The sequence below is a fragment of the Melitaea cinxia genome, chromosome 14, assembly GCF_905220565.1.
Source record: "Melitaea cinxia chromosome 14, ilMelCinx1.1, whole genome shotgun sequence".
Taxonomy (NCBI): Eukaryota; Metazoa; Arthropoda; class Insecta; order Lepidoptera; family Nymphalidae; genus Melitaea; species Melitaea cinxia.
In genome coordinates, this window is record NC_059407.1 from 9980618 (window position 1) to 10042973 (window position 62356).

The 62356-nt window shown below is 36.8% G+C and overlaps 2 protein-coding genes across 2 annotated transcripts; one reads left to right on the forward strand and one right to left on the reverse strand.

The window, feature by feature from the left end:
* Positions 1-2593: 2593 nt before the first annotated feature.
* On the forward strand, positions 2594-18643 carry LOC123659543 (ubiquitin carboxyl-terminal hydrolase 36). The gene is made up of 12 exons (XM_045594752.1): positions 2594-2955; positions 3356-3583; positions 8806-8959; positions 9657-9831; positions 10058-10171; positions 10266-10430; positions 10514-11502; positions 12060-12162; positions 12247-12336; positions 14403-14543; positions 15713-15822; positions 17885-18643. Exons 1-12 carry the CDS (start codon positions 2685-2687, stop codon positions 17919-17921), a joined length of 2577 nt encoding a protein of 858 aa, XP_045450708.1. The 5' UTR covers positions 2594-2684; the 3' UTR covers positions 17922-18643.
* A 5893-nt stretch (positions 18644-24536) lies between these two features.
* Positions 24537-50157, reverse strand: LOC123659542 (probable helicase senataxin). Its single transcript, XM_045594751.1, has 17 exons — positions 50067-50157; positions 49759-49988; positions 45678-46734; positions 44693-45560; positions 44453-44595; positions 44231-44365; positions 43906-44144; positions 43208-43316; positions 42948-43106; positions 33830-33966; positions 31485-31604; positions 30557-30672; positions 29145-29289; positions 28266-28505; positions 27247-27398; positions 26472-26655; positions 24537-25074 (listed from the first exon to the last, which is right to left on the reverse strand). Exons 2-17 carry the CDS (start codon positions 49939-49941, stop codon positions 24934-24936), a joined length of 4128 nt encoding a protein of 1375 aa, XP_045450707.1. The 5' UTR covers positions 49942-49988; positions 50067-50157; the 3' UTR covers positions 24537-24933.
* Between the last annotated feature and the right edge of the window lie 12199 nt (positions 50158-62356).

Genomic DNA, 62356 nt, shown 5'->3' on the forward strand with positions numbered 1-62356 from the left:
ATATCTTACACAATATCTAACCTTTACGTTACTAGGATAATTTATTACTAGGATATTTTATTTACTCCTGTCGTCACGGAGTCACGTAGGAGCGTGCGTTACGCTATTCCGGTATATTTACATAGAACCATATTAAAAACTAAATTGCATGCAGTATAGTTTAAACATATTTACACTACAATACTATATTATTACTACTACATTATTTCATACCACAATTCTGATGAATTCAACGAACCATTTTGTTCGACGCGACGCGCGCTTCACGTGGACGTAGTCGCGGGCAACAGTTCGTGTATTATGAAACAAAGTCCCCAAAAATGTATGTGATCGATTCCCTCAAAATCTACTGAACGGATTTTTGTGTGGTTTCACCAATGGAGAGAGGGTTTCAAGAGGAAGGTTTACGGAACGATTAAGCCGATTTTGATGAGAGTTTTACTGGAAGTTTGCTGGGAAAACTTTGTGACACACTGATTTCAACGCGGGCGTATCATCACCATTATCATCACTTCGGCCTATTGCTGGACATAGGCCTCCACAAGTTAACGCCAAAAATGGCGTGAACTCATGTGTGTTGCCCATAGTCACCACGCTGGGCAGGCACGTTGGCTGCTTAGAAAATTGTTTACTGCGTGACGCACGACAAAAACATCTGAATTAGGCTAGTGTGAGTCAGAACAAGATGATAGAGTGATGTTTATAGTACCCTTGCAATTGTTCTCTTTCACTCCTACTCCTAAGATGACTCGTTTGTAGTGCTTACGAGGCAGTCCCAACCTTTGAGCGCCTTTTTCGGTGATAATCGATGTTTGAGATTCCTGGCTAAGCACTCGCATGGTCTGAAGAGAGCCATCAACAGCTAGAATTTTAATCAAAGCGGTTGCTAATAAAAAATTCTAAGTATCATCTAGTCACGTGTTTGAGTTGGAAACGGTGCAGTTAGACTTTGTATTTGACGTTGCAGTGTTTGCTGATGCGGCTAAAGCTTCATGAACCAGAGTATGATGATTTGATTGGAACTCATGACATCTTTTCCTTGAAAAAAAATCATTACCATTATGATTATAAAGGCAGTTTTGGCATAACGATGGTTTGTGAATTTTTTGTCTCTTAATAAGCTGTTGATACGCTAATAATTGTGTTTGCTCGCAAACGAAAAAAAAAACCGACTTCAATTACATCGACGAGTAATACAACGTAGATCGACGAAAAAATAGTCAAGCAACTACGCGTTATCAAAGATTACTCAAAAAGTATTTATTAGATCTCGATAAAATTTATATATGACCACATGATAAGCATCAGCTTTCGATTAAATTAAAAATTATCAAAATCGGTACACCCAGTAAAAAGTTATTACGGATTTTCGAGAGTTTCCCTCGATTTCTCTAGGATCCCATCATCAGATCCTGGTTTCCTTTTCACAGTACTAAACTAAGGATATCTCCTTTCCAACATAAAAAGAATTATCAAAATCGGTACATCCAGTAGAAAGTTATGCGGTATAATACAACGTTGGTCGACGAAAAAAGCGTCAAGTAAAAACGCATTATTAGATATAACTCGAAAAGTAGTTGTTAGATCTCAAATAAATTTAAATGGGACCAATTGGCACACACCACCTTTCGATTAAAACAAAATTTGTCGAAATCGGTCTACCCGGTCAAAAGTTCTGATGTAACATACATAAAAAAAAAAAAAAAAAAAAAAAAAAAAAAAAAAAAAAAAAAAAAAAAAAAAAAAAATACAGTCGAATTGAGAACCTCCTCCTTTTTTGGAAGTCGGTTAAAAACGTTTCACAAAATGGAATGGCCGTGATTTTTATTGCTAAAGGCATTGCATTTTTGCTTCACTGTAGAAATTAACCTACTTTGCTATTAAAATTATTTAATTTAAATAATTGATTTTGTTTGCTTGCAAATGATTTAAATATTATATGATTTTTTTTTAACTTGAGGGCTAAGATATTTATGTGTTGTGGATGCTGGTTGGATTTTGATGGATCTTGTTTTCGCTTAAAGGACTCAGGAGCGGTAAATTGGTAATTGGTAACGTTACCAAGCCCTGCCTTGAGGTAAGGAAATTAATGGTTATGTATTTAAGATATTATAGCTAACAGCCAACTTATATAGCCACGAACATTTTGTCAATAAATATTGGTATAAATAAATAGTACTTACAAATAATACAGGAGCAGAAAGCTGGGTCAAGCAAATCTGCGCTATCGGATTTGTAACCAGTAAATTATTAAACATCACTTTATATTTACTTATGCTTATTTATATAAACTACAATTATAAGCTGTTCATAAAAAAATACTAGATTTCATTTATGACGATACTGATTTTTTATGAATTTATAAACTTTATTATTGCTGAATGAATTTCTCCCATTACCGCGTTGGTTAATGTTTTGCATGATTGTTTTATGAAATTAGTCTATAGTTTGTCTATAGGTACCTATAGTTTATGGTTTGACCACCGCGTATGGTCAGATTGTCTGCGTTTTCTCTTTTTGTGCTGTAAACTCACTATTTTGAGATATACACATGGTTCTTTTTATGAAATAGAATAAATGTTAACTTTTTTTCCGTATTACATGTATTTAATTGTACGAATTATCATGTCTTCTTTAGTAATGTGATAAATATTTTGACGTGATAGTGCAGTTTTGGAGGTAAAATGCCCGCTTCAATTTGTGACCCAGTATCAAGCGCATTGCGTTTATCACTTACTGCCGAGGATTCACAAAGCTCATCATTGTTAGATAGTAGACTTTACTCTTCAGCAAAGAATGTTTTACTATCTAAGATTGATTTTGAAGAATCAGGTGATTATCAGAGCAATGTTCTTGACGGCTTAAAATCTAAGTACGTGGTCATTAGACCCAAGAAACCAGTAATTGACACCAAATTACTTAAAAAAGAAGTAAATTCAGGCAATCAGAGTACAGGTAAGGTTCGAATATTTTTATTTAAATGTATTATTCGTGCTTTTTATTATAAATGTGACAAAAGTTAACTTGAGGTTATCTTTTCTCGATGTCAATATTTACTTTTGTTAAAAACATTTATTTTAATGAATAAACACAAAATACAGCGTTTGTGATGATGTGACGACCTTAGGTTGTGATTAAGTTGGTGTACTTTATCCAAAATATTAAATTTTATAAATAGTTCAATGATAGAAAAACTTAGTCATAAAACAAACAATATTGATGAATTATTTACAATCAACAGCTGACTGATGCGTTTTTATTAATGTAAAAATATATTAACATAATTGTATATTTAATTACCATAATTTAGTTTTAGTTAGCCACCGATATTAAATTGTAAATTAAATGTTTTCAGAGGGAAAACAAAGTGCTGATGAAGGCTTACCTAAACCTAAAAGGGTATTGTTTCCTGTTGAGAAAGTCCAATTAGGATGGCAGAGTTCATGGTCTGTAGGAGCTGGAATACAAAATGTGGGCAATACATGCTATCTCAACTCTACATTACAGGCTCTTTTTCATGCTCCTGCTTTTGCCAATTGGCTTGTGTCTGAATCTATTCATGCTGAAAAATGTAATCAACAAGGTAAATATTATTTTGTTATTTTCTGATAAAATAATCTTTTATTTTATTATAATACTAGTTATTATTATTATTATTATTTTATAATGCACTAGCAGCTCTTGGAGCTGATGCGTGCACTTAATTTCTCTTTACTTTAGTTTTTAAATGTTCATCCAGTCTGTTTTTAAAAGTGTTTACTGATGGTGCACCAATCACTGATTCTGGCAGCTTGTTCCATTGGGTAACTATGTGATTTGGCAAAGGTGACATCTGGGGTTGCTATGGCAAGGAGATCTTGTAAGTTTTTGAGAGTGTCCTCTCAATTTAGGAGGAAATTTGTCTTCATTTTTGTAGCTCTACGTTGTAATTTTTCCAGCATTTCTATGTTTTTCTTAAAGTATTGATTCCAGATTTGGAAAGCGTATTCTAGTAGTGGACGGATGTAAGTTTTATAAATTTTGATAAACAAGTCTTTTGTAATAATGTTAAAAGCTTTTCTTATTATATAGAGCATGGAATTAGTTCTTTTTGTTATATTTGTGATGTGAACGTCCCACTTTAGGTTATGTGTAATGTTCACTCCAAAATCTTTTTGGTAGTTTACGGGCTTTAGGTGTACAGGTCCTATTTTGTAAGCCGTTTTAAGGTTGTTGCTACCTATGTGTAAAACTATACACTTAACATTTTTTGAATATCATATCAAAAATTGACCGCTCCAGCGGGATTCGAACCCGCGTCTCCGACTGACCGTGTCGGCGCTCTAGCCAATTAAGCTATGGAACGATGTACCCGCCAGAGCGAAATTCTTGATATGATGATTTTTATTCTCGGTTTAAGCGAACCGTGGCTGTACACTTAGTTGCATTTAATGACATGAGCCAGTCTTCTGTCCATTGTACAATGCGGTATAGGTCTTGCTGTATAACATTGTGACTGATGAGAGGATTTCCCATTATTTTAGTATCATCAGCAAAAATGGTATAGATGAATGGTAATGAAATGGTATAGGCAGCAGATATGATTTGACAACACTTTTTAGGTCGATAATAAAAATTCCAAATAGGATTGGTCTGAGCACAGAACCATGTGGTATGCCACTGTGAACATTATAATTTCTGACAAAGTATCTCCAACTCTAACCCTGAATTTTCTATCTGTCAAGAAGTCTGATATTCACTGGAGAAGTTGTCCTCGGATTCCAAAGTGCTCCAGTTTTGCTATCAACATTTTAATAGGAACCCGATCAAAAGCTTTCTCATAGTCTAAGTATATGGTATCTGTTGGATGGTGTTTTTTCCAGTTTGATGTCCATTTATCAAGGCAAGGTTGGTGACAAGTGATCGCCTAGGAACAAACCCATGTTGTTCATCAATAATTATATTTTCGATTGTAATAAATTTTCTTAACTCTCCCGCTATTATTTTTTCCATTGTTTTGCATACTTGTAAGGCTAATTGGCTGGTAATTGGATGCAAGGAATTTATCACCTTTTTTATATATTGGAGTAACATGCACTTCCTTCCATTCCTGCAGTACGGTTCCTGTTTTAAGAGATATGCTGATGACTAAGTATATGGCTGCATTGTTTAAGTAGTATGGAGGGCAGTGAATCTGGCCTGATTGAGGTGGTCTCGCTGAATGTTTTTAATGTTTTACAAACCCTTTAACAGTAAAGTGAGCGCCAGTGAAATCGCCAGCTGATCGCGTCCTTCGGAATGACAGAAACTAATTCCCATCCTCTCTACTTTGCTGTCCATGAATAGAGCCATGCATCCGGTTTTAATTCCCACTTCTCCGCTTCCGTTCCCTTTGCAAAGCGAGGATTGTGTCATCCCACTGTGGGTCGGTTACGGAGGTGCATTTTGGTTGGCTCCATTCCTGAACAGTTTCTGCAGCGAGGAGGGCATGGCCTTTGTTATTTGACCCAGAAGGGTGCGGCCAGAAGACGTCCGCGGAGCCGTTGAGCTATGCGTCTGAGTGGCTTGTTGGATACGGTTTTGGTGTGTTTGTAATTGTGTGATGTGTGTGCACTCTGCGCAGGTGTTAAAGCCGGTGGTGGAGAAGCCGTTCTGTTCCTCTTTGCGGCAATATTGCTTTCTCGCGAATATGAGGAATGGCGTTCTGCTAGTCTCGCTCTCCAGGATGGTATAGAGCGATGGCTGGTCTAGTTTAATCTGGAGTTTGAGTTCCAGATCCAGCCTTTCCTTACTGAACCTCGGGCAGTTCAGTATAATATGCAGAACTGTCTCCTCACAATTCGGGTTGCAGATACACGAAGGACTGTCAGTGATGTGGAATTTGTGAAGATACGCCGCAAATCCTCCGTGGCCGGTCAGAATTTGTGTGTCGACAGATGTTGGTGCCGATTTCCTTACCAGTCTGCGAGCGGTCTTCACATCCGGTAGGAATATTTTCGTGACCGAGCCAGTCTTCCAAGAATTGTATCTGTCCTGCAACACCCTGGTAGTCGCTTCCTGGATCTACCTTCTGACATACGAGATTGGTACTCTGTCATAGTCGGGTGCCGTCTTTTTCGTTAAAGCCGCCCTTTTGACTCGTCCGCTCTCTCATTGCTCGGTGTTCCAACATGGGCCCTCAACCAAAAGAACCGTACTGTCTTATTCTCCTCCCGAAGCTGTCTGATTCGACTCTTCATTTTCACGGCCAGAGGGTGAGTCACTGAGGGGCTCCTCAGCAGATCCAAAGACGACCTCGAGTCGCTCAAGATGTTGATGGCGCGTGACTTTGAGGTTTTTGCCATTTCCACTGCTTTGAAGAGTACGTACATCTCGGATTGAAAGACAGTGTTGTGCGTCTCTAAACGGAAAGTGGAGTATCTTACTTCCCTGTCTTGGTCCCAGCATGTGAGAGCGGCTCCTACTTTACCCTCTATTTTGCTTCCGTCAGTAATGAGAGGCCCGACGATGCTGTGTTCCTCAAGGACTTCGGGGACTCTCTAAGCGCTCGTACTCCGTTGCCATGAGTAGAGTAAGGTATTATTGGGGGTATTACTTTGGTCCCACCCTGCGCTCCAGCTCTCTTCCCGGTGGAAGAAGGTCCGTGCTGTAACCTTTTTTGGTCTCAAAAAATATGGCCGCCTCTCGAACGCGAAGGTCTAACGGGAGCAAGCCTGTGAGGACTAATGCTGACGTAAGCGACACCGTTCTGTACGCCCTGCACATTTTCAGTGGAAATCCTCTCTGCAGTGAGTTTACTTGCTTTCGTATCGTTTCGGAACGATGGGCTCTATCACCGCCAAATATATGGTCCGTACGATCTCTCCATTCAGACCCCAAGTCACTCTCGCCGCGCGCGCAAGCTGTAAATGTCCGCAGCTTTTTTGCATACGGCGGATACGTGCGCGTTGAAAGTGAGCTTCGAGTCCAAAATGAGCCCCAGCAGTTTTATTTGATCTACAAGCCTCAGTTGAGTGCTGGACATATGGATTATGGGGGTATCGTATTTCAGCTTTTTAGTGAGCACCATCGCGTTGGTCTGCGCGGTGAAGCTCAGTTTGTTACGTATACCCCACTCTTGTACGGCAGCTAAGGTGGTTTCGGCTGAGGTCTGTAGGTCGCTGGTTTTTTTGCTGGAGAAAACGAGGACCACGTCGTCTGCAAAGGCCTGGCAATATATTCCCATATCGCTAATCTTTCTCAGCAGCGAATCCAGTATGAGGTTCCAGAAGGTCGGCCCGCCAATGGACCCTTGGACGCAACCCTTTGTGGTCTCCTTCTCACTGGTCGCTCTGGCGTAATTAACAATGACCTTTCGATCCTGGAGGTATAAGGCGACCATAGTAAATAGGTTTCTCGGGCAATGCTTGTCCACCAGCTGTTTTTTAGACCCGGCCACCATGCATTATCGAAAGCGCCCTCTATGTCAAGCGATACCAGGAGTACTATCCTTCTTAGAGTCCATTTCCTGCCTGATATGCTTGACGAGATCGTAGAGGGCGTCTTCCGTTCCCTTCTGTGGCACCTTTTGCTATTGGGACCATTCACTATCCAACCATTGATTTGGACACACCAAAAGCTCATTCCTAAGAAAAATACTGTTGAAGATGGATACCACTTTGTTGAAGCCCAAGTGATTGCTCTACTGCAATCAGACATCAGGCAATGAGGTATTGCTTCACAACATAACTTGAGATATTTTCGGTTCGAACAGTGTACCAACGTTTCCTGGAGATCGGTGGCAGTGTACTTACTAGCCTGCTTGCAATTTGCTAGCGACACAATGAAGTTGTTCTCTTCTCAGACAAGATGAGTATGTTTTTTATGTAAGACAGTGGCAAATGGAGGTAGTTCTTGTATATTCTGGAACAGCATGTCGGCCGACGGTAAAACCGAGCTCAAGGTGCTCGTGGACAAGGAACTGCTCACCGGTACATTAGAAAGATCTTGAAAGAACATGTGGTCCCTATGCCGGTTTCGTTGGCAGAGGGTTCACATTGATGGATGACAACACCCGTGCTCACACTGCAATCATTGTACACAATGTCTTTCAAGAGGTTGGCATCTCTGTCATGCAGTGGCTAGACATTAACCCCATGGAGCATCTTTGGGGCAATTTAAAACGCAAAGTTTGGTCTCGTGATCCCACTCCAATGACTCTCCAGGAACTCAAAAATGCCATAATTGAGAAATGGAACACTATCACTCAATAATTAATTTTATAATTGGTGAAATCCATGAGCGATCTAATGGAAACCGTCATCAAGGCCCAGGGGGCAGTAACATTCGATTTTAGATTAGTTTTAAAATAATTTCTGAGTATTTTTTATAATTTTCTTTTTTTTTTATTTAAGGCTTTAAGGATTAATATGATATCGATGGCTCCTAAGTATACTGTGTCAACTCTACTTTTAATAACTTTATTTTTTTGTTACATAGGTAGATAGGAAATGAAGTAAATGTTATTAATATCTTAAAAAATTAAATTATCAAAAGTTGTTAGTTGACTCAGTATACTTAGGAGCCATCGATATGAGGATTTTTATTGTTTTGTATACTTTTTTTTCTCTTCCATTAAAAGTGAAATAATGAATTGAATTCTGTTTCTGCTCTTCATTACATTGCTTTTCAAATAATATTCAACGTTACACTCATTATTGACGCCAAATAAGGTTTAAAGTTGTTTGTAAATGGCATAGCTTCCTCTCCTCAAATAGTTCACTGCCCTGACATTTTATTACTATTTAATAATTTTTCTTGAAGTGTTCTCCTAATTTCTGATTTCAGAAGCGTGTGTGATATGTGGAATGCGTGCCACATTAATGGCTACCCAGAAGAGTGGAGGTGTGCCTATTAAACCATGGCAGGTGTACTCTAAATTGCGTCTCATATGCAGACATTTAACTCTAGGACGACAAGAAGATGCTCACGAGTTTTTAAGGTAATTTTAAATTAAATTGTTGTCTGCCTAACAAACTAAATTCTTTTCCTACCATGAGTAAAAAGTAACAAACCTAATCGGATGTCTATGGTAACAACCAGAACCAAATGTTTTACATGTTCTTTAGTGCAGTGGGGAGGCCCACAAGGGTATATTCGACGAACACAAATATCTGGCCTAAGCAGGAATTGAAGTATTATACCAGCACGCATTAAGTCAACTACTTGAAATACAACACCAATTGCTCAGAAGATTGGTGGACTTTTGTTGTAAGAATCTATGAAAATATCACCTTTACTTCATTCATTAATTATTGCTACTACGAAACTTGCTAAACAGTTGAGTCAATAGTTTTACACTAATATTTATTATGATATATGATAACTTGTTATGTTTTATCAATACTACAAATAAAAAGAAAAAAAAAAAAAATGAAAATTTGATTAAGTGAAATTGATTTATAATGTCTACTTTATCAACTGGTGTGTTCTAAATTTGAATATTGACATATTATGTAAACCTTTTACCACAAAATTTATCAGAAAAAAATGTAAAACTATTTGGCCTAAAAATATTTCAAGATATAAGAATAATATCTATATATAATCAAGAGAAATTTCTGATTGAACTTAATGCTTTGATTTGAATTGAGTTTTTTTTTTTTTAAATAATTAATAATAGGTCTTATAAATTTCAGGTACCTTGTAGAGGCGATGGAAAAAAGTTACCTTTCTCGTTTTATGAATTCAGATAAACTAGATCAGTATAGTAAAGAAACTACACCTTTGAATCAGATTCTTGGGGGTTATTTAAGGTCTACAGTCCGATGCCTTACTTGTCATCATTTGTCTACCACATACCAACATTTCCAGGTAATTAAATACTTTTAAACACATTTTAATTTGCAAACGTAATACATATAATAAGCTAAGATAGAGAAGTTTTAGTCATATTATTTTTAACAAAACCATTTTCTTTGATTAGGCAGGATGGTTCAGTCTTTTAAGCATTACTAAAATTTTCAATAATAACTTTGATATAAGTCTTTAATAATATTAGTATATGTGTCCGCTAAACAATTCTTTACTTTTTTTTTAGGATCTGTTGTTGGACATTAGAAAACACTCTACCTTAGATGAAGCCTTAGATTCTTTTTTTTCTAGAGAAAGACTAGAAGATTTGGGATACAAATGTGAAGCGTGTAATAAAAAGGTCAGATTTTTGTTTATATTTAAAAGACTAAACAACATATTAAGCTATCTTTATATGAATCATGGAAACAAAAAAAAAAATTGTATTATTGCAGGTATCAGCAACTAAACAGTTCTTCATAGAGCGAGCACCAATGGTACTGTGTATTGCATTTAAAAGGTTTTCTCTTGCCGGTGGAAAGCTTTCAAAACATGTCCAATTTAGAAAAAAAATTAATATGAACAAATATATGTACAATAAGAATAATCCTCAACAATTGGTGAGTAACATTAATAGTGAAATATTACTGTTATTATGTATATGTTTTGATTTGTTTTATTAACCTTGTAAGAATGTTTTCAGTCCTATAAATTAGTAAGTTTGGTGACACATTTGGGCCCATCACAAAATTGTGGGCACTATACTGCAATAGGTCAAGCTCCAAATAGTAATTACTATCAGTTTGATGACAGCTGTGTGCGTCCTCTACCTTTGTCAGCTGTTCTTGGCACAAATGCTTATATAATGTTCTTTGAAAAAGATAATACTATAGAAGATTCAATGGCTCCCAGTGCATCTACCTCAAATGTTGTGTATGGACCGCATCTCTCAGACAATATTCTTAATAGTGAAAAAAGTCCTCTTAAATTAACTTTCTATAGAAGTGATGACAAAAAATCTATTGCTCTCAACAGTATTACTAGTACTGAAGGACCTAAACCAGATACTAAGCCTATTATATTAAATTCAACATTAAGCAAGTCATTAGAATCAAATAATTCTATTAGTGAACCATGGGTGGTCAAACAAAACGGTGAAGTTGAAAAGGTTATGACAGGTCCTAAAATACAAAGTGGCGGGGAAAATTCTTCTCATAAAACAGATGAGGACAAAAAGATTAGTTTTGTTATAAAGAAACAAGGAGATGAGTGTTGCAACAACAAACCCAAAATATCAAAAAGTGATTCTGATATTAGATCTGCTGTCAACATAGCAACTAAGCCTCTTGAGAAGTCAGCTTCAATGAGTAAATTAGTAAAACCATTAAAATCACCTTTAGAGAAATTAGAAGAACAAATGAATAAAAGCAACTCAAGTCCCGTTCACAGGAACGGAGACTCTACATCTAGATTAGTGCCATACGATTCAGAGTCCAGCAGTGACGAACGTTGCGACGATAGAGTTAGGAAGGAAGAACCTAAGGAACAGAGCCGTAAACCGAAGCCTAGTAGGTGCGACTCGCCACAGAGTCTCATTGTTACGACAAAAGCTATGCATCACGCCTGGACAGTTTCTAAAGAGAAGAATGCTCCACTTCTGAGTCCCAGTCTCAATGGTGACACTAACAAAAAGTAAGTTTATTAAGATTGCCTAAAATTTTTACAAAAAGAAGTCTATAAGTATTATTAAAATCAACCAACTAGGGATAGATTATTTATAAACCACGCAAAAAGGGCAGCTGCCCATCCATATTCAAAAACTACTAAATGAGATACTCCTTTGACATATTCACTAATAATAGGCACACTAATAGTAATGTAGTAATAGTTTTAGTATGCTAGATGACTCGTGAGCGGTGATGGTCACAGTGTAGGATTTTGATCATTGTATTGTCGGTTGCATGTTCTATTGCACATGTCACACATTTGTATTGGCCATAAAGATGTTGGCTGTGTTTGTGCTTACCTATTGTGTGTTTCCGACCCTTAACATAGGAGTAATTCCTAGTGGAGCTGTTGAGTTTAAGGCATTTATTTATTATAATGTAGTGTAATATGTATATTATTTGTGTACTTATAAAAAAAAATGTAACGGCAGTCGGCTGCTACCTAAAAGACAGGTATTAAGTTGCTCACTTTAGGAACAGACATCTGTGTGTTATTATCGTAGATAGTATTATATCGACGAGAGCTCGTGTATGCAGATGTAAGGAGAAGGAGGAGAGCCCGCACACGAGCGTGAGCAGCATGTCGCCGCTGAGCGACCGCAGCTCGCCCGCCGCGCCCGCGCCCGCGCCGCCCTCGCCGCCCGCCCCCGCCGCGCCGCCCGCCCCGCCCGCCCCGCCCGCGCCGCCCGCCCGCGCCTGCCAGCTGGAGGCGGCGCGCGCGCTGCAGGGCGCGGCGCTGCGCGGCTACGGCGCGCCCGTCGCTTCCTGGGCCGGCTCGCACAGCGCCATGTCGCGACAGGTACGCCGCGCTCGATGTTCGCTACTTAGATTAAGATTCTTTTTTAGAAATTATATTAAGTCTTTACAACGCGACACGAGAATTTTATATATTAGATTTAATACTAAAGTAAATACGTACACTTCAGCCTATCGCAGTCCACTGCTGGACATAGGCCTGTTCGTTCGCGCCAGACATCCCGGTCTTCCGCAATCTTCATCCAGCCTACACCGGCAATCTTACGTAGATCGTCGGTCCAACGGGCCGGGGGACGTCCCAGACTGCGTTTGCCAAGACGCGGTCTCCACTCTAGGACCCGTCTACTCCAACGGCCATCGGTCCTGCGACACAGATGACCAGCCCACTGCCACTTCAACTTGCTAATTCTGTGGGCTACGTCGGTTACTTTCGTTCTCTCGCGGATAGTCTCATTTCTAATCCTATCTTTCAGAGAAACCCCAAGCATAGCCCGTTCCATTGCACGTTGAGCGACTTTAAACTTAAAACTTTTAACTTTAAGTAAATATGTAAATTGTGGTTATTTTTGTACAAATTTCATATGGTATATGTCAAAGAGATAGGGCCCGGCTCCATGTTAACGGCACGCGGGCACGGCGGCGGTATACTATATGCGTCCAACGAAAGGAGATACCAGACTTAAACAAATCAAATATTAAGTCATTTGCCTATACAGGGTTTTGTAACCTTTTTTACTTACACAAATTTTTTTAATGTAAAATAAATTTATATTTTGATAATTATTTAAAAAGTATTTAATCTTATATGATTATATTGTCTAAACGAACAATTAGTTATTCTTGAATGTATATTTATTTATTCTATTTATCGCTTCAGGACACGGAATGGAATAAAATAAATAACTGCAAAATCAAAGGGCCGTCCGAAAGTTTTCGAACCCATCTCTATAGATGATATGAGTATTCTCATTTGACCTTGTCCGTCCCTAGCCGAGAAACCGTGTACCAGATAGCAAACAAACAAGATAAGAAAGAAATAGGTAGTCTACTAATTTGTTTGTTCTGTCGTTGCTACGAGTAAATGATGGGCATTGTTTATGTCTGGTATATCCTTTCGTTGAACGCACTCAGTTGCCAACTCATGAAAAAACTTTTCCCTAAATCTTTTAACAAAAGTCCCTAAATTAAAAGAAAACCTAAACCTAAAATTGAAATTATTTAAAAACTAGCGGATCCGGCAGATGTCGTCCTGCCCGGAAAACAGTTACCAAATTTGATAGCTTACATACCGATATCAGCGCCACCTAACGGTTCCAATTGAGATAAAAACTACCCTATCTCCCAAGTTCGACCAAATTACAAATGCTTAAATAATTTGACAAAAATTGGTTCAGTAGTTTCGGAGTTACATACATTTAAAATTTTCATTGTTAACGCCCATTTCCCGTAATCCTTATTGGGTATGAGTTATCCTAAAATCCGCTCATCGATCATTTTGATCAGATTTGTACCAAAGGAGATGGATACGATTCCCTACATTCTTGGGCCAAAATGTAAAGAAATGAAAATGGTATCAATTAATGCATTTAGGCTTATTGATCCCTAACTGAAAAATATCTATATTTTGGCTATCTAAAAAGTGGAGTTATTAGACTTTTTGTAAAAGTGAGGTTATGTTACAATGTCTATAAAAAAACCCGATCACTAAGTTCTTGTAGCACCAATGTTTGTTATATTTAGTGAAGAATGTTTGAAAACTCATTACAAATATTGATATCCACTTGAAACCATAAATAAATATCAGGAATGGACTCAGAATGCATCGGAAAACAGTTAACACGAAACGGACACAGTATTACTGTCAGTCGGCTGTCCAAGCTATCATTAAAAATATGATTAATTTTAAATCAATACGAAATCGATAATCATTTTGGTTTATCAGATATTAATTGATATTTTCGAAAAACTGATCCCCTAAAACTTCCCGCTATTTGCAAATATCCCTAAATTTAGGGGATCACGAAAGTTGGCAACACTGACCGCACTATAGGTGCGCGCCTTGATAGGATTTTAAAAAGTACGTACAAATTATCATAAACAATGTTTCAGGTTTTTGAAGAACGACGAGAGGAACGTAAACGTATTCACGAGGCGACTGATGAGATGGATCGTGGTCGAACCAAGAAAGTTAAGAAGTTTCATCATTACAATCGTTTTAATAACAATAGGAATGGATATAACCCTTTTCAGGTAACATATAATTTATATAAATCATTGGTTTTTGGAGGTGCGAGGAACAAGATGTTCAATTCCTCGTGCACCATCGCAAAGGGAGGATCCTCCGGCCAGACGGGTGTTGTGTCTGGCGGGCTAACGCCCCCACGGTTGTTGTCGGGATCTTGTATATATACTTAATCACTTAGAAAACTCTGATAGCGCGATGTAGCATACGTCAGTTTTCTCTAATTACGTAGTTTGTTGTCGTTCGTATTTCGCGCGATAGATGTCGCCACATCACTCCCCTCCGAGACCGGAGGTCGATAGCAGGTTGAGTCGTCCATTCATCTTGTGATGCTTGCCGGGCCAGTAGAGTGTTCCAGTGAGTCGGAACCAGATGCCGCATAGTTCACGGTGAGTCGGAACTGTCTGCGGTGATGCTGCATATGCTCCAGTGAGTCGGAGTGGTGCAGTGCTGCGTAGTGGCTGGCTGCTGCGTCGACCAGGAGAGAAGTGCGTCTCTGCTTGCTGACCGGCCGAAGTGCAGTGTGCTGTGCCAAAGTCGCTGAGAAGGCTGTGGGCGATGACCAGGAATGCGCGTCCGCTGCATGCTGGTGGTCAGGATACCCGTAGTAGCCGTAGATGCTGGCTGGCTAGCTGAAGCCGTAGATACTGGATGCTACTCGCTGCTCGAAAGCTTGAGGAAGTGATGATGACGATGAAGGTTGCGCTGCGCTTCATGCTCGGGGTCACCAGTTTGGAGGTGCGAGGAACAAGATGTTCAATTCCTCGTGCACCATCGCAAAGGGAGGATCCTCCGGCCAGACGGGTGTTGTGTCTGGCGGGCTAACGCCCCCACGGTTGTTGTCGGGATCTTGTATATATACTTAATCACTTAGAAAACTCTGATAGCGCGATGTAGCATACGTCAGTTTTCTCTAATTACGTAGTTTGTTGTCGTTCGTATTTCGCGCGATAGATGTCGCCACAGGTTGATATTGTCATTCAATATTATCTCCATTTATTCATGCATTTTAAGTTCAATAAGTTGTCTCAACTTTCTAGAAGTCCAACATTTCGGCAATAATGCTAATGGTTTATTTACATTTTTTGATTACAATTATACAATGTTAACATTGTTTGAGTACATGTATACTAAAAATCCTATGTTATGGCTGTTTAAAAAAAAAATTAAATTTCAGGAAAAACAAAATAAGCTGCATTGGGGCAATAACTTTAAATATCGCAGCGACCGGCGTCCAGGGCATCATTTCAATAAGCACCACAGCAACAAATATAAGCGATTCAATAGGTAATTAGACTTAGTTTTATATTAAACTAGCTGTGCCCGCGGCTTCGCCCGCGTTGAAATCAGTGTGTCACAAAGTTTTCCCGGCAAACTTCTAGTGAAACTTTCATTAAAATCGGCTTAGCCGTTCCGTAAACCTTCCTCTTGAACCGCATGAAAATCCGTTCAGTAGATTTTGAGGAAATCGATCACATACACTTTTGGGGATTTTGTTTTATAATATACTAACTATTGCCTGTGACTACATCCACGTGGTTATGAAGATATGCATTACTATTAAGATGTCTAACGCATTTTTTTTTATTTCAGTCACTTGAAATGCTTATCACACTGAGTAACTTTTTAAAAGGCACAATTTAGTATAATTTAAGAGTTGTTTTTATAAAACCTCTCTATACACCACATTCTTAGTTTTATTTTCAAGCTGCAGTATAAAAATACCTATAGACGAACTTATAGCTGCTGTATGTTTCATACAAACTATCAACCCCAATTAAACCCCCTTAGCGGTGGAATATCGCAAAATCTCTACTCTACTATTATTATCTACTAACTATAATCTACCTCCCTGCTAAATTTCATCTTTATCCATCCGAGATGGATGGACCCTCCAGCTGTTTTTGGGTTCTCGTGATGAGTGAGTCAGTGACCTTTCTCTTTTATATATATAGATTACGATGCATTATTTGGACACCTCTTCACCATCTATAGAGCATACATTTTAAATTTCAAGTCTCTTACTTCAAAAACATAGGACTTTCATACAAATTTCCAACCCCCGTTTTATCCCCTTAGGGGTCGAGTTTCGTAAAATCCGTTCTTAGCGGATGTCTACAACCAATAAGGGGCCTACCTGTTAAATTTTAAGTTTGTAAGTGTTATAGTTTCGGAGATTTCGGGATCAGTGAGTCAACCTACGATCCCCCGTTTTAACCCCAAAAGGGAGTTGATTTCTAAATATACATTATTTGAATACCTTTTCACCATCTATAGAGCATACATTTTAAATTTCAAGTCTCTTACTTCAAAAACATAGGACTTTCGTACAAACTTCCAACCCCCGTTTTACCCCCTTAGGGGTCGTGTTTCGTAAAATCCGTTCTTAGCGAATGTTTACAACCTATAAGGAGCCTACCTGCTAAATTTCAAGTTTGTAAGTGTTATAGTTTCGGAGATTTCGTGATCAGTGAGTCAACCTACGATCCCCCGTTTTAACCCCAAAAAGGAGTTGATTTCTAAATATACATTATTTGGACACGTTTTCACCATCTATAGAGCATATATTTTAAATTGCAAGTCTCTTACTTCAAAAACATAGTACTTTCGTACAAACTTCCAACCCCCGTTTTACCCCCTTCGGGTCGAGTTTCGTAAAATTCGTTCTTAACGGATGTCTACGCCCTATAAGGAGCCTTTCTGCCAAATTTCAAGTTTGTAGGTGTTATAGTTTCGGAGATTTTGTGATGAGTGAGTCAAGCTATCATCCCCCGTTTTAACCCCAAAAGGGAGTTGATTTCTAAAGGTACATTATTTGAACACCTTCTCACTACCTATAGAGCATACATTTTAAATTTCAAGTCTCTTACTTCAAAAACATAGGACTTTCGTACAAACTTCCAACCCCCGTTTTACACCCTTAGGGGTCGAGTTTCGTAAAATCCGTTCTTAGCGGATGTCTACGTCCTATAAGAAGCATACCTGCCAAATTTAAAGTTTGTAGGTGTTATAGTTTCGGAGATTTCGTGATGAGTGAGTGACCTTTCGCTTTTATATATATTATAGATTATTTCACGTATAAAAAGTCATTTAAGTGTAATTGAGTAAATTGTATATGTATTTCTTTTAAATCAAATGTAGTCTTACTGATCTTTTTAGGCAGAGTATTTACGCCAATGCAGGCTGAAGGCGTGAATAACATTTTTTTAAACATTTATTATATTATTTTAAAAGAAGTGCTTATGAAGGGATATTTTTTAATTGTGTATTTTGATTTTGACAACACAAGTTGGTACAGTGGTAACAAGAACAGTCTGGTCATTTCTCATTTTATTTAATTTATTTACAGGTACAGTAATGGACATCACTACCCGAGGCATCATTGACCCTGGCAGCTCAGTGCCAGCTTCTTCGTGTGCATAGATGAATGGACTTAATTATTAGTTAAATAAAATTATTTTATAAGTGAATTATATATAAGCTACATATAATAGTGGCATGTTTATAAGCTATCGCCATAAACTCCGTATTATATTATAGCGAATTGCAAAAAATATTTTGGTTGTATTTACTGTAACATAGACAGGCTGTATATGTCCGTCAGCTAACTTATCTCTGTAAAAAGTATGATATTCTACCCTAATTTGCCAGGATTTTCCATTACGGGTTGGTGGGAAATGATTATATGTATCGACAATATATTGTTTTTAGACTAGACTTTCAAATTGCGATGTAGGTTATTACAAAATGACGTATTGTTTCTACAAGACTGCAGATACGAATGTTTTGACTATTTGATGTACTTTACAAGGAGTTTACATGAGTCTATTGATTGCTGACTGCAACTTGACATAAAGTTAATATTTTTTTTTTGAAAAACTAAAATAATTTTTAGAACTATAAATAATTCAGCTTTTTTATTCATTATTATATAAAATTTTAAAAAGACAATCTAAAAACTGATAATTGATAGAGTTTAACACAAAAATAAATGTTGTGGACATCCTCAGTCCATAATTGTGCATTACTAATTTTTACAATAGAAAATTACTGTCATGTACAAACAAACCAACGAACTATTTACATAAAATATAAGCAACAAATTGTATTTCCGTATTTCAATTTTCAATAGCAGTGATTTGGTTTGAACGAAGATTAGAAAGGTAGGTATTAACTTAAAAATTTAGCAAAATTTTTAGAATATGCTAAATTAACATTTACTTAATTAGTAAATATACTTTATTTTTTAAATTAAACTTTAGAATCAAAGTAGTTCTTGATTTAACTATAGTGCGTTCAACGAGCCGAGATACCAAATGTAAACAAATCAAATGCGAGGTCATTCAACTATGCAGTGTTTTGTAACCTTTTTTTTACTTATACAAATTTTTAAAATGTAATATATATTTATATTTTAATAATTACTGAATTTTGATAATTAATTAAATATAATTATGTATATGAGATTTGATACTTCTTAAATAATAATTATCGAAATATAAAAATCACCCGAGCGCTTCAGGACATGGAATGAAATAAAAATAAATAGTACAAAATCAAAGGGCCGTCCGCGGTCCGATTGTTTTCAAGGCCAGTTAAAATATCGTTCGACCTTGCAGAGAGACGTTCAGCAGATAGTAAACAAACAAGATAGAAAGAGATAGACTATTTTGTTTGTTCCGTCGTCACTACGAAAAAATGATGGGCTTTGTTTACATTTGGTATCTCTTCTCGTTGAACAGACTTTAGTAGTGTAAATTGTTTACGAGTTTTGCCACTAAATGTTACTGTATGTAAACAGTTGGTTTGTATGTCTATTGCAAACCGTCCAGTTGAGAACCGATACAAAACTATATATAATTTATATATATATATATTTTTCATCTAGTGCAAGTCGACATTTACTATGTTTTTTGTTCACTGATTAGGAGCAGTTCCCAATTTTACAGTTTGCAATGAATGTATTATAAAATATTTCAGTAACTTATATCTTAATTTGGTTATAATGACCAGTTGAGATTATGTCGACATACATAATCTTTTAAATGATTCAACTTATCAAAAAGGGTATCAAACTCTGCGTTTATTATTATGTATGAACAAGTTTCATATAATATACTGTAATGATAATTATTAATAATGCCTTATTAATAAAGCCTTATTAATAAAATATAAATAAATTGAGAATGGTAACTAAATTCCCTAAAAACTGTGTATATTTGCTGCATTATTGGATAAAATTGTTGCATTTTCAATAAAAGTAAGTAAATGAAATAAAAATATAGCAATATACGAAAATACAAGACACAATGTTTATGATAGTATATATTTTAGAATATACAATACTTATGTAACAAAAGATTACCTAACAAATAGTTATAGTTGGCGATTTAAAGAAACACTGAGTCCATAGTGCATAGTTTGCATTGAACTTTGTTAATTGCTGTATTTTATTTTAAGTCTAGACTTAATTCCTTTACAAATAACTTTTTTTTGTAAATATGGTAGGTTTAAAATATTGTGTAAATATCGATATGGGCTTATATTTTTGTAAGATAAATGGTTGTATTTCTGAATTTGACGCGTCTTTAAAAGAAAAAAAAAGTTTGAGTCCTGTAATGATGCTGAAGTTTACTTTGGAGTTCTTCAAAATAATAGTCAATTTTGTTAACGCACTCCATTGTTTATAAAAAAATATATCCCTTTTCTATTTTTATCTTACTAGTGTCATTAGGAAGTCTATCAAAATTATTGTCATCTTCTTTACTAATAAATCAAATGAATAAGATAAGGCATTCAGTCGTTAGTCATATTACTTTGCAATAAAAACTCTTAAGTGATGTCGTATTTGTATTTTTATGTATGTGAAGAAATCTGTTTGCAAACTTTATTTTTAAAATATTTGTTTGATTATTTTTATTTGTTTGTCCCACAGGAACACAAATCGTGATATCTGTTGTTTATTTAATTATGTAGCATTTATTTCAAAACTTTCGCCGAGTATAGAACTCGATACTAAGTTAAAAACTCTTTTAGAATTATATAAATTAGCTTTAGTTCGTTACCTTAGCTAATGTTAATTTTGTTAATACATGTGATCGCCATAGTTCAGTGGGCATCATATATGTATTATTGTAATTTGACATTAATATGTGGTTATGAAAATAATTTCCCGAAATGGATTTTTTGCTAAGAAAGAAATCCCGCTGTAATATTTTGTTTTATTTCAAATTCAAACTGAGTGTCGATGTTTTAGCTCTCTTTGGTCCAATTTGACATGGCAAAATGATTCGCAATTTAATCAGATTTAATTAATTACATTGTTTAAAACATATGTATCGAAAAATATCAATTTATTAAACTTAACTAAACCACTATTACAAGTTACTTTTGAGAACTGCAACAGCGCGCACTGAAGCTACACAAAATTTATTACTTGCTTTAATTGAATTGAATTTATCCAAAGTATCAAATCCTAAAAAAATTAATTTCCTTACGAAACAACAAAAAAGATCATTGAAGACTACTACCGACTATAAATGAATGTAATATCATGACAGGGCTTCTTGCTTTGAAAGTACCGATATCGAGTAGGAGGCATTTATTTACAAATGGGTGACTAAATAAGTTTTGAAGAAGATTAGTGAGAAAGAGTGAAAATGAATTTTCAAACGTGCATGACTGTACCAATTAAGTTGTAGGTTATAGGTTGTAGTTGGTAGGACGAAATAATTGTGTTTGCTCACAAACGAAAAAAAACCGACTTCAATTTCATCGAGGAGTAATACAACGTAGATCGACGAAAAAATAGTCAAGTAACTACTCGTTATCAAAGATTACTCAAAAAGTAGTTATCAGATCTCGATAAAATTTATATGTGACCACATGATATACACCAGCTTTCGATTAAATCAGAAATTATCAAAATCGGTATATCCAGTAAAAAGTTATTGCGGATTTTCGAGTTATCCTCGATTTCTCTGGGATCCTATCATCAGATCCTGGTTTCATTATCACGGTACCAAACTAGGGATATCCTCTTTCCAACAAAAAAAGAATTATCAAAATCGGTACACCTAGTAGAAAGTTATGCGGTATAATACAACGTGGGTCAACGAAATAAGCGTCAAGTAAAAACGCATTATTAGATATAACTCGAAAAGTAGTTGTTAGATCTCAAATAAATTTAAATGGGTCCAATTGACACACACCACCTTTCGATTAAAAAAAAAAAAAAAATTGTTGAAATCGGTCCACACGGTCAAAAGTTCTGATGTAACATACATAAAAAAAAAACAGTCGAATTGAGAATCTCCTCCTTTTTTGGAAGTCGGTTAAAAATAGTCAAGTAAATACACATTATCAAAGATTACTCCAAAAGTTGTAATCAGATCTCGATGAAATTTGAATGTGACCACATGATAAACATCGGCTTTCGATTAAATAAAAAATCATCAAAATCGGTACATGCAGTAAAAAGTTATGCGGATTTTCGACAGTTTCCCTCGATTTCTTTAGAATCCCATGATCAGATCCTGGTTTCGATCCTGGTTTCCTTATCATAGTACCAAATTAGGGATATCTCTTTTTCAACAAAAAAGAATTATCAAAATCGTTTAATAAACGACGGAGTTATCCCCGAATATACATAATATATATATATATATATATGTATATACGGTCGAAATGAGTAACCTCCTCCTTTTTTGAATTCTGTTAAAAACGTATTTTGAAATTGCCATTCAAGAACAATTTTTTTCACGTGGAGTTCAGTATAATCTCATTTCATTTAAATAGAATTAATTGCATATAAATATGATTAAATTATTTAATTAAGGAAGCTTACGCAGTTTCCTTATTCCAACGTTAAACTCTAATTTCCAGTAGATGTGTTGACTAGTTTTACTTTTTTTGAAATGGTAAAGAAAAAAAAAAACTATTTTGAGCGTGATTATTGACTCACTAATAACTATTCTTTCTGCTTAACGCACAATAGCAGAGACTTCAAGGCATTTGCGACTGTACCTGTGTTTTGGCTTAAAGTGTGACTGAACAATCATTGACTGAGAGACCCAAAGTTCGTATTTAGTGGTCGACTGTCACGAATCAGTCCAGCAGGCTGGAAATTTTATTTTGTACGTAATGACAGACAAGCCTGCTTGCAAATATAAGACTTAATTTTAGTATAATAACTACTTTATGTGGTTACGGCATTAAGAATATAGCCACCCCCTCTCTTCATGTGGGTGTCGTAAGAGGCGACTAAGGGATAACACAGTTCCACCACCACCTTTGAAATTAATAAGCCGACCGATGGAGCAAGCCAGCCAAGCCAAGGACAAAGCCAGCCCTGCGGTCACCAACCCACCTGCCTAGCGTGGTGACTATGGGCAAAACACGTGAGTTCACGCCATTTTTGGCGCGAACTTGTGGAGGCATATGTCCAGTAGTGGACTGCGAAAGGCTGCTGTGATGATGTGATGTGATGAGGGCAGAGTCTGTTGATTAGTCAGGGCCCGGCTTATGCTGGTAAACTTAGTTTTGTCAAAGGCCCCTTCGATATTGATAAAGGTGCCTAGGGTTGATGTTTTGTTGTGGAGATTGCCCTCTATGTAGGATATAACTCTATGTAGGATATAACTTTATGTAGGACAGAGTCTGTTGATTGTTCAACTAGAGTTGTGCTCCTCAGTTCCCGATCTATTAGCCTCTCCAGAACTTTCAATAGAAAGGAGGTGAGGTATAGGTCTAAATGATTTTGGTTGCGAGTAGTCTCCTTTGCCGGGTTTGGGTATGATGATGATGATGATGATGATGAACTACTTTATAAGAGCGAAATTGATTTGTTAATTTAAAATGAAATACAAAGAGATTTTTTTTAAATATAATTATATACAAGTTAAAATGTAAGTAATAAAAAAATAAATCCGGTGTAAAATATATACCGTAGGTCTGTACCTCATGTGATATAATAGGCGCCTTTATTTACCACTTACTGTATTTATAAAACTTATTGATAAATCAATTAATTTTCATGGAATCAGTGGGTCACACTAACTAATTGTAAGTTTATCGCAATCATATACACTTACTTAAACACCAAACTCTATGTTATGAACTTCTAATCCGTTCTGTCGACAAAGGCAAAGTAATAAATAGTAACAACGAGAGAAAAGTCTATAATTATAATTTTTTCGTTGATAACATAGTAACCTTGTTAATATGCGATTGATCTACTGTATTATTATTATTCCATACACCAAAATTAATATTAACAAATTATTTGCAAAAAATATATTATTACTAAATTGGATTCATGCTGATATTGCGTAGGGTTTTGCCCTTATTTGGATAAATACATTAATATATTGTAAAAACAAAAAACAAGATAGCTTCCTTTAATGAATAAGAATGCGTTGTCGTAGAAATTTATTTTTCATTATTTACAAAAATAAGTACTAAATACTTGCATATATATGTTCATTTACTGCAACTTATGAAATTTTAGATAATACTTTTATACAGTAACAATAGAAAAATTACTTAAGGCAACCCCCACTGCGTTTAATTAATATTATTTAATTAATATTATATAATTAATATTATTGTCATATGAGATAAGTACAAAAAAAATCTTAAAACGTAACAAATAATATTTAGCTGCTTACAGAGATATCAATGTTCACAACACAAATATATCTTCTATACTTACGCGTAATATAACTAAAACAATACTTTTACATTTTATTTTTGCTTGTGTGAGACCATCATCCATTGATCTGAAGAATTAGTGAACTGATATCATGAAAAAATTATCTTGGTTTAATTTTGAAAAGTATGTCATGTAACTAAGGCAGTACAAATAGCATTATTCCTGAGATAAACAGCAACAATCATAATCATCAACGCCAGTAAATCTGCACTGATGTAGACTAATATCGGATAAATATAATATATAATATGGAATGTAATTTTTGTTATGATTAAAATAAAACAATATAAGCTATGCATAAATTCTTGTTCATTTTGTTACAAAAATACATCATTGAAGACATTATTTTTATCTTATAAGTTACTTTCGCATATATAAATTGAATTTTAATTGTGATAATTTTATTATTTGCAAACTTTACTCTGGTAGCTGGCCATTTCTTACTCAATTGTTCATCATAATCTACATGTAAAAAAATAACAATTGAAATTAAAAACCAGATCAAAAAATTGCGAAACAGTGGAACTCATTCAATCAACACCGAATTTCCTTAAACAACGAATATTATACATTTTATTTAGTCCATTTAAAATACCTTTGTGAATGAACTTGGCTTAATCAAAATTGTCTTAGTATTAAAATTTATAAATTTTGGTATAGTCATATCACTGATCGTAATTCACAGCTTACGTATTTTTCACATATTGCAGAACGTCTTCATTAGTTATTGACCGCACCGATGGATGTCGACAGATGTTAAGTGGCAGTGTTTTGTAAACCCCTCTTTCCCGTGCGTCGTCAATTAGCGTCTGCCATTGGAAATTGTTCTGAAATCACGAAATTTCATTGAATTAGATATATTCGATTTTTTTGGAACAGTCTTATTTAGTAAACAAATATGGCGTACTTCCGATCAAAGACAATAGAGTAATATTTAAGTTTAGTAAAATGACACAAAGAGATGATTAAGGAATTGCGGAAAGCTGGCAAAGATGTTAGGAGAACTTGGGCTGTTATTAAAAAAGTCACAATTGCTTGAATCAGCTTATTACTTGGCTATCAGCAGATGATGCCAGGGAAAACTTGCCAAGCACAAGTAGGTTAAAATGTCATACAGGAACCGATCTACGTAAGAATGAACGGAAACAACATTCGTTTAAAAATATATTTACTATAAACAATTTATTATAAGTTTTGAATACGTCCCTGTAGCTATACTTTACATGAATGGATAGGTAAAGTACAAGAATGAATTATTTCTTACACCTACCTACAGCTACAGCTTAGATTAGATCTAAAGATTCCTAATAAGTACATACTTTATACACGTTGGTGCATTGGAGCATCGTGGTGGATTAAGCTCTGATCCTTCTTCTACGAGGGTGCGTTTTTAAGTTCGCGGAATGAGAGGGTTGGATGGTGATTAGGCTCATTAGGATCGTAACTTGTTTAGTGACTCATAATTAGTATAAATACGAGATTTCACTGTTATTAGACTATTAGTCTTTGAGCTATCGCCAACCAATCAACATAATCAGGAGTGAAAAGTGAAATATGGAAAAAATCGAATATCGTGCCGTTATAAAGTTCCTTACCAAGTAAGGAAAATCAAGTGCGACCATAATTGATGAGATGTCATCGGTTTACGGTGACTCTTGTCCAGGAAAAACCATGGTGGACAAGTGGCACAGTTGGTTTAGAAAAGGAAGGGAATCCCTAGAAGACGACCCGAGGCCGGGCTGGAGCATCGAGGTGATCACGCCAGAACTTATCCAAAAAGTCGAAAAACTTGTACTCAACGATGCTCGACTAAAGAAGAAACAACTCGCAGAAATGGTTGGTGTATCCGATACAACCATTTTTAAAATCCTCCACGATCATCTTGGCATGACTAAGGTCAGCGCAAGATGAGTACCGAGAATCCTCACGCCGCCGCAAAAAAAAACAACGCGTAGAGTGTTCACGTGCATTTTTGGACCTCTGCAATGAAGACAAGGATGGTGTATTGAGTCGAATCGTTACTGGAGACGAAACTTGGGTTCATCATTATGAACCTGAGTCGAAACAAGACTCTATGCAGTGGCATAAAAAGGGCACAGCACCCCCCAAGTAGTTTAAGGTGTCACAGTCGGCTGGGAAACTCATGGCGAGGGACGTCGAGAGAAAGGTTGTGTGTGAGAGAGTGTGAGAGAGAGAGAGAGAGAGAGAGAGAGCGAGTGCGCACCTGCACGGCGGCCGGGTCGAGGCACACGAGCAGCGTGTGCCTGGCGCGCGTCAGCATGACGTTCATGCGGCCGGCGTCCGTGAGGAAGCCCACGCCGCGGCTGCGTGCCAGCGACACCACCACCACGTCGCGCTCTTGCCCCTGGAAGCTGTCTACCGTGTTCACCTCCACCGGGATCGCGGACCTGCGTGAACACAATTTATTAACGTACTATCATTATAGTACACTATTCGTTCGCTTTTTCGTTTTCAAGTCGTCTAAATTTGTGCTTTCGTATAAGATTAAATTACTCATATATTACGTTTTAACATTTGTTTTTACTCAATTTCTTTATGAAACCAATCCAAGAACAAAGTATAAATTGATCGTATACTACCAGACAGCTGCACTAAGGGTATGTACGCAGTGGTCTATTTTAATATTAGGCGCTCCGAGGCTATAAAGTTTACCGGCACATACTTTTTAAGGTAACTTTGTTTGACTTTATTACTAAGAATCGATTATAACACAAAAAATATCGATTCATTTAAAACTTGATTATTTTTTCACATCTCTAGTACGTGCGTCGGCTTTCGCAGATTGCCGCCGGGCTATTGTCCTTTTGGGTCAAGGGTAAATACGCCCACGGAAGTAGCTCAACCTCAAAGAAGATCACAACTAAATAATACTGCTCTCAAGCAGTGTCGTTTTCCTGTGGTAAGGTGGCCAGAGCTTCTGGGCAGGGTCGGCAACGTAAAAAAAAGATAGCGGCACGTGTGCACGCTCGCGCGCTCACGGGTCGAGGTCGCGCAGGCAGGCGCGCAGCAGGTCGCGGTGCGCGCTGTAGGGCGTGATGACGGCCAGCGACAGGCCGCGCGCGCGCACCGAGCCCGCCAGCGCCGCCGCCAGCCGCGCCACGCCCCACGCCTCCGTGCAGTTCGCGCCCGACTGCTCTGTGGGCAGCGTCACGCGGTATTTTATAACCTACGTAGATTTTCTTGTCAGGAATTTTCAGGTTCGATCGTATTAGTGGACACGCGTTATTATAAAAGCACCAGTATTTTATATATACGAGGGAAGGTCCAAAAGTTCGTGGAATGGAGGGGATGGAGTGGGGACAGGGCGTTCGTTTGGTGTCATAGTAATCGGTGACTCATCATTAGTTTATAAATTGAGTTTCAGCCCTACAATCCGGAAGAGAACTGAAACCATGGAGAAAATTAACACCGTTCTGTGATAAATTACCTTACCAAGCAAGGAAAAAACGCTCCGACCATTTTGAATGAAATGGAAAACGTTTATAAAAAACGGTGCTCTAGTAAAATCAATAATTTACAAGTGGCATGGTCTTATTAAACATGGTCGGGAATCGATTGAAGACGACCCCTGCTCAGAAAGGCAAGTTGAGGACAACACGATACGGACGATACCCGTTTGAAGAAAAAACAGTTATCTGCATTAGTTGGAGTATCAGATACTACCATTTTGCGAATCCTACATGACAAGCTGGGTATAACAAAAGTTAGTGAAAGATAGGTACCGAGAATGCTCACGCCGCTCGTGTGTCGATGAGTCAAAAATAGAAAAATTAAATTCAATAAAAACTACAAAAAATGAGGACAATAATGAATTAAAACTTTTAGCTTTGTGTAAATTTAGTTCACACGTGTTAGAATGGTACATGAATTGTTCGTCAGAAGCGGAGCTAGCGATCAATTTTTTGACACTTTTGAAATACAATTTGACAGCATTTGGAGAGATACGATATCGAGGTCGGATGACCGCCGTAATCGTACGTTAGAGGAATGCGCTCGCCGTACCTTGTCCCCGTCCGCCGGAGACAGCGAGCAGCGTGTAGGGCGGCAGGCCGAGGCCGACGGGGGGCGGCGCCACACTGGCCACGCGGCCGCCGTAGAAGGCTCGGTTGGGGTAGGCGGCGATGGCGGGGTGCATGCGGTACTGGCGGTCCAGCAGCACCACGGGCCCGCCGCCCGCGCCCAGCGCGCCCGCCAGCCGCGCGAACAGGCTCTCGCCCAGGCCCAACTCCTTCGCGCGCTGTGGCCGTAACGTTATAAGTCTATTATCAGATCCTAATGCTTCGTAACTCTTCGAAAACTACTATATAGTATATAGGTCGCTGGTTCAGATCCGGCTCGAAGGACCATAAAGTTGTACGGTTTTCCACACAACTTTAAATGATACAATAAATGATATATAAAAATGTTTACTGATAAAATAAATGATAGTTAAAAAATGATCAAATTGCTACTGAGTAGTGAGTAGTATATGTGAACTGAACTTATTGCTTAACATACAAAAAATTAATAAATTTAATTATAATATAAAATGCCGAGTTGGCGCAAATGTACGGTCGTTCACCGTACCAATGACTTTTTGTTAAAGATTTACTGTCTCGAAAAATAACCAGTTAAAATTACGGAACATAGGATGTTCCATTGATTCAGTCTGTAGCATCACACTGCTCGACGTCTTTCTCCAAGTAGGAGATGGGGATTCACTCCACTGCGGGTTGGCGGATGCGTTCATTCGTATCAACATTTTTTCTTCTGGAGAGTTTCGTTTACATTATTGATGTATAATCCAATACGCATACCGCAAACGACCAGTAGATCCTGAGATTTTTTTGAAAGCTTTTCAACTTAATTGAGTGACTAAATTAGTATTTGCTTCTACCTGAGAACAGATAAAGCCGGGCAGTTGCTGCGGGTCCCCGATGAGTGTGAGGTGCGTGACGTCAAGTGTGAGCGGAATGAGAGTCTCGGGCTCGATTGCCTGTCCTGCTTCATCCACTATGCACAGTGCTATTCGACCTTTGAGCCTGCAATCAAACGATAGTCAAAAAATTATTTCTTTATTGGGTGGTTCATACATCTTCACCAATCCATAACATGGATTGGTGAAGATGTATGAACGACCCAGGTGAAAAGCCTAATTTTATTAATAATTTTGTGTTTTTACATATGTGCGACTCGAGGTTCCCTTCTAGTGAGCCATCCAAGTTTTGAAAGACGTAACTATTCGGCGACTCTTAACGTAATTTTATTTAAATAAAATAAGGTTATTTAGAAATAAAATAATTTAAGCTGTTATTTAGAACATTTATTTATTTTATTTCAAAACTACAAAATAAAAATACACAAAAAGATTGTTTTCTAATGTTTACGCGAATTTCACTCATTATTCTCACTCATTATTTTTCACTCATTATAATGAAACGACTTTTTCGGATTTTTTTGCGGTTTATTAGGTTTTTTATATGTTCGACGTTTCGGATACTTTAGAGCAACCAAGGTCACGGGATGACTATCCTCTAAAAAGTTGTTTCATTATAATCACAAAAAGATTGATATGAATATATATATACTTAAGGATCTCGTATATCTATTAAAAATATGTAGTGTATAAGTACGCCGCGTTGGCGCAACGGTCACAGCCATGGATTGTACATGTTGCGCTGGCGTTGCGGGTTCGATCCCCGCACATGACAAACATTTGTATAGTCTACACAGGTGTTTACCGTGGTCTGGGTGTTTATGCAGTCCTTGTGGGTCTCCCCACCGTGCCTCGGAGAGCACGTCAAGCCGTCGGTCCCGGTTGTTATCATATACACCTGATAGTGATCGTTACTCATAGTAGGGAATATATCCGCCAACCCGCATTGGAGCAGCGTGGTGGATTAAGCTCTAATCCTTCTCCTACACTGGGAAGAGGCCTATGCCCAGTAGTGGGATATTACAGGCTGAAGCAGCAGCGTATAAGTACGACGTGTTCGAGTTTAAAAGCACTGCTCCACTGCAGGTTTGCGATTATTCGTGTCCCAAATTTTTAAACATAAAAGTAGCAACATGTTTCTAATTTTGTACTAAAACACAGTTTATATATTATTTTCAAAAGAGTAACTGCGGAGTTTCTTGCCGATTCTTCTCTGCAGAATCTACATTCCGTATCGGTGGTAGCTTCACTTTTACAAAAATAATAATTTATTTTTAAAGTTTTAATTTGTCAAATGACGATTCGAAAGTGCTCTTAGAGCCTATTTGAATAAAGCTATTTTTGATTTTGATTTTGCAGACAGTAATGGGTACCCCTTCATCTTGTAGTTGTGCGCGCTGGCGAGCGTGGTGACGACGATGTCGGCGCAGTCCACGATGCGGCGCTCGGCCGCCACCAGCCGCTCGGCGCTCAGCTCGCCGCCACGCAGCTACACACGTACACAACTTATTTTTAGTACTGGGGTGGTTAACAAGCGACCCGCTAGATGGTGAGTGATTACTGTAGCCTATAAGATGCCTGCAACACCAGAAGCATTGCAGGATCGTTGCCTACCCTACCCCTAACCCTCCCAGGAGCTCTGGCCACCTTATCACCGGAACGCGACACTACTCGAGAGCAGTGTTATTTACCTGTGATCTTATGTAAGGTTGAAGCACTATCCCAGGTGGGCTGTTCCAAATTTTGAACAGGATATATTGTATAAAACAGGATACATTACCTGAGTTTGTAATGTATCTAATGTTAAAATGTAGTTGTTTTGAAATTATTAGTTGCTTTTGCTACCATGACTCTATGATTATATTTTTGAAGTAAATTTTTTTTAAGTGTCTATAATCACGTTATGACGAAATAAATGTTTCCATTTCATTTCACAATCGTAACACGAATGTCGTGACGTATCGTACACGTACGAGTATGTTTGTGAGTATATACCCTTGATAGTTGTCAATCGCTTGGGAAACTTGAGCTTCACCCAGGGTTGAGATCGGGGATCGATTCTACTATTATTTATTTCTTATTATGAACCATCCATAAATATCGTCCAACGAATTTCAAGATTTTTTACCTCTATCACCTCTCCTCTATATAATATATATATATATATATATATATATATATATACATGGAAATTGTCTCAAAATCGAAGCTACTTCTACCAAATTGGTCGAATTAAAATAGAACTTTACTTAATACTTTGACAATTTTAATTATTTACATTGGATAATATAGATTACGTACCAGGGATATCCTTTTATTAAGATTTTCCACTTTTCCTAGGTAGAAGGCCTTTTGAGCAGGGTCCTTTGCATCTTCAATTTGTGCCTTGTACATGTTAATCCTGGCTTGCAAATGTGCGATCTGTGGATTTAAATAGGTTTTGTTCACTTTATGTAAATTTTGTTATTAGTTTAATGAAACGTATCACTCACTACAGCCTATTGCAGTCCACTGTTGGACATAGGCCTCCACAAGTTTGCGGCAAAAATGGCGTGAACTTGTGTGTTACCCATAGTCACCACGCTGGGCAGGCGGGTTGGTGACCGACACGTATATAATACAGGTTTAAAGAGATAACAAATTCAGTGACATAAAGTTTTTAAAAAGTTAAATAGTGTTTAGATGAAGTATATCAAGTAATAACTTACTATAACTATTTTCTTTATTAAATGAATAAAAATAAATAAAAGCCTCACACTCGACGGCAACTACTAAGATGTATTCCTTTTTCGGGGGTCCCAAAACACACGGTATATAAGCACAAACGCCCAGAACACGGCAAACATGTGTATGACCAATACACATTGTGCACATGTATGCCATGTGCGGGGACAAAACCCACGATCACTAGCGTAATAGCCATAGGTCAGTTTCGTGTCCGTTGCGCTTACGCGCGTAAGTGCCGTAATTTTGATAATATACAGATTCTTGAAAATAAAAACCCAATGAAATAAAATTCATATACTATATACATACTACACATATAGTATTATACACACCACTACTTATATAAGCATATACACATAAATGTAATATATATACTAACGGTCCCAGCAGACGTTGTCCTGCCCGGAAAACAGCTACCAAATTTGATTGCTTACATAACGAAAGCCACCTACCGGGTCCAAGTATGAAAGAGTAGAAGTAGATTTAATGTTAGAATCTAAAGTAGTGGTGTGGTAAAAAGAGAATTTAAAGCATTAAGATCCACAGAACTTTGACAAGTTTCTGTGGCCATGCCTACACTCAGTGACCGAAGGAATTTCCAAACTTGCGCTTGACTGAGATCTGTTGCTTCATCATTCTGTTGCAGATGTTACGTAATTATTTATATACTTCAAGGTTTTTGGCAGATGGTTCGCTTTTGTTCCTAGATTTGGCCTTATCTCGTGATCATATTTGCTGATGATATCGTGATGATATTTGCTGTGGACAGGATAGGTGTGCCAGGATTTAAAGGGTCACGTAAGTAAGTCAGCTGAAACGTATGAGAATGGAAGGCTATGGTCGTCGCAAAAATAGAGGGAGAAAATATTCTCAGGACCTGTATTGTGTCTGATTTGACTATCGTGGACACTTTCTTCGTAAAGAATATTCATCTTTCCATGTGTGAGAGCGGCTCCCACTCAACTCAATTCGAATTGAAACTGCTGACCAGAAGATGTAATATCGGCAAGGGAGCGAATTGTTTAAGTGGTGAACGCTGAGCGGTTATGGCAAAGAAACTTCCTGGCAAAGGTTGAGAGTCAAAATCGGTAAACTCACATCGAATCTGCTTAGGAATTTTGGGATAAAATGAGGTCGGGAATTACTGCGAAAGGAAAGCAACACCTCAACGTTTCCTTCGGAATGACGAGCTATTGATAGGGAGACATGATGGTAAAATGATCAAGTGAAGGTGGCGTTTGAACAAAGAAACAAACAAAGCGAGGATAAGCGCTGTTTGAAGCAAATAGTAAGCGGTCACGGGAGTGGTCTGTGTGTGTGCCAACTGCTGCGAGCTCACGTCGCGCTCCACGCACGCCTGCGGAACCAGCCGCTCTGTCGTGTAGGTGGAGGTACCTCCTCGTCGCGGCCGGGCGGCGCGTCGGAGCGCGCGCGCGCCGCGTCGCGCTGCGCCAGCTGCTGCGAGCTCACGTCGCGCTCCACGCACACCTGCGGAACCAGCCGCTCTATCGTCTAGGTGGAAGTACCTCCTCGTCGCGGCCGGGCGGCGCGTCGGAGCGCGCGCGCGCCGCGTCGCGCTGCGCCAGCTGCTGCGAGCTCACGTCGCGCTCCACGCACACCTGCGGAACCAGCCGCTCTATCGTCTAGGTGGAAGTACCTCCTCGTCGCGGCCGGGCGGCGCGTCGGAGCGCGCGCGCGCCGCGTCGCGCTGCGCCAGCTGCTGCGAGCTCACGTCGCGCTCCACGCACACCTGCGGAACCAGCCGCTCTATCGTCTAGGTGGAAGTACCTCCTCGTCGCGGCCGGGCGGCGCGTCGGAGCGCGCGCGCGCCGCGTCGCGCTGCGCCAGCTGCTGCGAGCTCACGTCGCGCTCCACGCACACCTGCGGAACCAGCCGCTCTATCGTCTAGGTGGAAGTACCTCCTCGTCGCGGCCGGGCGGCGCGTCGGAGCGCGCGCGCGCCGCGTCGCGCTGCGCCAGCTGCTGCGAGCTCACGTCGCGCGCGCGCGGGTTCATCGCCTCCGCGCGCCCCACGCGCACCATGCGGAACCGCTGCTCTGTTGCACACACACGCCTTTATTAGATAATTTATTACTTTTTTAGGACTTACGAAACAATATAAGTCCGCAGTATGAAAATAATACGGTGAAACGACGCTGAGAGTAATGCTTTACGGTGATTGTAGCTGTAGCAAGAAATATGAGAACATACTGTACCGCAGCGCCAAATTATGTTTTGATTTTAGAGTTTTATTGTTTTAATATATTATATATTTTTTCGTTTAAAAAAAAAAACATTTGTAATTTTTAAATATCACGGTAATCGTTCTTAAGGAATAAGTTCCATTTGCGTATCGGAGTAGGTACACAGTAGATACACACCTGTTAAGAAAATAAATGAAATAAAATAAAATGAATAGAAGATAAAGCTGACAAGCAGAGTACGATCCGCCTGATGGTAAGCGGATACCGAATTCTATAAACGCCTGCAACATCAGAGCAATGAAAGCCGCAGTTGACTCTATTCCCGACCCTCCCTCGGAGGTCTTTATTGAAGTGAAACTTCTTTAGGCGCATGAGGGTAATTTGTTACGGATGAAACGTCACGAAAGTGTGCAACGTTTTGATGTGCAACGTTTTTGAAGTGAAACATCTTTAGGTGCATGGGGGTAAATTTTTTACAGATGAAACGTCACGAATATGTGCAACGTTTTTTAACTATGATACCGCTAACTTCGTCCGGTACAGGCGTCACCCGCCTCATTTACCGTTTCATCTTAGTTTTCAACTAGTTTTGAATATTTTTTATTTATTTACATTACCATAATTAGTACGTAGACAAGTTTACGGGAGCGCGAAAGGGCTTTTTAAAAAAATATTACATTAATTAAACTAAAACTATTTAATTAAAAATTAATTAAAATTACAGTGGACACGTCCGAACAGAATTACATGCTCTGGATTAATCCCCGATTTTTCTAATAATACTTTCTCAAGACATATGATCCCAAAGCACGAGACAACGTGAGAAATCATTTGTTATTCCTATTCCGCTGATTAAGCATTTACTTCTATTGTTCTCATGCTTTGGTCCAACATAACTCTTCCCCCCTTAAGTTCGAAACCGTCGGAAGAATTTGACTTCTGAAGGTTTCGACCCTTACTTAAAATTTTATTCTTAACACTTTTTATAATTAAAATGAAACAAATAGTAATTAATATAAAATATAAAATTAGAGTTCCTACACTGACACTGTTAACTTTTATTATTGATTTAATTTCACTTTCACTTTCACTTGATCTTTTCATTTTTAAGGCCGCAGATAGATACTTTATGTCATCCAAATTAATTCCCTTAATATCAATCGGATCGACAGGAATAGGGATTTCCTTCTTTGGCTGAGGTAAATTAATAATAGGTGTCACCTTGTATTCAAAATTTTCCAATGTGTTGAAGATAATATAAATGAAGATCATTAAGTAGAATCTCGCAGCCAGGATCTATTTGAACGAGATAAGTTCCCATCATAGATGTTTTTGTTATATCGTTTCCACATTTGTAAGATATTACTTCCTTATTTCGTGAATATATTATCCAACGGGCAGAAGAAAGACGTTGTGCTTTAACTTTTTCGATATGAACTACTCGTCTCTGACATTGAGTTAAGTCATTGTGAAACTGCATCAATTGTTCCATACACGTTATCGTTGAGTAAGGGATAAAATTATGTTCAGTGCATATGTACTGATTATCGCCGAACACATGTTGACACGGAGACGCGACCGGCAAGTACTTCGAACCTTTCACCATAAGGAAGGGATATTCGGGAATAATAATGAAAGTTTTGTTTTTAATTTGATCAAAAAAAGGCAATGAATAAATTTTATAATAGTTATACGTATTATTATCTGTAAGGGGAACTTCTATTATAAATGTTATCTGGTTTCCTTTTACATACGCCTTAACAGACAATGTTCGCTCTATTTTAATTATATTACTTTATGTTACAGGATACAATAAACTATGATATTTTTCTATAGATGAAAATATGTAAAACAGTTCAGTTGAATTAATTATTGATTGATGTAGCACAGAAATTTTACTAAAGGCTAAGGCTGTCTCAATTTCACTGAGTGTTATATATATTGAACGGAAATTATTAATAAACGTACTATATATACTCAAAACATAAGTGGAATATATTGAGTTATCTTCTTTTGTCATCATGTCTTTCAACATACTTTCTACGCGTTTTAAACGTTCATTAATAATTAAAGAATTGTTATATAAAATTTCTGTACTATTAATAGAATAATCTAACATTTTGGAAACCAGGGTAATTTTATTATCGATTAAATTTAGTTTGTTATATAATTTGTTAATAAGATTATCATAGTAAAGCGCGTCTTCGTGATCTAAGTTACCAGTTATCGATTTTATAATAGAACCTACGGGATTAAGCAAACCTCTTCGAAATCTTTTTGTTGGTGCTATCTGTTTTGCCTTTTCTATAGTTATATCTTTTAAATATTCTACTTGCATTTTCATATTACTAAATTCATACATATAAGGTTTATCTGTATTAATTACTCTATTAAAATCACTATACTTATTTATATTAAACTCTAAATCGACAAATATAGAACTTAAATCTAATACTTTTATAATTAACCACTTATTTTCTTGTTTATAGGCCTGACCTTGTTTGACAGGTAACCGGCCTGGGTTACCTTCAATCTTTTGAAGTTGAAGGGATTGGGTCTCCTTCATCGCCAGGGCGATTAAGCATCACCTGTGGAGGTCGTTTTATATTTTTTAATGGAACCTTAGTTCTCCGCTTTCTAATCTTTACAGGCACTAAATTACGATTAATTATACGTTTGATACATTCTTTTATATTAATAGTGCCTTTCTTAAATAAGGAAATTATTATATTTGCGAAATCTTTCCTATGTTGCTGGTGTTCAAAATATATACAATATTTAATTTTGGGGCGGATATACTCTTTAAGGAATTGTTTTATTAATTGTAAATTATTTAAGGGTAAGAAAACTTCAAGGATTTTCTGTTTTGACCTTGTTAAATCTTTAACCTGAATTTCGTTTTTAAGCCACGAAAATATTAATATCTGATTAGGCTTAGTATTGATAGCTTCATGTGAAATTGGAATACTAGAAGAATCACGTTCTACATTTGAGTAGACTGTCTCAATACTAGTGCTAGAATCAGAATGATCTGGAGGTTCGATTTCAGATAAATCTCTAGGACTTGCTGATATTGTCGCCTCCGAGTCAGTTACAGTTAAAGTTCTAGAATCGTCTGTATTACATTTTGGGGATAATTCTAACATTGTGTCGGTCTCTGTCACGTCACGTAAGTGTTCTTGGAGTTGAGATTCTCTATCATCAACATTTACTGACAAAGAAGTATTATCATCTGACTCTATTGCATTTAATTTTATACATATTATTATAATTATATTTGGGGACTGAGTCACCCTCGTTTGGGGACTGAGTCACCCTCGTCCGTAGGTGTATACCCCGTTGTGAAACCCTACACGTGGTCCCTGGGTGGTGCTAATCAGGTGACATACTGGTGGTAGGCTCTGGCCGACGGCTCGCGACCACCCACTGAACAAAGTCGTACCGTCAAGCGGTTTCGTGTTTCGGTACGTTGATCGGTGTAGCCGATTGGGAATTTGGGTCGAAAAAGTTGCTCCGCGCGAATTGGCCAGTCTGACTGGCACTGGTACCGCTGCGTTGTGGTGATTGGTTCTGGAGGGTAGCGGGATCCGAGGCACGGTGCACCGCTGGCCGACCGCAGGTAGTTGGGGGCCCAATTAATGTGCCAGCCACACACGAAAGGCTGCCCCGCCAACTGTCGAAAAATCCCGGGATGCGCCATCGTGCCGGTTGGCGACCGGATGAGAGGGCCCGGTGGACATCTCCGGGGGGGCTCGGGCGTCCCCGCAGTCTCCAGTCCAATCCCCTTTTCCATCGCAGTGATTCGGTGAAAGTCTGAGGGTTAGTAGTGTGGAGCCTCGTTTCACTGCCTTCTTCTCACCTTCCTTCACTCGCCATTATGAATAGGAGTAACAGTAAAAACAAGACAGCACAGCGGTTGCACTCCCTCTCACTCTCAGTGCACCTCTCTAACATTCGAGGTTTGCACTCCAATCTCGTTGCAGTCCACCACCATCTTGAGACTGAGAAACCGGCCCTACTGTTCCTCTCGGAGACGCAGATCGGCAGCCCGTCTGACACAGCATACTTGTGTTACCCGGGTTATACCCTGGAGCATAATTTTAAACCACACGCGGGTGTTTGCTTATATGCCCGTGACGACATATGCTGCCGGCGTCTTCGTAATCTTGAAGATCCTAGCTTCTCTAACTTATGGGTTTTGGTGGACACAGGAGCGGAGAAAATTCTTTATGTCTGTGTTTACCGTTCGCACAGCGGAGATCTGGAGACAACCAGGCTTATTCAACACCTTAGTGAGGCGGCTGATGCGGCTCAGCACCGGTATCCTACTGCTCAATTGGTAATGCTGGGGGACTTTAACGCCCACCACCAAGAGTGGCTATTCCCATACCAGCACACTGACCACGCTGGTAGAGAGATTCGCAATCTCGCTTTAGCACTCAATCTCACCCAGCTGGTCCGGGAAGCAACTAGGGTACCCGATGTTGACTCGCATACTGCCAACTGTTTGGACTTTTTCCTGACAACAGATCCTGACCGCTATTCGGTTTCGGTCTCATCGCCTTTAGGCAGCTCCGACCACTGTCTGGTGAAGTCCATATCCGTCCATTCACCGCCCTTACCCTGTTCCAAAGGCACCCGTAGAATATGGCGATACAAGTCAGCAAACTGGGATGAGATGCGTTCTTTCTTTGCATCGTACCCATGGCGACAGATTTGCTTTTCCTCCGATGATCCCTCATCTTGTGCGAATGCTGTGGCTGATGTTCTGCGTCAGGGAATGGAGTATTACATACCATTCACTGACGCATCGGCATCCGTGGCAGCTCGACCCTGGTTTAATTCTGACTGTTCTCGTGCTGAAGCAGAAAAGAACACAGCTTACTTGGCCTGGGTCGACGCTCGTAACCGCAAGACAACAGACGTGGGTCAGAGGAAGAAAGCCTATAACAGAGCCGCTAAGTCCTGCAAGAAGGCTCTGCGGAAGGCTCGATTTGACCACATTGGCAGAATTGGGACTAGACTTGCGTCATACCCACCTGGTTGTAAAGCCTTTTGGTCCCTGGCCAAATCGGTCGAATCGAACTTCTGTCGCCCCTCACTACCTCCACTGATAAAACCCGATGGATCACTAGCCCACACCGCTGAGGAGAAGGCAAACTTGTTTGCAAATCTCTTTGCGGAATCCTCGCGTCTTGACTTAGGCAGCGCCACACCTCCAACTTCTTCGATTCGATGCGAGACGTCTATGTCTGAAGTCCGAATCCGTCAAAAAGAGGTCCTTAAAACCTTGCGCAATCTGGACGTAAATAAAGCTAGTGGTCCTGACGGAATACCTGCCATAGTACTCAAAACTTGTGCGCCTGAGTTGTCTCCAATCCTGACACGTCTGTTTCGTCTCTCTCTAGCGACAGGACAAGTGCCGAAAGCCTGGAAGCAAGCTAACGTGCAGCCTGTGCCCAAAAAGGGCAGTCGAGCTGACCCTGTCAATTACAGACCTATTTCCATAACGTCCATACTCTGTAAGAGTATGGAACGTATACTGAATAACCGACTCCTGGCACACCTTGAGAGGAACGATCTCCTTAGCGACCGACAGTTTGGTTTTCGCCGTAGTCGGTCCACGGGTGATCTTCTGGCGTATGCCACTCATATTTGGAGTGAGGCTATCGAGAAACACGGGGAAGCCATTGCGGTCTCGCTCGATATTTCGAAAGCATTTGACAGGGTCTGGCATGACGGCCTTATTAGCAAACTTCCTTCATACGGCCTACCCGCTTCTCTCTGTGTTTGGATATCTGACTTCCTGAGGGATCGATCGATCCGCGTAGTTATAGACGGTTGCGATTCCGATCGTTTGGCCATCAATGCCGGGGTTCCTCAGGGGTCTGTACTCTCGGCAACGCTATTCTTGCTGCACATCAACGACCTGCTCAAACCCGGAATCTTTGGGTATGCAGATGACAGCACCGTTTTCGAGCGTTACGTGTCCAACGCACGAGCGAGTGGGTCTGAGATCCAATCGCTGAGGGAAGCTATGATTCAGCGTCTGAACTTGTCCCTTAAAGCTGTCTCCGATTGGGGTGACGCAAACCTGGTCAAGTTCAACGCCTCTAAGACCCAGGCGTGTCTTTTTTCGGCAAAGCGGAGTCCTTTCCATCTGACTCCCTCTTTCCGAGGTGTACCCGTGCCCATAACCGGCCGCCTAGAGCTTCTTGGCGTTACTTTGTCATCCACCCTCAATTTCGGCTCTTACATAGAGACAAAGGCTCAAACAGCTGCCAGAAAACTGGGCGTCCTCTCGAAGGTGAGACAGTACTTCACTCCGGAACAGCTTCTAAATTTATATCAAGCGCAAGTTCGATCATGCATGGAGTACTGCTCTCATCTTTGGGATGGCTCAGCCAAGTACCAGCTGGAGCTTCTCGAGTCGATCGAGAGACGAGCCAGGAGGCTCATCGGTGATGATGCACTGGTCGCTGCAAAGCTGCAAAGCTTGCATCATCGACGGAGGGTCGCCGGCCTGTCGGTATTTTATCGGATACACTTCGGAGAGTGTGCGCAGGAACTCCATAACCTGATTCCCCCTACCCCCTTCCATCATCGTACAACCAGACGCTCTGCGTTACGCCACCCTTATATGGTTGACATTCCCCTTATACGCACTAAGCGATTCGCTAGTACATTCTTGATCCGTACAGCCAAAGAATGGAACTCTCTACCAGCGTCTGTGTTTCCAGAAAATTATAACCTGGGGATCTTTAAGTCGCGAGTGAATAGGTTACTTCTAGGTAAGCGTGCTCCATCTTAGACCGCATTTTCACTTATCATCAGGCGAAATAGTGGTCAAACGCAAGCCTATCATTGTATAAAAAAAAAAAAAAAACATATGGAAAAATTTTCTTCCTGTTCATCATTATCAAGGTCACTAGAATTTCCTTCGTCAGTCAGCTCGTCTGTTCTATATTGTATGTTACGTCATACATGTTGTAGTTATAATCATGAATATATGTTTTATTAATCGGGAAACTCGGTTTATTATTAGTTACCGTTCTCATTGAAACGTCATTTTGTGCTTGTCCGTCTGGTCTCAAATTATGCTTATAACCAAATTGTGTCGGGGGTTTATAATGATTATTATTAAATGAAGGACGATACCTAATTGTTGTACAGGACGATGTCCGTACTGAGGATTAACTCTTGGTATTGGTATTTGTGGTCCTTTCGAAATTTCATCTTTAAATTGAGAAAAATTTGGACTAAAGCCTGTAAGCATAGGCATATGTGCCTTTTGATTTCCTTGAGGTATTCCAAATTTATATTGATGTTGTTGATTGTATGAATTAAATGGCATAAGTATATTAGGTTTAGTAGCAAAATTTAATTTTGAATTTAATAAATTTGAAAATTTGTTACGTTGATTATACTGTTCGTAAAAGTTTAATTCTTCTAAAACAATACTTAACGCAGATTCTAATGATGTCGGTGATTTTAATCTAACTATTCTAACCATATTTTCGGGTAAATTATAAAGAAAAACGTTAAGGGATGTATTATTGTAAATAACTATTTTACTTTGCCTAATATCCTCGTTTAATATTTGATTAACCTTGGATAATAAAACAGAACGCACTGATTGGATTCTATTACAAAAATCAAGGTAACTTTCTCCCGATTTTATTTTTAAATTTTCTAATTCTATTGCGATACATTCTTCGCTTCGCGGATCTCCAAAATGTTGTATTAATAAATCTTTAAATTCACTCCATGAAACAATATCCTCACGCTCACTGATAAGCGCGGCAGCGTCATCGACTAAGCGACTCGTGATACTATGCATAATATAGAGATTTTGCTCCTCACTGCCTTGAAATTTATTAATTACATATTCACATTTTCTTATAAATAAGTTTAATTGACGTTTATCGCCACCAAAAAGAGGAATCAATTTTAATATTTCGTTTGGAATCAGAGTTATTTGTTCCATTTTTTTTTTTATTGTTAATGAAAAGTTTTATAACTAAAATTATTAATTTTACACACAAATTATGTTAATAATATTTCAATGATTTTGAATTGAAATATTAAATTAATAATATATTAAACAATTTCTTCAAATTCATTTTATCAAAAGTACAATTTTTAATATTTAAATTAATAACTAACAAAAATACATAAGAAAACCAGAAAACGTTATAATAGGAGAAGTCTTATCCCAAAATAACAAGAGACAGAAGGAAGGTGAAAAGTTCTACTCACCAACCGGTCACCAGCATCGCCAGCTCCTGGACTCCTCGATCACTGTCTTATTTATTTGGTTCGGGATTGTTTCTTACAGACCTTCGAAAGCCCAATTATTCGCTGATTTTGAAGACGAATTAAGAACGAAGGCTGTAATTATTTTGAAACAATCCTACCGGCTGCGCCAGACAAGTTTACGGGAGCGCGAAAGGGCTTTTTAAAAAAATATTACATTAATTAAACTAAAACTATTTAATTAAAAATTAATTAAAATTACAGTGGACACGTCCGAACAGAATTACATGCTCTGGACTAATCCCCGATTTTTCTAATAATACTTTCTCAAGACATATGATCCCAAAGCACGAGACAACGTGAGAAATCATTTGTTATTCCTATTCCGCTGATTAAGCATTTACTTCTATTGTTCTCATGCTTTGGTCCAACATAACTACGTATACAGTGTGTAAACAATGATTTAAATTTACAAACAAAATATATTAGTGTAGTAAATTAAAGTAGTAATAGTAAGAGAGCCCGAGATTCTATATAGAGAATTACTCGAGCGATTGAATGTCTGTAGGTCAAATTACCTTTAGGTAGACTTTGTCTGATGTTCAGTAATCTGATTACTAATTCATCCACTGCAGCATTACTCGTTGCGCAAATTAATATTTTTCCGCGGTCTTGCTTTTTATTTGTGGCGACGTATAAATAACTCATGACAATTGCACATATGACACTTGACTTCCCTGTAATTGATGAAAAAATTAGAGGTAGCTGTAGGATGTCACAATCGTAATCAATCAATCAATCATTTATTCAGTAGATTAGTTAAGGGAACATAACAAACCTGTTCCAGGAGGTCCTTGTACCATTTGTATGCTGGACCTATTTCCAAGTGCCGCCGATACAGAATGTGTAACTGCTAATTTCTGACTAGAGTTTAATGTCGCTGTCCACTGGAAACAAAAATAAAAATAAAAGAATATCTATATGAAGAATGTAGTTTAGACACAGACATACATTTACGACGGCTCGTTAGCGCAGCCGTCACAGCACTGGCGTTTAGGCTGAACTGGCAGGTCTTTTTAGTTGTGAAGGATCGTGGGCAGCGAGAGCATGAGCATCAGCCTTGTCAGCCCTCAATCTGACCCTAGAATAAATATCGCATCGCATTCAGCCTGTAACATTTTACTGCTGGGCATAGGCCTCTTTCATCATGTAGAAGGATTGAATCCACCACGCTGCTCCACTACAGCTTGGCGGAAATGTTTTCTACTATGAGTAAAGATCGTTATTAGGTATTTATGATAATAACTAGGGCCAACTGCTTAACATGCTTTCTGAGGCAAGGTGCTTTCCGAGGAAAGGTGGGGAGACCCACAAGGTCAGACATCCAAACCGGAAAGATATATTTCTACAAATACAATTATACATTCCGAGCAGGAATCGGACCTGCAAACCGTCGATGTTTTAGGCGACTACACCGCACCACTACACCAGAGGATCATTGAGAATAAATATGTACTACTAATCTTAAAAATGTACCTGTGTGTTGATATTGATTGTTTTATCACAACTATTTGCTTGATAATGACATGGCTCAGGTTTTAAAATAGCTTGACAGAGTGGTGACCCGGCCAAGTATTCCATAGCTTCAAATAGCAATAACTCTTTATTTATATATGCCAAAGTACGCCCTGTCATTATATCACCAGGATTTAAAGGCAAGGGTATATTATCATGTGAAGCATGGAGAGCCACAGTAAAGAGTAAATTTTTACTGTCTGAAAATGGTAAAATTTATATGTAATGCAACAAATACACATGTAAATTTGTTTAGAAAACTAATTATACGTTAATGGTGTTTTACTTTGTGGTGTTGGAAGACATCGTACGTTATGTACGAAAAAAAATCTGCAGTGCCTGTTATTTGCGGGACCAAACTCAAGCATCATTATTTCACCTACTCTAGGTAGTTTATTTTTTTCTGATGTCGCTAACGAAACTGGAACATATACAAATGGTAAAATGATTTGTAAATGTACATATATTAGTAATTTTATGATATATATATTTATAAACTGAAACATACTGTTTACATTCAGGTGAAGTAGTAATTCAAAGTATCTCAAAGACTCAAATTTTAATTGTAATTTATTTTGCAGATTTTGTATTTTTTTATATGACTGTGTTATACATTCCCAAATTTCAATAAGAAGTAAATCTCCAACAAGTCTGAAAAAATACAACAATTGACATAAAGGGACAGTGGCATTAGATTTTTTTTTAATATAAATGTAAAAATATAATTCACTTCATATAATGTACATACTGTGTGTATTGGCTGTGGCTGTTAAAAGAATGGAATATCGTCATCGGGGGTTGATTATGACCTAAAATATGTTCTGTGCCAACCTGTACATTTAACCAATGAGGTTTCCAGTCCAGGATTCTTTTCAGAGTTATCTTTTCTAAAGAGTATATAGGCTGTTGTTGTACATCCAACAATCTCGTTTTTACTGAATTTGTCTTTTTCAGTTCTTTACCAGGTTCTATTTCGAAAACATGTACGATAGGCGCAGCATCAGAAAAACGAACCCGCTTTTTAGGCTTTGTTTTAGGTAGAGGTTCTACCATCAAAATTGGCTTTTGTGCCAGCAAGTCCTTATTCTCTTTTTGAGGTTTTAAGTTTCTGTGGTCTGAGTCTTTGCTTTTTCGAGACTCATTATTGTTGGAAATTTTACTTGTAGTCTCAGTCACAGTATCTTTATCTATTGTTTTCGTTTTTGTTAAGCTAACTGGAATATTTGTCACTGATTTAGATTTCTCATGATTTTTACTTTTATCCAGTGACTTATTTGAATTAGAATGCTCTTTTGTTGCTACAGAATCTTTTGAAAGTACTTTATTTTTATCTTTTTCTTGACTATTTCTTCTTTTCATAGGTTTTACTGTTGCCACAATATTTACAGCATCAGTTAAAAATGCACCACGATTAGAATTAGTAAATCTAACATTATTCACACTCTTGTTAGTATTGTTTGTTGATTTTATACTATCATCATCAGCTTTTTTTTCCTTGTCCGCAATTTCTTTAAGTTTCCTTTTTCGCTCTTCTTTTTGGGAGCTTGTTATCGCTTTCTTTACAGACGACGATGAGTGTTTCGACTTTGTCTTTTTATTGCTGCGTTTTGATTTACCTGTTAAGTAAGAATATATGAACTGATCGTTGAAATAATTAATTACTAATATTTAATAATATTATCATCAGATAACAGAAAACAAATAAATTAGAGTAACAAAACATTCAGACTTACTTTCTGTTAGTGAGTAGTTAGATTTCCTTTTGTTTAATTGAACTAGAGGTTCTATCATTTGTGCCTTTTTTATTAGTATATTAGAATTCTGTTGCACCGGACAAGAGGGCATAATAACTTTTTCTATTTCTGGTATATTATTTTCATTACATACTTCATATAATGGATTTTTCTCAGATTCTTTTTCTTTTGCTTCTGATAATATTGTCAAATGTAAATCTTTTTCTGGTACATTTATTTCATTGTCAGGAAAGATTTCTGGGTCAGTTGTTTCAGTGACGCCTTCAGTTTCTGGTAGTTTTAGTTCACTAATAGGTAGTTTTGGAGGTTCAGAAGGTATTGTAATTATGTCATCAATAAAGTCTACTTCGTCATCATTAGATTTTATGTCTTTAAATTTAGATATATCTGAATTTAAACTTTTTTGATCAATTTTAGTGAAAGGTTTTCCAGGAGAATTCTGTGATAGTCTTAAGAACCACTGTTCTGATTCACTATCACTATCACTATCAATTTGAATTGGCTCATCATCATATCCTAAATACTCTTGTTTGACATTAAATGCTTCATACTCAAAGTCTTCATTTTCATATTTTATATTCTCCTCAATTACATCATCAATTTTAGGAATTACTTTAATTTTTTTTTCAGTACATTTTGTTTCATTATCACTATCAGATACAATATTGATAACATCATTGTCTGTTGGTTCGTTTTTCACATTAATATTGTTGAGCTCATCATTAATTTTGCGTTTTAATGATAACTTAGTATCTTTAGATGGAGACTCTAACATATTATTTAAAGGTATTAGTTTTTTTGAATTGTATTTTGAAATTTTGGCTTCTATTTCATCATCACTATTACTTTGAAATTGTATTCTGCTAATAATTGATCCTGCACACTTCACTAACTTAAACACATATTTCTCAGAATTCTTAATTTCTACTAAAGAAACACCATTTGTCCATCCAAAGCCTATCAGATCAGTTTCTGATAATTGATATGGTATATTTGGTGGTATTTTTTTTAATCCGACATATATTCCATTTGAACTCTGGAAAGCATAAAAAATTTAGTGAATACATATTGTATGGTACAGTCTACAGTTGAGTGAGAGATGACATATGAGGGACAGTTATGAGGGAAATCAAACCCAATGAAAGTCGATCTAACACTAAGTTTATTAAGATTATTTTGAGTATATATAGGCGAGACGTCATTCGTAGCAAACAAATAACAATGTCATTAGAAATCTGCATTAGTCAAATAACAATTTCGTAATAAATAAGCTAAATTAAGGAGGTTATTAGTTTGCAAGACAATCATATTGCTCAATGTGCATTGACCCGTACACATACATATATGTATAAAAGAGAGCTAGCGAATAGTTTTCTAGAATTTTTTAATTTTTACTCAATATAAAATTGTATTGATGATGATTCATGATAAAACTGCTGCATACGATGTTCACAGTTGTGGTCTTGATGGTTTAACTAGAAATGTGGCATATTTTTCACATTGGAAGACTGGTCTATAAATGGAGTAAATTTTCACCAAATAATATTAATAAGTCTGTCGTCTGTCCTAGACCACATAGGAACTGTGACATGAAATTCAAGTCAATATCTCGAGATTAGTAGTAATGTCATCTGTATTTATAAAAAACATCCTGAAACACTGAATTATTGTCTGATGCAAATTGCAGAGGGTATTGAAGTTAGACCCACACCCACTAAAGAAGAACTTTTAAAAATGTTACCATTAGTAGGTCTTATGTAGGGAGAAAAATAAGGGTTGAAAGTTTGTATTGAAGTCTGTCATATTTTATGTTAAGCCTTTGTTTTTGTACTCTTAATTCATTAATTTGTCTTTTCTTAAGTACGAAAAATGAGTTTGTTTGTTCAACTTTCAAGTCAAGGCTAGACCAATTGCAATGTAAAATGTCAAGCACATACTGTAAAAGCCTTTCATCCTCGCAAAAATGAGGTACTTCAGGGGGATTGAGGGATCCTTAGGGACTGTGAAAAAACGCTATTTATGGTAGACGGAGGTTTATTGCATGTACTGTCTATGTAGCCAGTTTGAGAGCAAGTTTTGTAATGAGTCAGGTGGATTTAGCATACAAACCATAAATTTGTTATACAATGTGATGGTTTGGTAGTGTCATATTTTAATTAACTATTTAAGGAAATCTTTTAGGAAAGTTGTGGGCAGCACCTAGAAATATATATACAATATTTGCTATAAATAAATTGGATTTTTGCTAAAACACGATTTCTAGTCTGAAATTGGTCAAAATTTCAGGCTGTCATTAATAAATAGGTAATTTGAAGAATTATTAAGCTCTTATTACAGTCTTATCTGTTTTATATTAAAACAGGAAACAATCTACTGGTTTTCAATTGATAAACATTAAAACCTTATTTATACAATGTGAATTCTTTAAACTGTGAGAAAATTACATAATTTAAAAGTAGCAAATGTTAAAAATATTTTGCTGTAACTCATAAATCATTTAACAGAAGGCATAATTTTCAAACAAATATTTGTTGTGGTCTGTGGTTTGTTTTTTGTATTGCTCGTTTCTTTATATATGACCCAGGTGTGAATACTATTAGAGGCTGTTGAGTATGAGACTTTTGTTGTTGTTGTATTGCGACAGACTACTCAAAAATATGCTTTACATTGCATTTCATATGATTTTATACTTATACAAACAAAAAAAGAGCATCCATGACATATGGTCTTTCATTTACATTTTCTATGAAACAATATTTCAAAAACTTCATGTTCCTTCTGTCTCGACAAAAACACATTACATATGCAATGGCCTTTAATCATATAAATGTAGTTATATAAATGGGTTACTAAATCACATATACAGGTGTTCTACTCCTACCTATATTCCTTCAAATGGGGGTTCTGTGGGTCAAATTTCAAAATAGAATTGTTTGTTACACTAAATGTGATCTATCATACCCACATACCCTAATTGTAGGAATGTGGTTAGAAGTCAAACATTCTGTATATAAGCAGATTAATATTATTGATAAGGTTATTTCAAACTACTTAATCCAGTGATTTCTGCACTGGCAATTTCATGTTTGTGAATTTAATTTTTTTTAATACTAGTATTGTCATAACCATAACAAACACAAAATAAAGAATTATCAAATTTGATGCAGTCATTCAAAAGTAAAAATGACCTTTGTTCCTAATATATCAAATTCTTGTGACACTGTTTTAGGAGCCAAACTCTTCCGAAACAGCTTGACCAATTCTTATGAAAATGTTTGTGCATATTTATAGGTCTGAGTACTGGCTGTTAATTATTTTTAAGCCCCTAAGCTATAAGGGTGACTTTATTATTTTAGGGGGTTTATTATTTTATTATGATTTCGCATTGAAAAATACACATAACCCTAAATTTTCATAATATATATACAAAACAAGGTTGGCCAGGTCAGCTAGTAATAAGATTGTAAGATGAATAAATTATTTTTTATAAAATTTTGCGTATTGTAATGGTAATATCACATGAATATAAAATAAAACATATAATCAGTTAATCATACGCATTTATACACTCATGTCTTATGTATACTTTTATTAAAGCTGTTTATAACTTGTTTAACATACACTGCAGTCAGGTAATAAGTAAAAACACTATTCAACGAAATACAAGGAAAGGATGCAAATATAATTAAAGTATTGGATATTATGTACAATCGAAGAGTGTAATTTATGGTTAAACGAAACTGTCGTTAAACGATGTACTTCTTAAGTTAGATAGGTTAGGGTTATTTTTTTTTATTTTTTTTTTTTTTTGTTAAACGAAACTGTCGTTAAACGTTGTACTTCTTAAGTTAGATAGGTTAGGGTTATTTTTTTTTATTTATTTTTTTTTTGTTAAACGAAACTGTCGTTAAACGTTGTACTTCTTAAGTTAGATAGGTTAGGGTTATTTTTTTATTTGTTAAACGAAACTCCTCGATTGTACATTTTACCAAAGTATTTTATGGTTCAGGATTTAAATATGTACATTATTTTAGTCCAAAAAATGTAGTACATTAAATACCTTAAGATCTGTGATAAACACTCCTTCACTTTTAACATTTATTAAGCAGTGATTTCTCGATATTACTATACTTGAAAGTGTAATTGTATTATCCAGTCCTCTGCCAATTCGAACTTCATCACCTTCAGAAAATTCAAACTCTTCATTCCCAAATATTTGCCGGCATAATTTCCACTTAGCCATTATTGTAAATCTGAGTGTAGCTCAACTATTCAAAATTTCATATTAAACTGAAATGTAATAAAAATATTCACTTAAAGTAAAATTAATAACTTCTTATGTTACCAACAAAGACATTGTTTTCATACCATTTATTTATAAGAGATTTCCTTTTCCACAGAACTACTTCATTTGTCCACAATAAAACAAATTACATCTGTAAGTTTTCAAAATAAACTGTCAGAGTTTGACTGTCACTTTTCGGGGACGTTCTGAATTATACTTAGTTATTCTTGGGATAAATTTACACTTTATCATAATTAATTTAATTTTAATTAAAATACATGGACAAATATAGATATGAGACAGGACTTGGTAGCGTTACCAATTACCATTATAAAATACAGGTGAATAGCGATACTTATTTCCGAAACCTTTTATACCGTTAACATTTTTAGCGGCACTTTTTAGGTGGCGGCAAAATTTAATAATTCTTAAATAATAAAAATATTTTGTAAATATTTGAACTATGTTATATTATTTTTATCGCAACTACAATTTCAAACCGATTGAAAGTAGCACGGAATTTTTAATTACTTATTTTGTGGCGAAGTTGGGGAATCCTTTTTTCTTTGAATGATATTTTGTACAAATAGTCTAGTCAACAAGTTCTAAAATGTGTTAAATAGAAATAAAGCTCCTAAGAATATCTGTGATAGATCATTAGATTCGGAATGACGTCTAGAAAAATGGTTTTTAACGGTTCACTGGTACATAAAAAATTGCGATTGTTATTAAGAGTTTAGCCTATTGCAGTCCACTGCTGGACATAGGCCTCCCTAAGTTCGCACCAGACATCCCGGTTTTCCGAAATCCTCCAGCCTACACCAGCAACCTTACGTAGATCATCAGTCCAACGGGCCAGAGGACGTCCCACACTGCGTTTGCCAAGACGCGATCTCCACTCCAGGACCCGTCTACTCCAACGGCCATCGGTCCTGAGACGCAGATGACCAGCCCACTGCCACTTCAACTTGCTAATTCTGTGGGCTACGTCGGTTACTCTCGTTCTCTCTCGGATAGTCTCATTTCTAATCCTTTCTTTAAGAAAAACCCCAAGCAAAGCCCGTTCCACTACACATTGAGCGACTTTAAGCCTGTGGGCCAGTCCCTTCGTCAGTGTCCACGTCTCGGCTCCTTATGTTAACACAGGTAGGACGCATTGCTCGAAGACTTTTGTCTTCAAGCATTGCGAAATTTTCGAAGTGAAGATACGACGAAGCCTGCCAAACGCCGCCCAGTCCAACCGAATCCTCCTATCGGCCTCCTTCTTGAGGTTATTGCGGCCTAGTTGGATAGTATGGCTTTGGTAAATATAATCCTGAATAACTTCGAGAAGGGTACCATCCACCGATACTCGTCTCGGTATGACTTGGTTGTTAAACATCGTTTTGTCCAAGTTCATACGGAGACCGATACGTCGTTTAGGCCAGCCAACATTTGGCCTAACTCATCCAATGTCTCCGCAAAGATGACGATATCGTCGGCGAAACGAAGGTGAGAGCATTCGCCATTGACGTTGATGCCTCGTTCCCCCCAATCCTAGGTCCTAAAGTCATCCTCTAGCGCAGTGGAAAACAGTTTCGTTGATATTACATCTCCCTGTCTTACCTCACGCCGGAGGGAAATGGGGTCTTGTTCTCTGGTCCTGAATATGAACGGTCATCGTCGCCATATTTTATATACATCTCAGTACCTCGATATATCGCTAGTCGATATGACATCTCTGCAGAGAGTCCAGGACAGCCCAGCCGGCCTAGCATGCATACAACGAGATATCTCTTGACGAGAGAGAGAGATAATGTCTACATCGAGTATTTTCTCGATTACCCTAACATGCGCACTATGAGAGACAAAATTCTCTTCCGAAGACTTCGCCTTGTCGAGTAGAGAAACATTATCAACCATAATCACAACTGAATATCATTCTTATTTCTTATGTCGTAAAGTTGAATTTACAAGGTTATTGACCAATCGTGCCAAACCGGGATGAGCCAACGTTTGTATAATTTCAAACGAGTGTTTTATTTAACAATGTTCTCGGCCTTTTGGTTAAGATAAAAAGAGTATATCTAATTTAAAAAATCTAATATGGATAATAAAACGGCGTAAGTAAATGAATTTAATTATATATGTAAAACAATATGCTCGTGTTGTGCTTTATATCTTGTCGCACATTAGATAATTGTAATTCTATCACGCATTGTTTTATTTATTTATTTTTTTTAATTTTTAAATTTTTTTTGAATTTTTGAATTTTTTTTTTTTTGATTATTGATTTTACTTTTATTCTATTTAATTTTATTTTTACTAATTGATTTTTTTAATATAATTTTGTTTTGTTTTTTATTCTGAATGTTGTCTTGTCTTGTTGTACTAACCCAATATGGATTTATACTTTGGTCTGAAATAAAGTATTATTATTATTATTATTTAGAATAAGAAGCAACAGGGCGCAAATACGTTTTTTGTGTCATTATATGGCACACTTCACTCGACTTTTCGCATTTCCCGCTCTTCGTATACCGAAATTATATAATTATAATAAGGAAACGCCATGGTATACAAAAAATAGGCACCCGGTTTTATTTATTTTTTATTTATCGTCTTTCTCGTCGATAATATTGAAAACGAGAAGTTTCTCTTCCTAAAACGACAAAATTCGACAAAATTACGATGTCATGTTAGCTTCCGTAGAGATAAATATCACAGATCACTAAAATTTAATGATTATCTCTTCTATTGACGTAACGAGAAGAGTATCGCGTGCACGCATGTTAGCTACTGTAGACATAGAGAGATAATACGAGAAAAGGGGTAGACAAAATTTTGTCGTGGCGCGCATGCTAGGCCTGCATGTCTCGACAGAGTCGTAGGCTAGCCGTAGTCCACAAATGCCATACACAGCGGCTGATTATATTCTTCTGTCTTTTGAATAATCTGGTAAAATAAATCAAAATAATAAAATAAAAGGTATTTAGTTTTTCGTTAATAATTTCTAAAATAATGATATTTAAGGAATTTTGAAAAAAGATACTAAAAGAGGAGGAAATTTCCAAAAAAATTTTCGTCACCCGGAACTCGTTATATACTCTTTGGGCGCGCCGTGAAAAAAGCCGGTATATCACCTAAAATATTTTTGACATGACAACGTCTAATCGATCTAATCGATGAACGCGAAAAAGGATGACTTATTATAACGTTACGCTCATTGTTGCGTTACGCTCATTGTTGCGTTACGCTCATTGTTGCGTTACGCTCATTGTACGCTTGCGCCGCATCTATCTCTCTTCAAAAGAGAAGATTTTTTTTTATTTAAAACCAGTTGTGCCCGCGATTACATCCGCGTTGGATTCAACAAAAAAGTTTTTGTTTAGTTCACAGTTATAAAATTAAATGTCTAACATAAAAGTAGCATAAGTTACTCCTTATTAGATCAGCTATCTGCCAGTGAAAGTCCGTCAAAATCGGTCCAGCTATTTCAGAGATTGGCCGGAACAAACAGACAGACAGACAGACAAAAATTGTAAAAAATGATATTTTGGTATACGAGTATGTACTGCGTATTGTATCCATCAGTATTAAATAAAAAGCGGTTATTTGAATATTACAAACAGACAGTCCAATTATATTTATTTGTATAGATATATAGATATAACCTTTACAATGCAAAATGATGATGACTGTTTTTGCCGAAAACTTCTCCATAATAATGTATGTAATGTAGAGTATACATTAAATTAAAATACCTAAATAAAGGGCGGCAAAATTTTCTTCCGCCCAGGCGGCCGACAACCACGCTACGCCACTGTGTATATGTATGTGTATGTTAATATAATTATTATTATATGGGTTACTATGTATGTATATATACTATAATATGTATGTTTGTAAAACAAAGCAAATACATAATAAATTCTAAGTACTAAACGGACCTGGCTCCGTGGCGAGCGGTAAGTTGGTTCAACACGTGCTTTGGTGACTGCATCGTTGACGTCATTTGTTTTTTATTTTATGCATGCCAGAGTCTTTTTTTTCGTAGCCAGTAAATGCAAGGTTGTGTAGAATAAAATCAAGCATCGGGGCAGTAACGACTTGCATAATTTATTTTATTGTATCCACGTATATAATTTTTTAAAGAAAAATTATTTTACTTTAACAAATAGCCTAATTCTACTATGCCTTGTTCATTTTATATATTATTTGTTCATTTTATATATATAAGCGTGCATCATCAGGCTTATGTCTTCCTGTCACCGGCGCGCGCGGTTGCAACTTACCTGCCTTCCGCGCACCCGATGACGTAACCTCACATAATTTCACTCCTATTTATTTATTTATTTATTTTTATATGCAAAATATATCTACTTTTGGTTTCGGAGCGTTTGGAAAGAATTTATATTAATTTACTATTAACTAACTTAATTTAAATAAAATAAAATGAAAGACATGTGACCGATTTGGAGGTTTTAATATCTCTGCTTAACTACTACAGTCTTGGGCCCAGCGGATGTCAGGGGGGGCCGACCAGACGCTGAGTTTGCGTCTCTTGCTTATTCTACGAATTATTTTATATATCTTATTCTATGTACCTTATTCTATGTACCTTATTCTATGTATCTTAGTCTATGTATAATATATAAGGCGGATGGATGAGTCGTAATTATAACTCCTCCATCCCTAAGAGGAAAATTATCGGAAGGATCGATTTGAGATTTATTCCGATAATTTTACTTAAATAATAAACATTTTGACAATTTTAGCCACATTACATAAAATATAAAAAAGAAAAGACTTATAATTACTAGAACTAATGTAATCTTAAAATTTCACTGAAGTTATCGTCTTTCTTATCATTAGAACAATTTTAATCACTGTACTATGTTTTAACGAAAAGGCCATATATTTCACTCCATCTAAACTTATTCCTTTCATGTTGAGTACACTTGCACTCGATAGAGTCATATCTGTTTTTAATTGGAGTCTTCTTAGCGACATTTGATTCTATTAGAGCTCGGTGGTGGAAGTGAACTTCGTGAATTTCTAGGTCACAGGGTTCATCGATAGTCATCAGGTAAGTGCGAAATACAAATTGTTTACTGATCTCAGGACCACATTGCTTGGTCAGCGTTGTCTGAATTGCATAGAAATTGGTCGCTGGTCGACAATGAACAGCACGGTTTTACAAGTGGTAAGTACTTTATTTCTTTCGCCAAAAGGTAAGGATATTTGGGAATTATGGCTACAGTTTTGTTTTCTGATTCATGAAAAATTGGTAATGAATATATTTTAAAAAAATTATAAATGTTGAATGGAAACAGGGTTATTAAAGTGGATCGTGTAACAATGTCCTCTCGTTCACATAAAAGCGCAGCTGCATCATCTCTTAGTCTACTCTTAAGCATTAAAAACGTAAAGATTTTGTTCCTCGTTACCATTATAACGCTCAATCACGTAATGACATTTTCATAAATAAAGATTTAACCGTCTTTTATCACCACTATATAGCGGAATTTGATCTATAATTTCTTTTGGTATTAGTGATACGGTTGTGGTTGTCATGATTATAGAGTAATGAAATGATCAGAGGATGCAACTGGCTTACATATTAAATACTTTCACACGAGAAAAAAAATCACACACAATAAAAAAAACACACAAATAAAATGATAATATAAATCAAATAAAAAAAATGTAAACAAAAATTGTAAAATATAATTTGTAAATTTATCTTAATATACAGGGTGACTGGTGAATTACTATCAATATTTGAGGACGTGTTATTTGAGGATCATATATGACGAAAAAAAATTACATATAAAATAAATATTCATAAACTTCTAAGTAAAGTTAACCAACAGTTATCTCGCTAGTTACGCGTCGTCTGGACGCCCTAGCTGCGCAGTCGTCACAAAGCAGGTGTGTAGGTATAGGTACATTTAGTTATCGCGCGGTCGTTTACCTACGTCCAAACACCGCCAAGTGTTAACAGGGTAGCAGGCTACTTTTGATAAACCAGTATGATCCAATCCCCCTTCATACTTTAATTTTAGCTTAGGACAGGCAAAAATACCAAAATAAGATTAGGCCGACCCCTTCCCCTTGATAAATATTCCCCTTGATAATTTGATAAATATTAATTTATTACGTAAGAATCTAAACGAAAAAATGAATACACGTTTGGTTTGTTTCAATTTTTATTTGTACTTTAGGTAGGTACTAATAATTTTTATTTTTTGGTAGTAATAAATTTTGGTTTTAATTATGATCTTTACCGACATAAGATTTTCAGTCCAGAAGCTTAACAAAAAAAAAAAAAACTACATATTCAACTACAATATTAAAATTTATCAACGAAATAACGAATGTTGTTTACGAAAGCAAGTGACAACTAGTCGGCACTCGCGCGGTTGTCCGCGATTTTTCAAGGTATTTTCACTTTATGCATTTTTGTAATTTTACCTAAGAACTATCGAGGCTAAAGACATGATCGACTCCCTCTCCCCCTAAATCGTCTTACGTAATAAATGAACCAACCATACTTATTGTCTTTTACATGATATAACACGAACGGGTCACTTTTAAGTACTCTGCATTTGTGTATTGATAAGCCATACCTAATTACTTATGACAGGTCACATTCACACGAGACATATTAGGTATACACGTAAGATCGATCACTAGGCGCGCGCGCTGGAAGATGGACGTACTCCAGCGTACAAACCTTATGGCGGCGCTCGCCCAACTGACCTAGTAACCTACTAATCGAATTTAGGGGGGAATTAGAATTGGCGGGGGTTGCGGCGGGCGGCGGCAAGCGGCACAGTACAAGGCCAAGGCCGCACGCGCCGCCGTTATGGCTGAAAATTAATGTGTCTACATTTCATTTATTTAAATTGAAATGTGTGGGAATATTGTCAAAAATTAAGTACCTATTTTTTTTACATAATTCGAATGAGAATCATGTACCGAGTATCCTCTGTAAATATTGATAGTAATTCACCAGTCACCCTGTATATAAATCTCGTGTCACAATGTTTGTCCTCAATGGACTCCTAAACTACTTAACCGATTTTAATCAAATTTGCACACCGTGTGCAGTTTGATCCAACTTAAAAGCTATATTTTATTTTGATATATTATGTTATTATTATATTTCAGAAAAAAATAAGGTGATACGAAGTTCGCCAGGTCAGCTAGTAAAATTATATATTGTAAAATCGTCTTAGAATTTATTAGCATTTAAACTTGTAATATCAATTGAAACTTATTATATGTTTAATTATATAATAATTTAATATTATTTTTTTTTTAATTCAGTTGAAAATTTAATTTTATTAAATTATGTATTATAATAACACTTTCATATTATAACAATTTATTAATTTAATTATTTTTTTTTTATTTTCTTAAATAAAATATCATAATACCTTAATATTATACCTAACAATTTATTAATTTAATTCATTCAATTCAATTTTAATTTTATTTTCTTAAATAAAATATCATAACACTTTAATATTATAACAATTTACTAATTTAATTTATTTAATTCAATTTTACATTTTTTTTTCTTAAATAAAATATTATAACACTTTATTATTATAACAATTTATTTATTTCATTTATTCAATTCAATTCAAAATTTAATTTTAGTTAATGAAATTTCATAACACGAATATTATAACAATGTAATATAATGTAATTTCTTTAATACAATTCGAACTTTAATTTAACAAAGTATCTATGTTCCTTACTACTCTATGTTCCTATTCTAAGAAAGATAAGGCCGAATAATTTCATACGGAGATATCAATTTCACAAAGTTTTAATGAGCAAGGTTTGATCTCAAGAATAACAATAACTTAACCCTTAATTAGGCGCATTAAGAAAATCACACAATTAGTCGCATGGGGTCTCGAGTGACCCCAAAAACAAGATTGAAAAAGTAGTGTATGAAATAAATAAAACAATGATTGGATTATATAAAATATTAGTGTTCTTTATCATCTTTAACTTTTATAAACACAAATATAGCTCTGACTTAAAATTTAAACAAAAAATGACAAACTTCTAACTACTCCTAAAACTACATAATTATTGACTTAGCCGATGCGCTTATTTAAAAAAATAATAATAAGTCTCATTAGCCGATTATTTTTATCTGCAATTGACGCAGTATACTCTAAAGTGTTGTTGAGAAACAAATTTACAACACTTATGACATTTAGTTGGCACTTTTTTGTCGTTCTTCCTAGGATACAATGAGCAACGTCCGCGCTTAGATATTGACTGATGCACCGTCTTTTTCATATCATGTGCTTCACGGAGCCATTTTTTTTTTTTGTTGACGCAGGGACAGAAAGCTGCTAATACGATGCTTTTTGTGACTTTCTATAAGTGCTGCTGCCAATTTAAAAAAAAATCTGTCTTGTATGTGTAATATTCTTATTAGCATTCTATCTGAGTATGATAAATGCGTTGATGCCAGATAACTTTAGAAGATGACAAAATATAGCCAGATTTCTACTTCTCTTCCAAAATTATAACTAGTGCAAAGTTGTTCATTGCAATCGACATCACTTTTGCCACTGATGATTCAGATGATATAACTTGACTATCTGCGAACTCTTCAATTTTACTACCAGAATCATATGGGAACTATTCACAGCGTTGCCGTTTACTAATTTGTCTTCCGAAGCAGAACTAGCAACATCTTGCTCATCGTCGGCCACCTCCAGCCATTCCAATAACTGCCTATTATTAGCCACTTAAAAAATCAATAAACTGAAAATAAAAGAAAAAGTATGTGCAAAGAAACACAAAAATAGGTAAATTAAATAGCCGGTATATAAATACATATATACTAATATAAAAAATTACCAATTTACGAATATCAACGAAGTAAAAACATAATAAAAACTTACCTCCGCAAAAAAAAAATCACGTAAGTGGTCGCATGGGGTCAGCGCTCTAGAGAAAAGCGACCAGTGCATATGCGTAGATGTTCTGGAAGCGACTGATATGCGTACCCTGAGGGAAGTTAGGAAGCTAGAGTGAGCATGGGCGCGCTCAAATCTCAAAGATATATTTTTTTCAATTTGAAATGGCCGTGACCCCATGCGCCTAATTAAGGGTTAATGACTATATGAAAAATACAGGAGGATTACGGGAACAAGGATTGGTGAAAAGATTGACTCACCAAATGACCGCTACTCCCTTATTCGTTCTTCTCTGCTTCTCGAGACACAAAAGAATATTTATTTGGTTCGAAGGATCTCTGCTCACGTAGAATATTCGCGTAATTTTTGTAGACGAATTTCGACGTCGGAAAAACACGAAAACTACGGAGGCTATAAGAGAATCCTCACCGGCTGCGCCACTTTTGGTTTCAGAGCGTTTGGAAACAATTTATATTAATTTACTATTAATTAACTTAATTTAAATAAAATAAAATGAAAGACTTGTGACCGATTTGGAGGTTTTAATATCTCTGCTTAACTACTACAGTCTTGGGCCCAGCGGATGTCAGGGGAGGCCGACCAGCCGCTGAGTTTGCGTCTCTTGCTTATTCTATGAATTATTTTATATATCTTATTCTATGTACCTTATTCTATGTATCTTAGTCTATGTATAATATATAAGGCGGATGGACGAGTCGTAATTATAACTATCTTCTCTGTCGTTACTGAAATGTATTTACGAGTATTTATATTGTTCTATTTTACATTTTTATTTATTTTATTTGCTTTATATACCTGTACGTGTATGTGTGTGTATGTATGTGTGTATGTGTGTGTGTATGTGTGTGTGTGTGTGCGTGTGTGTGTATCTTATATTTAAAATTCTCGTGTCACAATGTTAGTTACAATATTCGTCCGAAACGGCTGGATCGATTTGTATGAAATCAAATTTCGTGTGCATATCGATTAGGTCTGAGAATTGGCCAACATGTATTTTTCATATCCCTAAGCTATAGGGGTGGTGGGTGTGTATTAAGGGTTTTAATAACATAATTATATAGCAAAAGAACGTTTGTGGGGTCAGCTAGTATACATGTAAATATGTTTATGTTTGTGTATGTGTATGTGTGAAGTATTTATCCGTATATAATTATATTGCTAGAAGAAAGAAACGATACTAATCGCGCTCGTCAAAACAGGGAAAATCACTGAAATTCACTGAAAATTATCACCAAAAATGTCAAAAAGGTAGGTCGTTGTAGATCTAGCTTTCAAAAACCCATGTTGCTCAGGAGCAATAGTTGTCTTAAACTGTGAAAAGAAGATCGGGTACAAAAGAAATTCAAATACCTTCGCGAACACTGAAATTATTGATATAGGTCTGTAGTTATTAATAAGACTTCGATCACCGCTTTTATAAAGTGGAATCACTAGAGCTTCCTCCCAGGCTGCCGGATAGACACCTGTGCTCAAGGAACGGTTAATAATAACTGTGAGCGGCTTTGCCAAACCTACCTTGACCTTGTCACAAACAAAGCGGGAATATCATCTGTACTGGCTCCTTTTGAGACATCAAGTCTTTTTAAAACCCGAAGGACTTGAATGGTGGAAAAAGATAGTGAGCTCAAACAACTACATGGCTGTGATTCAGGAGGATTATAATAACTTAAGGAAGAGAATGGTGTAGTAGAATAAGCAGTCGAAAAGTGGTCAGCGGAGAGGCTAGATATATCCGCACCGCGGGCAACTGCTGAGTGATTAAGCTTCATTTCAGCTGGATAAAACTTACATATTTTTTTTTTTTGTTTTTTAGGTAGGACCAGAACAACTTCGGATTCGATTGCACCGATTCTTTTAATAATTTGGCACATCGCTTTCTCAAAAGCTCAAACACCAAAACATCGCGGGGGTTGTTGTGTTTGCGTATTTTAATTCTGTATTTATATTTCTCTTTTATACAATTTATTAGGCCTTTACTAAACCAAAATGCATATTTGTGATTCCTGAACTTACATAATGGCACATGTTTTCGAATGAGAATCTGTAGCTGACTATAAAATACCTCAACCACAGTATCAACAGAGTCATCTGCCCCTAATAAACAATCCCAACGATTTTTTAAAATTCTTGTTGAATTTTCTCGTAATCTGCTTTACAAAAACAGTACCTAGGACCATTGATATCGGAAAGCGAATCAGGTGCGGGTTTGACATTCAAGGAAAACGTTAAAGGTGGATGTAAAACGTCTACAGAAATAAGCGGATCCAAGCATTCACACAGATTGTTTATGTATTATTGTTTATCTGTTTGAAAGCACCAAGTCAAGGATTTTATTTTTGTTATTATTAACAAAATTGTACTGAGTCAAGTCATTGAGGGATAAAAAGTCAGACAGCATGGTATGTAGTGTGTTGGTAGAAATAGTTGAATGGTTATCAATGTTCATAGACCATGGCATGCCGCCCAAATTAAAATCACTCACCACTAACGAAGTGCCAACAAAGGACTGCAATACTCTGTTAGTATTTTCCATAAAATGGTTAAGTATATGTTTTTGAACAGGGGGTGGGATGTATACACCACATATATAAATATTTTCCTTAACCCTACCTTTGTTACCAATTTCCAATCCAATCCATATGTCCCCACAATTACATTCGAAACCTTGTAGACGATAAGATCTTAAATGTTTAGAAACAGTAATCAGAGCCCCACCACCATCCTTCTTATTATGAAATCCGCTATTATCGAATAACTCTGAGTCATAAATACTATTATTTAACCAAGTTTCCGTCAATATTATAATATCAAATGTATAACAAACTACTCTATTAAATAAGTCAACAGTTTTAGTTCTAAGACCTCTTACATTCTGGTAATAAATAGACAAATCATTTACAATGACTTTTTTTGTATATAAAAATAAGTCAACTTTAGCGTATATTTATGACAAACTGTTAATAGTGCCATGATTACGTATCTGAATGTACTTCGAGTTTTCAGATTTTCTCATGTAAATTTTACCGTCACGCACTCACACAAATTTATGATTTACCTCTTTACTCTTGCGACGAGCGGCGGCGAGCAACATTTTTGTATCAGGCGCTAGATGCTTCGATACGTATATAGGCTCCTTTTTCGAACTTGCGATACCCAGATGACTGCTGTTCAATTGGTCAGCGTTGTTCCTGTTGAACCTGCTTGTTGCAGCTAGGAATTCATCACGAAGGTGTGGGCTGTTAAATTTCACCAAAATTGCTCTAGGTCAAGGAGAGGTCTTATTCATTTTCGCAATCCTGGCGCAGAATGTATTTTTTCTTTGTCGATCGGATGCTTAATGACTTTAGCCAGCTGTTGTACAATGCTCATTATATTTTCATTTTTGTGTTCTGGCACACAGAGACATTGCATGCCCG

Bases quoted from the DNA above. Each gene is read 5' to 3' on its own strand.
- LOC123659543 (XM_045594752.1), top strand. From the start codon at position 2,685: ATGCCCGCTTCAATTTGTGACCCAGTATCAAGCGCATTGCGTTTATCA. The intron at 11,503-12,059 runs GTAAGTTTATTA...TATATCGACGAG, and splicing joins AATGGTGACACTAACAAAAA to AGCTCGTGTATGCAGATGTA. The intron at 15,823-17,884 runs GTAATTAGACTT...ATTTATTTACAG, and splicing joins AAATATAAGCGATTCAATAG to GTACAGTAATGGACATCACT.
- LOC123659542 (XM_045594751.1), bottom strand. From the start codon at position 49,941: ATGGCTAAGTGGAAATTATGCCGGCAAATATTTGGGAATGAAGAGTTT. The intron at 44,366-44,452 runs GTATGTTTCAGT...TATATGTTCCAG, and splicing joins ACTTCACCTGAATGTAAACA to TTTCGTTAGCGACATCAGAA. The intron at 31,605-33,829 runs GTACTTCCACCT...TTAAATCCACAG, and splicing joins CGCCCGGCCGCGACGAGGAG to ATCGCACATTTGCAAGCCAG.